General features: G+C 39.5%; 3 protein-coding genes across 11 annotated transcripts; 1 reads left to right on the forward strand and 2 right to left on the reverse strand.

The window, feature by feature from the left end:
• Positions 1–6,317: 6,317 nt before the first annotated feature.
• On the reverse strand, positions 6,318–15,453 carry znf217 (zinc finger protein 217). The gene is given in 6 exon segments (XM_022189803.2): positions 6,318–8,024; positions 8,140–9,519; positions 9,643–9,750; positions 9,919–10,476; positions 10,479–11,246; positions 15,249–15,453. Coding segments are annotated over 5 exon segments (2,892 nt in total). The 5' UTR covers positions 11,212–11,246; positions 15,249–15,453; the 3' UTR covers positions 6,318–7,911.
• Positions 15,454–21,146: 5,693 nt separating this feature from the next.
• bcas1 (brain enriched myelin associated protein 1) lies at positions 21,147–30,558 on the reverse strand. Of its 9 annotated transcripts, none has more exons than XM_051949849.1 (10): positions 30,223–30,557; positions 29,140–29,199; positions 28,768–28,803; positions 28,263–28,478; positions 28,068–28,136; positions 24,840–24,881; positions 23,423–23,542; positions 23,229–23,309; positions 22,679–22,897; positions 21,147–22,204 (listed from the first exon to the last, which is right to left on the reverse strand). In XM_051949849.1, exons 1-10 carry the CDS (start codon positions 30,241–30,243, stop codon positions 22,124–22,126), a joined length of 945 nt encoding a protein of 314 aa, XP_051805809.1. In that variant the 5' UTR covers positions 30,244–30,557; the 3' UTR covers positions 21,147–22,123. The 9 variants fall into 9 exon arrangements, with proteins under 9 accessions (XP_051805809.1, XP_022045485.1, XP_022045489.1 ...); XM_022189793.2 differs by having other exon boundaries at positions 23,423–23,545; XM_022189797.2 differs by lacking the exon at positions 23,229–23,309 and having other exon boundaries at positions 23,423–23,545; positions 30,223–30,558.
• Positions 30,559–37,857: 7,299 nt separating this feature from the next.
• Positions 37,858–48,243, forward strand: pfdn4 (prefoldin subunit 4). The gene is made up of 4 exons (XM_022189792.2): positions 37,858–37,975; positions 38,439–38,546; positions 41,616–41,756; positions 47,125–48,243. Exons 1-4 carry the CDS (start codon positions 37,949–37,951, stop codon positions 47,254–47,256), a joined length of 408 nt encoding a protein of 135 aa, XP_022045484.1. The 5' UTR covers positions 37,858–37,948; the 3' UTR covers positions 47,257–48,243.
• The last annotated feature ends 23,846 nt before the right edge of the window (positions 48,244–72,089 follow it).

Here is a 72,089-nt window from a genome sequence, read left to right on the forward strand (position 1 = left end):
TGCTAAACACATCCTCAGTCGCAGATGAATGTATCCAGAAGTCTCGAGCACAACCTCTTGTAAAAACCGAGCACACCGAGCAGCTGAATGAATGGCAATGCAAGCATAAAATGCCATTTCTGTATTGAATTGTGTATTAAAATGGCTGCTGTGGGAATCCTTATCACACCAGACCTAATGTGATGAACGAAACTTGATAAGGAGCCGTGAAGACCTCAGGTGTTTATTGCCAAAGAATTAAAAAAGAAAAATGTCCCGGGTGAATTTGCCTGAAACGTGTAATTTCTTGGGTCATCCTCGTCTGGATGTCTGTGCATAATTGGCATGACATTGAGGGGAATAAAAAAGATATGGTCAAATAATCAAAACGTAAAAATCTGCTTTCTGTAACTGACTTAAGCGAAGCAAAATTTGGGGTCGATCGTGTCTGCAAAGAATAAAAACATAGGTGATGGTGAGGCCAAAATTGCGGCAGACATATTCATGTTTTTTGAGGGGCGCAAATTCCAAACACAGAAAACACACACACCCACACACACAAACAGCAGGAAGTAAACAGAAAACTCAAAATGCATGTTTGCCTATTAAAGGGGCTTTTGACACAAAAACCCTCGCAGCATTCTGGACACGGGGATTGAGTGTAAAGGGACGGATGTCATAAGCTGTTGTCGACTTGTGTTCTCTGCCATGCGTTTGCACTAAGTTTGCCACAGTGTGAGGGAATATGAGGGTGATGCTAAGTGAAATGCTCATTTTGCGTTTGTGATTACCAAGGCCCATGGGCGATATGCACTAATGTGAGCTAATGCAATAGATTACACAGTGCTGGCCCAGGGGAACAGACAGCAAACAGATGTGATCTACTCAAAAAGGGAGGAGGATGGGGGGGGGAATCAAAGTTTAAAGTGTTCAATGTGCTGAAGATTGTCCCTTGCAATTTGTTGTTTACGGAATGCGCAGTCATGATAGGTTTTGTCAGTCTTCTCCTTTTTTAGATATGGAGAAAGTCAACAGTAATGTGCAGATGTGTCTGCAGACGTGGACTCTGTTACCAAACTTCTCTCTGGAGACTTTCTTGTTTTTGTTTTTCAATGAGTATATGCTCAATAAATCACAAAGGGAATAAAGTCCTGCTGCGCGTTTTTGAAACAATCGATCGCAATCAATGATGCCACAGACATCTGATAGACAACACCTGTGTGACATCACCAGTTAGAATACAGCCAATAATTACTGTGAGTTTCAAACCCAATAAAGCCATACAACTGGTTTATTTGTTGTTTGATTCATTTTTGCCCATATGTAGAAAGGTGTGCTTGGTAAATTGAATGCACACCAATGCGTTTTAAGGCCTATTTGGTCTGAGAATGATACGATCCTGTATTTTGCACTTCTTTTATAGTTGGAATTCCATCCTAAGCCTGGCAACAATGTACAATTTTATCAAAGCTAACGGAAATACAAAGGTCTCCTGCTCAGACTGAACCTGTAAGAAACTAGAATCTGCCAAGGCTTTAATCTTGACTTTGTAAATACTGCTCTCTAGTGGTCAATCTGAGTCATTGATGATGAAGAGTAACACTGCACAGTCTGCATACCTAAACATGTTGTCTGAGGAGTTTTTCCTTTGTTCAGTTTGGTTGTAATGGAGGTAGAGGCTGTAGTCTTTATGGTTCCTGGGGGAGTCTTGCTCTGAAATGATAATCATGTTACTGAAATTTTACAGTCCTCTGATACTGGAGCTGGTGAGGAGCTTGGAAGGGAGTGTGGTGAGCATGTAAAAACAACTCACGGCTGAATTCATCCTTATCGAAGCCTGTGCTTCTCAGATCCAGAGACAGAGAATCTTCTATTAAAGCTGTCATCGCGGGAAGCAGGACCCCTCGGAGCAAGTTAAAGAAACCAGGCTACTGGGTATGACTTTGAACCACTATCTCTCCTGGTTTCAGCACACTGATAATATTGTTTAAAAAGATGGTGAGGCATAAGAATCAGCGGAGAGAGTTCTGCCTGTGTCCCCCAGATGTTATGAACGTAGTTATATCATCACTGGTTCTAAGCCACCTTGAATACTACTCTGCAATTTGGTCCTCAGCCAGAAAAATACAACAAAAGTCATGCAGTTCTCATGTCTCCTATTGACACAATATATCCTAAAAATTTCATTTCATATTATTTTGTTTATTAGAGGAAGCAGAGGTGAACCGAAAGCACAAATCATGGTTATTTTACTTGCTGTATAGGAATGATCAAATCAATTAAAGTTGACTTATACAGAATATTCACAACTACCTGAATCGACCAAAGTGGTGTACAAAAATAGATGCAAACTGGCAGGATAAGTAGACTTGTAAAACCAATTTAAAAGGAATAAAGAAATACTAAAATAGGCAAAACACACAAAACAGTGTGTAAGATGAATTTCTAAAATACATTTTAAAAAAGATATAAAATATTAAAAGCATCAAGAGCAACATTAAGCCATTGAAACCATGTGTGTCTTGAGATATTTCTCAAAAATGTCAGTGGAAGAGGAAGTATTGATTGAGAGAGGAAAGCTGTTGTAAAGCTTTGGAGCAGCTACTGCAAAGGCCCGATCTCTCAGTGGTTAACAGCAGTTGTTCTGAGGATGTGAGAGGCACATAAGTTCTGACACATACCCAGGTGTCAACCCGTGCATGACTTTATAAGTGAATAAAAAGAACCTTCAAATCAGTTCTGTATTTAACAAGCAGCCAGTGCAGGGATGCTCATACAGGTGCTTTCCACTCTGTTTGGTGCCAGTTAGGAGTCTTGCAGCAGCTGCAGATGAGACAGTGGGGGTGATACCGAGGTACAGAGGGGTACAATTCTAACTAATCAACAAGTCCATCATATCTTCCAAGACCTAAAACATTTTAACCCTTGTGTTGTCCTGTGGGTTAAAATTGACCCAATTTAAAGTTTGAAAATGTGGAGAAAAAATATATTTTCACAGCGAAACTTCTGATGTCCACATTTTCAACACTTTTTGGGAAATCTGAACATTTTTTGGTGAAAAAAAAGAAATGTTAAAAATGTTTCTTAAGAACATTCACACAAAAATCAACCAAAATCCAGCGAATTTCACTGGATTTTGGTTGATTTTTTTGTGAATGTTCTTAAAGAAAATATTAGAAGTTTCACTGATATACATGCAATCACTTTAGATATTTTTAGGATTTTTTTGAAGATTTTTACTCATTTTTTGAAAATATTTACAAGAGTTTTCTTGCCAAATATGGGGAATTTTTTTTTTAAATAAATCTTTTAAGGGAAACTTTTAAGAAATTATTGGAATTTTCTTCCTGGAGGTTTTGCAAATTTTCAGAATTTTTTTGTTGAATTTTTGGATGTTTTTTAGACAAGGAAACAATATCTTTTGGTGCCCGTAAATGAGGACAACAGTAATAAACTGGAAGAGTCCTGTGACCTGTCCAGAGTGTCCCTTGTCTTCACTCTAAGTCAGCTGGGATAGACTCCAGCCCCCCACGACCCTAATGAGGATTAAGCGGTGTATAGATAATGGATGGATGGATAGATTAAAGACAGAGTCATATAACTTTCATAGACCTTTCACCAACTTACATCAAGTGCATCTCTAATCCAAAATTAAATATACTGTATGTAAACATCTGCGGATGGATGACAAAGAAAAACCCAACATAAAGTGTCTTGAATGTTGGACCAGAACAGCTTCTATGCACCTTTCCGTTAATTCTTCAAGTCTCTGAAATCAGCTGGAGAGATGAGCACCATTCCACCAAAGTATATTTCCTCATCTGGTGTTTTGATGAAGGTGGTGGAGAGCGCGGTCTTGCAGTTGACTCCAAACTCTGCTGAGGGTGTTTAATTAGGGTGAGATCTGGCGACAGTGCAGGCCGCAGCATCTCATTCATTTCATTCAGTGACCCCTTGTGCCCCATGAACGAGGGCTTCATCACCTTGGAAACCACTCCCATCAAGAGAGAAATTTCTCATTATGGGATAAAAGGTGATCGCTCAGAACAACTTGATATTGATTTTGAGTGACCCTTCTTTGAAAAAAGGGCAAGTGAACCAAAACCATGCTAACTACCTTCACAGCATAACAGATCCACCTGATCCCCTCACTTATTAATCCTAAGCCGGATATTGCTCAGGAAAACTGCAATTACAGTGCCTTGTGAAAGTATTCGGCCCCTTGAACTTTTCAACCTTTCGCCACATTTCAGGCTTCAAACATAAAGATATAAAATTTTAATTTTTTGTCAAGAATCAACAACAAGTGGGACACAATCGTGAAGTGGAACGAAATTTATTGGATATTTTAAACTTTTTTAACAAATAAAAAACTGAAAAGTGGGGCGTGCAATATTATTCGGCCCCCTTGCATTAATACTTTGTAGCGCCACCTTTTGCTGCAATTACAGCTGCAAGTCGCTTGGGGTATGTCTATCAGTTTTGCACATCGAGAGACTGAAATTCTTGCCCATTCTTCCTTGCAAAACAGCTCGAGCTCAGTGAGGTTGGATGGAGAGTGTTTGCGAACAGCAGTCTTCAGCTCTGCTCACAGATTCTCGATTGGATTCAGGTCTGGACTTTGACTTGGCCATTCTAACACCTGGATACGTTTATTTGTGAACCATTCCATTGTAGATTTGACTTTATGTTTTGGAACATTGTCCTGTTGGAAAATAAATCTCCGTCCCAGTCTCAGGTCTTTTGCAGACTCCAACAGGTTTTCTTCCAGAATGCTCCTGTATTTGGCTCCATTCATCTTCCCATCAATTTTAACCATCTTCCCTGTCCTTGCTGAAGAAAAGCAGGCCCAAACCATGAGGCTGCCACCACCATGTTTGACAGTGGGGATGGTGTGTTCAGGGTGATGAGCTGTGTTGCTTTTATGCCAAACATATCGTTTTGCATTGTGGCCAAAAAGTTCCATTTTGGTTTCATCTGACAAGAGCACCTTCTTCCACATGTTTGGTGTGTCTCCCAGGTGGCTTGTGGCAAACTTTAAACCAGACTTTTTATGGATATCTTTGAGAAATGGCTTTCTTCTTGCCACTCTTCCATAAAGGCCAGATTTGTGCAGTGTACGACTGATTGTTGTCCTATGGACAGACTCTCCCACCTCAGCTGTAGATCTCTGCAGTTCATCCAGAGTGATCATGGGCCTCTTGGCTGCATCTCTGATCAGTCTTCTCCTTGTTGGAGGTGAAAGTTTAGAGGGACGGCCAGGTCTTGGTAGATTTGCAGTGGTCTGATACTCCTTCCATTTCAATATGATTGCTTGCACAGTGCTCCTTAAGATGTTTAAAGCTTGGGAAATCTTTTTGTATCCAAATCTGGCTTTAAACTTCTCCACAACAGTATCTCAGACCTGCCTGGTGTGTTCCTTGGTCTTCATGATGCTCTCTGCACTTTAAACAGAACCCTGAGACTATCACAGAGCAGGTGCATTTATACGGAGACTTGATTACACACAGGTGGATTCTATTTATCATCATCAGTCATTTAGGACAACATTGGATCATCCAGAGATCCTCACTGAACTTCTGGAGTGAGTTTGCTGCACTAAAAGTAAAGGGGCCGAATAATATTGCACGCCCCACTTTTCAGTTTTTTGTTTGTTAAAAAAGTATAAAATATCCAATAAATTTCGTTCCACTTCACGATTGTGTCTCACTTGTTGTTGATTCTTGACAGAAAATTAAAATTTTATATCTTTATGTTTGAAGCCTGAAATGTGGTTAAAAAGTTCAAGGGGGCCGAATACTTTCACAAGGCACTGTATGTGACAATAAACACAGTGACTAATAGAATTGCAGTAACAGACAAGTATGATAAATTACTAAGAATAAAAATGAAAGCAGGTGAGCTTAAATAAAACCAGAATAGGTAAGTGAGAAGAAATACCGGCAATGGTAGTGAATTAATAAAATAATATTATTAAAAATATATACATCAGCTTCTGTCCTGTTTTAATCCACACATCTTAATATATGCATTTTGTTCTTAGAGATGTGAAAATGACTATCAGCATGGTTCTCTCTCAGCAAATCTCAGTGTGTATTAGATTTGTAACAGGTATGATCAAACAGAAATTAGCTTCGTTTTAAGGCCAATTATTTTACACCACAGCCAACTACAAGCATGTGTGACCTCTGCCTGCCACACTGTACTTCCCACTTAAAAACAGGTTTATCAGGTCATATAGTACCAATTAGTGCTTCCCAAAATGCAGCTTGATCTGTTTTCTACGTATTTTCTATGAGCAAAAGACTGTGAATGGTAAAAAAAAAAGACACAGGAGAGTTTGTTGTCTGTTTTTATTGTTGAAATGTGTCAAACAAATTTCAAAATAATATTTTAATTTTACATAAGGACACATGTAATGTGAATCCCCCACAAAAACAAATAACTTAACCTAGGCCTTTCAAATTGGCAAAACACTAAGTTACACAATAGACTATATCACATATAATGAGTTAACCTGAGACTCTTGTTCACAGTGTACAGTTAACTGAACAATTAATCAGCATAGATGCTTTTGTAAATTTTTTTTAACCAAAAACTGCACAGTCATGACATCCAAAAAAGGCCACTTGACGACCAGCCGACACCGACTGCTGCCACTTTAAACAAAATAACACTTTCAAGACTCTGCATAGTTAAAGCAAACTCCTGAACAGTGACTAAATGTGCAGCAATAAAATAATACAGCATGACCGTTTCACACACCGACAACTGCGTGAAATCTGGTACATTTTACAGCCGATAGATATGAGGCCTCACTAAAGCAGATGATAGCCATTTGCCAGTTGAAAAGGACAAATAACAAAACTGTGCTTAAAAGTGGGACTGTAAATAACAAGCATATGAAATAAATCCACAACCAAAACTGTGTTACACTTAATCAGTAGTTCTGTCATGGGATGAGCTTGTGTTTTATGTGTTTGACAAATGCGGCGACATTCCAGCACATGTCACTATGCACCTACACGAGTACGACTCCAAACATCTGCGTCTACTGGATGGACAACTGGGTGTACAGGCTCAGCTGACGTGATAGCTGCAGCAGCTTTACAAAAATAAGTGTCGAGAGCACAACATGAGGTAGAACACTTCAACACACACAGAAGGAATTGTTACTGTGGCCTGTTTGTAAACTACTGGGCCGAAGCCATCAAGTTATTTGACAGAAACTCCCCACCCGCCAGTGTTTTGGAAAAGAAAGAAGAAGAAAAAAAATGATACAGAGTAGTACGTAATTACTGCCTGGACATCACCGGTAAGTGAACAGAGCAGCACTTTCACCCACATATTTTTCTTAGGTTTTAGCTTAACACATTTTTATGTACTGAAAACTTACAGATATATTTGTGTTATCCCACATATAAACTGTACGGTCACTGGCATAGATTTCTGAACATTAGTGTGGGTTAAACACAGACTAAGCAACGAGTGGAAAGAAACATCACAGTGCACACCAGTGGAATTAGATTTCCAAGAGAGATGATCTGTCCTCTTTTCCTTTCACGAAAAAAGAACATAAATGTACACTGAAATCCTGAGCCCTGAAATGTCGATACAACGCAAATGTTCCTCTATTGAAACAATATTAAATTAGGGGAGCGCTGACACACTGAGCACAAACCATCTCTCTTGTTAATTCTGTACATTAAACATTTTCTCAAGAAGTTCTCCAAAATAAGGTAGCAGCACAGTTTAAATCCAGAAACACAGGGAAAGGCTTCTTACATTTTCAGATACGACTTGATTAATACATATCAAGAGCAAGGTAAAATGAGTTTTCAAAAATTCTAGTGAGAGTTTGAAAATGAAAAAAGGAAACCTTGCTGTGGGTATTTCAAAATATGTGATCCTTTTACCTTGGTGCTTTTAACGTTAGGTACTTTTGTCAGTGGTGCCGTAGCGCTGATTAGGGAACGAGCGTGAGGGGTCTCTCCTCTGCAGGGTGGGTAGACTGGGTAAGTGTTGGTACAGCACAATTCTGCCCCCTGAGAAAAAATCTTTACCATTAACTCTACACATTTCTAGAATATGCAAATATAGAATACTCTGATGTGAGAAAATGACCAAATAATTAGCTGAAGCAGCTACCCTAATACATACCTGCTCTGGGGTTGGCCAGTCCTCCGTGACTGGGGTTTGCTCGTGTGCTGTGATAGAAAGATGCCAAGTCGCTAGGCGTGTAGGAGTGCAGCAGGTTCATCATGCTCCAGTCTGTGTCCAAACCGCCAATAGATGTAGGGGTGTTCTTTACAGGACCCAAAGCCTCTGAAGCTGTGGATGGACCCGGCCCCTGTGGTGTGGTTTTCACACTTCTCCCTGTATGAAGCACTTTGTTCGGTCCATTCCCCGATGCTCCTCGAAAATCAGCCTTCTCACCAGCCTCAGCCTCCCTCCTTGCAGGAACAGAGTACTTTAATCTCTTGCCGGATGGTTCACCAAAATCCATCTGGGGGAGGCTCCCAAATCGGCTGGACAGGCAAAGCCTGGCAGCATCTGAGTGCCAAATGGCACCGCTCCTTGCTGGGTAACTCCTCTCACCGATCCCCACTCTGTCCAGAGGGCCGGTTCTGTCAATGATGTACTTGTTCCCTGCGTTGGTTTTTCTCATGAGCTCTGTATACCCGGGGGATTCCTGACTGGGACGTGAATCAGTGTTGTGTCTGTAACGCAGGGTCTCCTGGACTAGGTCACGTGGGGCTGCGTGGCTGGGAGTCTGCTTGGGGCCATGAGGAGGGTTAACAGGTGTAGTTTCTTGTGGTTTTGCTGGTGGTGGTGGAGGTGGTGACTTGGTACGACGAGGGTGGCGCCTGTCAGTCATCATAAGCGGGGTGACATCCTTCCCGTCGAGCGCAGGCGGGCAGCCTGTGTAACGTTTTTGTTTTACATTGCCTCCAAATCCACGCTGATTGGTACTGTCTGATTTGTCTTTATGAGACAGCTTTTTGTGCATTATCAGAACCTCTGGGTACATGGTTTTATATGCACAAAATGAACAGGCAATTGGAATTAATGCATTTCTGGGTTCTGCACAGGCAGGGATGGAGAGAGACACTTTTAAAGACAGATTTAATGGGGCCTCAGAGTTCTCTTCCTGCATCTCCTCCCTTTCCTTCTTCAGGTTAACAGGTACAGGGCGCTTTATGAGCACATCATCAGTCGGGAAGTAAGCAGACTTAGCGATTAATTTCTCACTGTCAGCGTTACCTTGGACACCTGGCTTGCCAAGCTTACCATCTACATTATCAAATCTGTCCTCTGGTGTTCCATTGGTGTACAATTTGGCTTTAGGAACCCAGAGTTTGGATCTGCTTGGGGTAGGATTTTCATGTTTTCTATCATTAGGGGAGGGCACTAAAGGCACATGTCGGCTGGAGATCTCCACACAAGGTTTGTCCTTGTGACGCCGATCCAGGTGATACTTCAGTGAAGTCTTCTGGGCAGCAGCGTAGTCGCAGTAAGCACACTTGAACGGTTTCTCACCTGAAAGACACAGTAACAAATTAATTAAAACATACAAGTAAGGGTTATAGATCTACTGTACTGGGAGATAATATTTACAGTTTCCTGTCCAGTAATCATTGACAACAAATGTGTGGAATATACCTGTGTGAGTCCTCAAATGGACTGTGAGGTAATAGCTTGATCTGAATGATTTGCCACAGTAGCTGCATCCTTTTGATCTGACCTTTGATCGATCAAAACCATCTTCACCTGTGAGAACAGATACAGAAATACATAGAGGATAGAAATAAAACAGAAGAAACTCACAAAAGACAAGTGTTATCAGAACTCATCAGCAGAGGGAGCACTTGGGGTTCATTGTGAAATTCTTACATCACAACTGAGAAAGTACGTGTATGTACAGATACCCACACATACCTGATCCCAGGTTTTCCTCAAAGCCCTCCTCACAGCCCTCCTCTGCATGCTCCAGTGAGCCTGCTGTGGACAGTTTTCCATCAGCACTAGAAGTGGGACTTTCCTCACCGCCTCTCTCGCGCTTGTGGACCCTGGAGTGGAGAACTAACTGGTGGTACGTCCTGAAGGTTCTCTGACATTCCTCACAGGTGGTTGGCCTCTCTTTGTATTTATCTTTTTGAATTAGAGACCTTCGCTGTGGGTTCGGGCTTTCTGCAGCAGACTGCTGCTGAGACCGGAGCTCTCTCCCAAGCACCTCTTTCACAGTTCTGTCACCCTCAGACCAAATATTAATTTCCTCCTTGACAGATCCACAGTCTTCATTGTCTGTGTTAACATCCTGGCCGAGATCTTTAGTATTGTTAGGCCCAACAGCTACCTTGCCCTTTGTAGCAAGTTGCCAGGCCTGATACGTGGTGAAGGGATCTAGCTGTGGAATCCATTTTGATGATCTCACATCTTGCAGACTGTTTCCCGGAGAGCAAGGCAAAAGGTTAAGGCCATGAAGAAACGCTTCCTTTTAGTGAGGGATTCAGTAGTGCCATCCAACTTCTTGTCTTTTTCAGGCTCCACCTCTCGATTATGAATTTTACTATGTTCAACCAAACTGTCATGGTCCGGGTAGAAAAACCCACAAACCATGCACATGTTGTAAACGGTGACCACAGGCTCTGAAGCAGCTTCCTGGACGATGCCGTTGACTGTGACTGGGGCATCCTGCTCCTGCTGGGCCTTGCTTTTTGCTCCCGGTTTTACATGCATCTTCATGTGGTTCTTGAGGAACCACGGCTCTCTAAAGCGCCGTCCGCAAACATTGCAACAGTAAGTAAAGTAGTCCTTGTGCTTCCTCATGTGGGCCTCCAACTCGCTGGCATCTTGTGAGATCTGTCCACACACAATGCAGCTATGAACCTCCTCTTTTTCGGTCGGGAGGCTGCTCGGTTTCGATCGGGGCCTCTCTCCTGGGATCCTGAACTCTGCTTCAACCCGCAGCACAGTCGGTTCAAAGAACGTGGCGGGGTGCTGCGTTAACACGTGGGGCCCTAGTTCATCCTGATGAGTGAAAGTGTGATCGCAGAACATACAAGACAGCGGCGCATTTCCTCCAGATTGTGAAACAGCCTTCTCTGAGTAGGTGGTGTGCGGTGTCATGCTAGAGCCGGGCCCTGGGATGCTTGCATTGTTACTAATAAGAATATCTTGGGCGAGTCCATCTGGGCTGTCCACAAATGGCAGCAACGAGTGAGTCGGCATGTTCCTCTGATGTTGCTGTCCAGATGATTAGGAACCTGGATTGAAAAGGGGAGAGTGTTTTAGGCTTTGACCGATATCAAAACAAGATCAAGCAGCAAGCACACCTAACAAAAGATAAAATCAGTTTAAAATACACCACGGAGAGAATTGTGTTCTCTTTATAGCGAAACAGGAAATGTATCTTTTTAAGCAATCAACTACACAGACAAGTCATTTCCTCTGTGCGGCCCACTGACAAAACCTTAAAGAATGTTTTTTCTGCTCAGGCATTTTTTTTGTATTTCTTAGGATGTATACCTTAGCATACAGTAGATATAAGCTACACTTGAAAGGACTCAAGTACAGACTTTGGTACACTGAAATCAGACTTAATACGATCAATATTAATCCGCAGTATGGGTTCAAGCAGTCAAAAGACAAGAAAATCATTTAATAATCCAAATGAAAGCAGGGTAATCTGCAGCAAAGGGGGTGGTGCATAAATGTAGGGACATTCTGCAGATTTGATAGCTTCTTTTGTAAACTACTTTGCTTTGGACAATAAGTAACTGATATTTGCCACTACTGACTGCAGCTAGAGAGGAGCAATATTCAAATACCAACACACGTAGCCTTTAATATCATGTTTTTTGTGGCTGTTAATTTCCCAATCATACCCAAAAATTAGTCTTCAAATGCCATCTATGGGCTGTTTTCTTTTTAAACAACAGTCACACATCTTAATAATCCAAAATGCTTCATCTAAGTAGTTAGCCTATCCAATAATCCTTGTTGGCTTACAGATTGCACATTTATACACTACGCTCCTGCTGCGTAATCTCTTGTTTGGCTAACACTGAGGCAACCTCCCTGTGGTTTTGTCTCAGCAATACTTTCACCGTGTACAATGAACTCATATCATGTTTAGATCATGCTTATAGTTTGAATGCCAACAGACTGGAGCGACTGGATCTGCGAGTTTAAAGGCCTTAGGCTTACGCAAATGAAGTTAGTGACAAAAACATACCATATGATTGTTTATTGTAACATTTAAATTAGAGCTACAATTAGTTGAGAACTGACACTTTGATAATCGATTAACTGGTTTGTGTAGCTTAAGGAAATAAAGTCGAGATATACAAATTCCAGCTTCTGAAATTTCACTATTTTCTGTTTTTTTTTTTTCCACCTCTCTGAAAGTGCGCTGAATACTTTTGAGTTGTGGACAAAAGAAGGCATTGGAGGACAACGTCTTGGGCTTTTGGAAATATAAATCAACATTTTGACTGTTGGCTACGGGACAAAACTGATGATTTATAGGGACTGCATCTCCATGTTTTTAAAAAGGCATTTTGAAGCCTTTCTCATTTGTAAGGACTGGCAAAGGAATCCGAATATGTTATTTTTTTTGGCTCTGAATGACATTCAGATCTGGTTTGACACTCCTCATATGGAGCTTTGTGGTTTTGATTTAAGTGGTCAGCCTACCTGTGTGTCAACAAGCTCAGGGTCTTGTAAAGTTAAGAGAAACAACGAACACCAAACTGGAATGAATGTTCAGACTTCTCTTCTAGATTACTTGCAGAAAATGTGAGCCATGAGTTTTTCTTTGTTTCAGACAGCAAAAACTGTTGTAGCACGATGCGTTTGAGTTAATTACACACATTTCAATGTCAGTGCTGAGACAATATATTGTAACGTCATAATTTCATAGAGCAAATAACTAATTAAAATTTCAACAATAAACAAATAAATCAGCAAAGGAAATAAGTGTTGTGTTGTTTAAGTGTAGCCTAAAACTTTAATGTACATTAAAAGTTCAATATATAATATACATTGGCTACAGAAAGGATGAGGACCAAAAAAAATAAAAAAGTGCCGCCACATGACTGATTTGTTTGACCATTTTAAACAGCGTTACAAAGCTCTGTATGACGAGCGCAAAGTTAGACGTGGAGACAAAACAAAGGCCATTTCAGCACTGTTAGATGCCTTAGTCATTGTTACACCATACGAGAAAGGTCCAAAATTTCTAAAAGTTTTCTGGGTCAAAACTAATTCTGAAGTTTTTTGTTTTCTTTCCGTTCAGGTGCACTTCATTACAAAGCTCCCTTAAGTATTCTAGAATGATTCATTCTTACTAAATAGAGTTGCATGGGTGTATTTTTATAATGCAATGTATATCACAGAAAAATAAAATACCGCAATGTATTTTTTTCCATATTGTGAGGGCCGACAAACAACTTTAATCAAGGATATTCTGGAAAATCAAGAACACAATCCTATTTTAAATGTACCTTAAAATAAGAATTGAGCCAACAATATATAAAAGTGTTAAAACTGGACCGATAGAGGTAATGAGAGAGGAAGTCCTGACTCTAGTTTCCAGTAAATGAAACCTATTCTTGTCAATGATAAGCTATATATGTATACTACGGATGCTCCATTTTACCATTTATCGTTAGCTATGATGTGTTGGACTGGCAGCATTTAATCCAGGTGAGCACAATCAGCTCTTTATACCGCTGACGACATTAGCCAGTTTGTTATTCAAGTGAACACAGCTATTTTGGATGCCTTTATCAGTGTTACACCATATGAGAAAGATTTGCAACTCAAAAATAGTTTCCAAAAGCAAAAAATCATTTTGAAGTTTTTTGTTAATTGCGCTCTTCTCTTTTTTTTCTGTGCAGATGCACTCCAATTATTCTAACGTGGTTCTTTCCAAACAGAGTTGTTAAGGTCATCTAGTGAAAATCCCTGTATTCTTTTAATCGCACATATATCACAGGAATTTTAAAACAGTAAAAGGTTAAAAAAAATGACTTGTAATGATATTTGACAGTGAACATAACCAAGGTTAAATGCATCCTAAAACACTAATCTACCTCATGTCATCAATATATAGTGTGATAATGGAGCTGATGATACAATGAGGCCTGTTCTCTTCAATTATATACAATATATTTGCATCTGTAACATAACTACTGACTCCCTATTTCACTATTTATGATTATGTGTGATTATTTCACCTGGTAGCAGTGAATCCAGGTGAGCACAGGAAGCTGTACATCTTGGTATTATAGAAATCACAGCTCTTTGGATGCCTTAGCGAAACTCAATTAAGTTTTCAGAAGTAAAATCTAATTTATTAGTGGTTAAGGTGAAGTTGTTGAGTTGCTCAGTGAAAATTCCTGTATTTTTTGTCACATGTATAGCACAGGAAGATAAAGAAGTATGTATAAGTTGAAAAAAGTGGGAGTTTTTTGGCCTTCAAACAACTTGTATTACCATTTGACAAGAAACATAACCTATTTTAAAAGCATCCTAAATCATAATTCTACCATGTTATCTATATGTAGTGTGACAACTGGACAATGGAGCTGATGAGGCCTGTTCTTCTCAAGGATACACTGTATATTTGTATTAGTAACATAACTACTGGCTCCCCATTTCGTTCACTACATGCAATTCTGTGTGATTATTGAAGCTGCTAGCAGTGAATCCAGGTGAGCACAGGAAGCTGTTCGTACCGTTAATGACCTGTGTGACTCCTTACAGTCCATGCATGCTTTGTGAGGCAGCATTAACGTTAGCCACCTTGTTATACAAGTTCCCTATTAACGTGAGGGGATGCTCTGAATGACCAGCTAACTCCTAATTATTCAACACAGTGGCTATTACATTTCTATATGTGCATCATAAGCCGAACACGAGGAATTCACTTCTTATTTTCAAGTCGGTCAGATCAATATCACTCACGTAAACGTTGTTTTTACGTTAAAAATTACACAAAACCGGAGTCAAATCAATTGCAAACTCGACGATAACGTTTTTTCTCACGACCACGAATGGCTAAATACCTTTACGCCGCAGCTTTGTATTGTTTAACGGCAGTTTTTTTAAAAGTGAAGTAACACAACAATACGCTAACGTCTCCGAGTGAGTGTCGGCCCCAGTCTGCTCCGAGTCGAAGTCACTTTTAACGACATTAATGTTAGCAAACTGCCCCTCTGTTGTCTCGAGCAAACTGTAGAAACTCACCAAACAATACCTACCAAGTCAAGAGTTTCCGTCCTGATAGTGTCAGGACTGAGCTGGCTGAGCTCGGCGTGTGTGAGAGCTGCTTCTGGGCTCCACACTAACGCGTCTGCGGCGGACAGCGGCTCACCTTATTCAATTGTTTGAATCATATTTGTTCTACTTCAGTTTCACTGTGCAGCTGTTGAGTCCTCAGGCGCGCTCCCACCCACCACGACTCTCCCGAGGGGAAGATGGAGCGCGTTCACGACGCCCCCCCAAAAACCCAGAGGGCGGTCACGTGGTCACACATCCTCAACTAATCAACAGCAATGAAACGTAAAGTGGATTATTGTCAGTGATAGTTACGCTTTTGTGTCTCCCGAGGAGCTGTCTGCGTGCTTAGACAGGCTCGGCAGCTGGATCACTATCATGCGGGATCGATTTGTATTTTTAAAAAACACCAGGTTACAGTTCTATTTATATACAGTGGATCAGTCTATTATTAAGTTTTTTCTGCTGTGTTTACTGCACTGGTCGGTGTATAAAGCTGACACACAGGGAGTGAGACCACAGGGGCTGCAGAACAAAACCGTTGGATGAGCAATGTGCTGCATTGAACTCACCTTAAAAAAGTGTTGCCCTTCTACTTCCACGTTCTCACGTCATGCATCAGCTACCATGTGGAGATGGGGGAGGGGAGCCTCAAACTTTTCACAGTTACATGAGGTTTTTTGCAGAAGCAGGTTGTTGAGTCATGAGAAATTTCAGGTTCTTCCTATTTCACCACGCCAAACATGGCAAAAAATAGCCAATTCAATGTGCAGCCATCTAAATATACACATTACAATAGAGCGTATATGGAGGTGTCCGTAAATGTTTGATGTTAAAGAAAGATGGGATTCTCCTTAAAGCCTGTTATTATAGGAGACACATAATCAAATCTATGAAATCAAATAAAAAATAAAATGAATGATTACATTTATGTCACTATTTGGTAGTATAATAGCCAATGAGATGAATGTTTGTCAGATAATTCACCTACAGTCGCAGCCACAGGCTTGCGAAACAGCCCCTCCTCCACCCTCCAAATCATCCAAAGACACACTGATGGTAACTTAAAGCTATGCATTATACAATCAATGAAGATATTCATTCTCTCTCCAGAGTACACTCACTGTGAGACACATACTCCCTCCCCCAGTTTCTGCAAGAAGAAAAAAAACTTTATCAGTAACCACTCCCAGCTAAGGAACAGTGAACAAAGACTGGGAGATTCCATTTGCCAAATCTCACATTAGGACAGGGTTGTGGCCTTAAACTCTCTACTGTTTCACCTATATATTAAAAGTTGCTTTCTGTTCTTTGTTGTTACCAAACAGGTTGGACCAATAGTAAAAGCACAAGTAGATCTGCTGGTTCAGTAAGCAGACTTATAACTAATGTGATTATTTAACACAGAAGAAGATACCAGTGTCATATGAACTGATTAGACATAGGTGGTTTTATATTCCCAAAGCAATTTAATCTTTTTTATATAATGAGATCTTGTTGTCAGCTCTTAGGCCAGAGTTTAAAACCGAAAACATCCCTCTCTGTCACCTACATGGGCTGCCCTACATTCATGTTTTTCTCCCCCCTGCAGCACTTATGATTCAGTTATAAGTATTTTTTTGCTTCACCCTGAGATCCTGTTACACAAACAAGTCTAGTATGTTAATCAAAGGCACCACATGTGACACATCGAGGCCCCCCTGCTCATTTCCTATTGTTCTGTGACCACAAAGGCCCTGTGAAAGGCTATCAATCTGGAGCAGTAGTATGATCCCTCAAGATGATGAAATTGCCAAGAGATGCTGTAGGCAATCATAGGAAAAAAATCTCTTTTATCTGGAGGTGGTGGAAGTTTGTGTTTAACCTTACAAATGCATCTCTAGCTGCATGGAAATGGAATCGTTGATTTATTGCGGCTATTTAATTAGCAGTCTTCCTCTGTGGTGGTAATGACAGCAACAAGTGGGCAAACATTGTTTACTTTCAACTGATTTAATTAACTTTGTGCTATTGTTTGACTTTATGCAAATGTAGTTTCTCTCCTAAAATCCCGCAAAGTCGTCGTCTCAGATTGTTTCTTTACAAAAATACTTTGTTGCATTGGGCATTGTGCGAAAGCAGTTAATTCTGCTTCAACATACAGCAGTATCTTTGAAGAACTGAATGCTTGAATGAATTATTCTGTGTCGAGCAGACAGACAGCCTGATAAGAAGTGGATCAACGAATGGGGAAAGGCTGCAGTGGCTTGTTTTTGTCTTGACGTGTCAGGAGCAGCTGACTGCATTGTTCTCCTCCAGATTCACAACCCGGTTTCTTTCATAATCCTGGTGTCGCTTCTGAAAGACACTGATCATATATAATCTCCTTTCTCACCTCGAGCCCAGCAATGTTTATTCAGGGCTACCAGCTGTTGTGTTGTTGATCATCACACACATTTTATTGTCGCTGAAAGCGTCCCATAATGCAAACAATCTAAGTTGGTTTGGGAAATATTTCCCGTCTTTCCTGGGGCGAAATTAGGTAAAAGAGTCTCTTTGTTCCACAGCCAGTGTCCTGCTGTCTGTATGACCTCTGTTGACACTCAGACTTTTCTTTGTTTCACTGTGACCTCTCAGTGATACATAGAAAGTCACACATAGAAAACAGGAGATTCAAAGGACACAAAGTAAGAAACTCATTTGTTGCTCATTAACTGGCAAATACAAAGTGATCTAGAGACTCATAAATAAAAGAGGAAACAATTCAGCTGTTAAGATATAATATTCCTGGTGCTAAACATTTGTTTCAAAATTGCCAGATCTTGAATTAATCCTCCAATATTATTTGTCTGATATGTTTTTCTCATAATGAAAATTGGGATAAACAAATGAATAAGGATGACTGTCACCTTTATCCCCTGGCAGACATGAAGTGCGGGTGCAGGGATATAAATACCTTTTCTTTGAAATTGGAATTTTATAACTGCCATACCTAAATTTAGACAGATTAAGTCTGAACGCAGTGTAGGCCTCAGGTCCAGTCCTGAAGATCTTTTACTTCATCTGAGATTCATTTAAAATTCAAGTTTCTTTGAGTTTTTTTCCATAGGTTTGTCTGAGTCACTCATTTACTGCAACAAGTTAAACACATCATACACAGACATTATGTCTTCTTTTATTGGCAATGCTCCTAAACTGTTCAGTTTTTTACAATAGGGACAAAATCGTATCTCGGGAAATTGTGACAGATGTTGCTTTTGCAATATGATTGGCCAAAATGTCCTTTAGAGGAAATGGTCATTTTGGCATTTCTTTTCAACTGGAAAAATATTTTAGAAATATATTTTTTTTACTAAATAAGCATGTTCCTTTTCATCTGGAGGATATAATTTGCAGGACGGAGCTTCTCTGTAGCACCAAAATGCTTAATTTATAATGCTATGTTGTGACTCATTTTACCTTTATCAAAAAAAGTGCTGCTCCTGTGATTTGGATGCACTTGACCATATTGCAGTTTCAAAATATTATGATTAGTTATTCAGCCATAATTGTTTTGTTTTTCTATTCACTTGTGTCTACGTTTGACAAAAATGGAAATAGAAACATTTAAGCTCAACATATTGCCAAAATATTTAATTTACTATGGTTTTTGTTACGCTAAAAGATTTTTTTTAATTCACAGCTCACCTCATTAGTTGAAGTTTAGTCATATCACTGATTAGAACACAGTTTCAATATGTTTGAATAGCATCAAAACAGCTGTAGTCATTTAAAGGATTATATTATATTATGCCTATCTATCTATCTATCTATCTATCTATCTATCTATCTATCTATCTATCTATCTATCTATCTATCTATCTATCTATCTATCTATCTATCTATCTATCTATCTATCTATCTATCTATCTATCTATCTATCTATCTATCTATCTATCTACATACAGCTTTTGTTCCTCCAGCAGGATGCAACATTCCCCGAAGAGTGTAACAATCACCCCTAAAAATCACCAGTGAGCATCTGCATTAGAATTGCTCCCTGACACACAAACACAGCGGCTGTACCTGCAGGCCCTGCTGTTTCAACCTTGGTTACAATGAATGAGACTGTCTTTTAAGGTGTAGGTCACCAATTTTAGTGAATTATCAGAATCTCTGATTTCTATCTTCTCCTTGGATGCTGGAACGATTTCATCCCCATGTTTCCCCACAAAACGGACCTGTTACTCGTGAGCACTGCCGTGATGCACATTAGTGCTGACAGCAGGCCTCCTGTCAGGCCTCCCTGTCCACTGCTCCCTTGTTTCACCCCCTCTGAGCTGAGGGCTTCCACACAGTCACATGCATTGTCCTAGGATGAACTGCAGCAGCACGGTGACAGAGCAGATCTGGTGCAGTGTGTACAGTCTTTGCATTGTTATATCAATACTTATAACTATTTCTATTTAAGTAGTCTTTCTATAAATCTCTTGCAAATGGGCCTCCCTCCTGAAATGTGATTACCTCCATAACTGCACAGGAAAGCCCTCCCCTTTTTAAAAGCTCTCAATCTGACACACTGCATGTAGGGACATGTAGCTACTACTGTCATCTGCACAGTTCTTTGCCAAGACGCCTAAATGCATAAAAGGATGAGTGCATTAAACAAACACTGGGAAACTGGTGGCCAGTTTTTTTAAATTTTAAAATAATTTGTGTAAGTGCATTTTGTTCATACAATATCCCAATTATTTTTTTATTAGAGGACAGACATGTCAAAAGTTTTGCTTTCTCTTCTTCTGTCTCATTAAAACTCAGTCAAAACTTCTATCTGCTCCTTTCATCAGCACTATGCTTTGTTTGGTAATGAAAACGAGGTCTTCACACATAAGCGTCACTGTTGGCAAAAAACGTCACACTGCATCTTAATTGAAACCATCCTCAGGGGAAAGGAGAGACAATGGAACACACGTCTTTAACTGCGCAAGCACTTCCTCACTTTTTCTCCTTCAGTGCCATGGCAATTACTTTGATGCACAATTTAAAATCATCACACCTATTATAGACAGTAATACAAGAAGAGTGTGTCTCATTGATAACAAAGGAGCAGTGTGAGTTATGCCTCGAGGGGCTGCGACTCATCACTTAATGGTGGGTGAATGGTAGGTCTAAGGCATTTCTATCTAAAACACATCCTTCCAAAGACTGCAGACTATGCTATCAATCACAGAAATTACATCATAAACGCAGGAGAAGATTTGAGGTCCTCCTTTACCCGAAATATCCAATTCCTCAGATCTTGTTCTACATCTTTTATCTCTAAGGTGTGTCTCACAGACTCTAAAAATGTGAATAAATATTCAGTAGTGATCCTCGTCCGTTCGTCTGTCTGTCACCGCTACAAATGATGGCCTGCACCGGGGTCCGGTTTCTTCTTTCCAGCGTCTGCCACAAAACTGTCACTTGTCTGTCAGCAACACAGATACATACTATAGATAAGTAAGGCTGAACAATTTGTACCTCCCACTACACCCAACATTACAAAGCGTGACTCACGTACCACGCCTTACTAGCTACTTTTCTGCATTAACTTGTGTGCGTGAAAATGATTGGGATGTCAGTGGTAAAGCAATGTCATGTTTAATATGTTGCCAAGCTTGCTGAGTCATTTTTTTTTGTGGCAACACCCTGTTGTTGGTGATAAAGTTTCTCAATACTATTCAGGGCTTTTCCTGCATAGAGGATTTTTTAGTACCCCTAATAAGGTTGTTGACTGATGTTGTATTTACTCAAGCAAAATATATGTTTGTACTTATCAAACAATCACAAATAGCAGGAAAATACAACACAAACTCACTGTCGTAACTGGATCATTCCTCCAGACCCCTCCCGTTAAAATTTCCACCGATGAACAAAACAGAACAGTTGGTGAACATGTTTATTGTCATCGGGATATGACAAAGTTACACATCTTTGTATACATAGAGGCAAACAAAAGCATCATATTAATTGCGCATACGCCAAACACAAATGACTGACACCGTAAGACCTCGGTTAAATGACATGAGACAAAGTGCTGAACTCAAATTGAAAGCGACTGTGATTTATGACAGCTGCAAAACGGACCACAAGGACACATTTGCACAGCGACACCATTTTGCCACCTCAGATGCTTTTGTGAGTATTTACAATCAGTTCCCCACAGAACAGTAAAGATTGTGATTTCCCGTTCGGCCCAACGCATAACTGTTATGTCTGTGCTTTAGTCTACATATAGCTGACACAGAGTTAGAAGAGTCCAATCTGCTACATGGTTCCTTATATCAGCTCCGTTAAGAGTTGTACATGTATGTTTAGGTCCTCTTTTCAGTATCATTTCATGTTAAACTGTGCATTACCAGCACTGCATGAATTTCCTTGTGTGAACTCTAAAAATAGAACCTATAAGAAACTGTGTTTTTAAGTTTTCCAGACAATTAAATTGCCTAAAGCACAGTACAGTACACTGCATAAGCTCAGCGTGTTACATTGCAAAACAGAGAGAAGTCACATTAACTGTTTGTAGAAAATGTTTCACACACACATTGTTGTACTTGTCAAGACATTTATATGACCAAAAATATATATATCTCAACAACCTCGCCGTCACATGTGACCATTTAACATCTCCACTAGTTCAAATACCTACTTGCTCCTCCCTCTCACAGCTGTTCACTTTCTTTTGTCCTTCCAGTAACCTTTCTTTTCATATTTTAATTTCTAAACAGTAACAAAAAAAGAATGCAGTTAAAGTAACTCAATGAGATTGAAGGGGTGATGAGAGAGAGAGAGAGAGAGAGAGAGAGAGATAAAGATTGAGTGAAAGTGAGGGAGTCTGTACAGGGAAAGGTTGGTTGTGGTTTCATTTGGCTTTCTCAGCTGCTGGAGCAACAGTCACTGGCTCTGTCTGGACACCGGCGTCCGTAGAATGGCGTTTCTGACCCTGCAGTGTAAAGGGAATAAATGTTAAATGATTGTCTTTAGATATGTTTTTGGTGTTTTGTCCGAGTCTTCTTCAAGGTGTAATTATTTTCCTAGTTGTGGCGAACAACATCTAACTTTGGGAAAGCACTGCTTAATTTTTTTTCACTTGTATCATTTCCTTAAACAGCCTTGCCTTTAATAGGTGACACTGAGGGCAAAGTGAAGTTTAACAGATGCACCGTAAATGTGCTAATACCAAACTATGGATTAAAATTTGAGATGTGTAGTATTAAGTTTTGATGTGCTTGGTTCTATAGGACCTTTGGATACTTAACAAGTAGCTGCTGCCATCTAGTGGAGGCAGCACAAAAATAGTGGAATACCTCGGGCCATAAGACACTTTAATGTCTGTAACTGAATTAGAAGTATGTTGTACATTTTCTCAAAGTGCCACTTATCCCAAAGTTGCAGTCAATGCGCGGAGAAACCGTACCAGATTTTTGAAGAACAGCTGGATGGAGTTCCTCTTCTCCAGTCTTTTGGGCACATTGGCTGCATCATCTCCAGCTTGAGAGGCCACTGAAGCTGGCTTGTTATCTACAACAGCCTCTGATGACTTGGCTGCTGCTTTGGGTTCCTCCTTGGCCTTGACTGCTTGAGTCGCCTCTGCTGCTGCAGGTGGAGTCGGAGTCGCCGTCTTGGGCTCAGCAGCCTAAAAGTATGAAAAAAATTCAATTATTTCAGTTCGAGATCTTTTAATGTCTGGTCTTTTTCACTCATTAAGTGCAGATTGACTTTGCAGCGACTGAAGTGACATTAAAATGTACATCTGCTGTTAGGACACAGTTCGTCTTAGTGCAACATTATGAGGGATGATCTCATACACTCTGATGGGTTGTTATACTTTTCAGATATAACAGCAAATGGAGAAAAACCGTTCTGCCAAAGACACGGAAATTAGAGCATGTTAACTCCAGATGTAATCGATGAAATTACTCTGGTTAATAGCTCATCTATTCACGAGTTAATTTTGCTGTATTTACCAGTCCAGTAGTTTTCCTCAGGAGTCGAACTCCACTTGTGGAGGCTGTCTGGACTTTTGTGGTCATGTGATCTAACAGTACCTCAAATTCACATTAATCTGTTACTCGCTGTTAAATAACTTCATCACAATTCATACCCACAGATTTTCAGAGGCTGTACGAACTTATAAAAGCTTACGTGAATAGATCCTTACTTTGGGCTTGAAAAAGGAAAAGAAAGGCGATTTTGAAGCTTTTTTCTTTTCTTCCTGAACGGGGGGCGGCGGTTCGGGCTTTGCTGCTGCTTCCAAAGTGCCAGATTTTGAGGGATCCACCTTCTTTTATCAAAACAGCAAAAGACGAAAACAAAAGCCATGAGATATTTACGAATCAAAAGCATGGTCATCAGTGAAGCTGACAGACTGAGAGCAGGAGCTGCCACCTGTGACACGGAAGAGGAGGTAAATGGGGGAAAATATCCAGGATCAGGGTCAAAAGGAGAATGAGTTTAGGGTAAGAACTGGTCCCTGTAAGAAGAAAGAACCCCACACCATCATGCACAAAATCAAGAAATATTATTATTATTATTATTATCCTTCTTTAAGGAAATAGACACATTTTTTTGAAATAGTCCCATGATATTTGCTTTGTTGTTGAAAGTCAGATAAGAAAATTGATGTCACTTTTTATCTGTCCATCATGATGCTACAGCTTAGAGACAATTAGCTTAGCTTAGCATAATAACTAATAGCAGATGAAAGTAACTAACCTAGCTTTTGCTATAATTCATTTGTGTAAATCCAAAATCAAAGTGTAAAAACTTAAACTTGTGGAAGATATAGTGCGATAAATAGTACGTTTTTGAAGTGCTACTAGGGGTCCCTCTCAGAAAGAGCAAGGCTAGCTGTTTCGCCTTACTTCTTGTCTTGATTCTGAGCTACTTTAGCCATCTCCTGCCTGTGGCCTCACACTTAATTAACAGATATGATAGTGGTATCAATCTTGTGATCTAATTCTTAGAAAAGAAGTTTTAAAAAAAAGCATATTCCCAAAATGCAGAACTCCACTAATTTACCTCAGCTTCTACCACCGGCTGTGGCAAACCATCCACCATCTGCAGGAATGGAAAAGTTATTTGTTTTGCTGTTAGTTCAAATGCTGTATAATATGCAATAAATCTTACACTTATTTTTGGCATGGTTCAAATTGTCCAATATACTCCAGAAGAGTGCAATCCGCTGAAACTGCTACAAGTTCACGAATCAAAAAATTGGAATTTGGCTAATTTTATATGTGTCAGCTGAAATGAATGAAATATTATATGTGGTACAGCATAATATTTGGCACATTTGTAGCAACATAATTTCAGAGGTGCCTGTAGAATGCCAAAAAATGAAAAACTGTTATTTCTGAGGACTTCTTGCTCATTTACCTGCACTTCTAAAACTGGCTGTGCCACCTCGGCTGCCGGCTCCTGAGGCTCAACTTTATTTTCAATCTGAGCAAATGAATTAGAACATGTAATAAAAAATGTTATGCACATGCTGGTGATTTGAGAATCAGAAGACTGTTCCACTCCCTAAAAAAAAAAAAGAACAAAACCCCAACATTGAGAACTTTCTTTTCATTTACCTGCACTTTTACTGCAGGCTCTGGCACCTCCACTGGTTTCCCCTGCAGAGTAAAACTGCTTTTTATTCTGAACAGATTGCAAATTAACAAGAACATGAAAGAACTGTAACTAAATATACAGCTTGTCTGTTATATAACGCAGGCAATATGGCTGGTGATTACTGAAGCAGTAATGTGTCTCTCACAAGGTTTCATGTGAAGTTTGAAACCCTGTGCAGGTATGGTAGATTCACATTCACACCACTGATTTAACATTCCCTGAGTGAAACCAAGAAGATCAAGCAGACTCGTCGGTTTACCTGTGCTTTTACAACTGGCTGTGGAACCTCCTTGATTGTCTGCAGGAAGGGATTTGATTCATGGAGGGATTCTAGCTTTTAGTTAGATCCAAAAAGCATGAAATGTCCTCACAACTTCTAAAACACGATTGTAATTATGAAATTCTTAATACGTTAGCACGGCAATAGATGCTGACAATTATGAACTGGTTAAGGAATAGCTCAAATCCATGAGATGAGTCAGAGGAAAAGATCACCACTGTGATGTCTGTGAGTAAGAATGAAACTAAACCCAGGAAGTAATTAGTTAGCTGAGCATTAAAGTTCACTATTACAGCCATCAGCATGTATGAGGCTCCAGACATGGTCCACACAAGTATGTAGACACAAATTGTAACACGAACAGCATTTCCACGACTACAGTGTGTGAACTGCTGTGCAAGGAAGAAAGGAACAAACAAAATGCAGCAGATGTGATGTGCAGCCCTTGAATCACTCCTGGGGGACATACAGAGATTGCTGTCTGAATGTAGATTTCATAAAGTTCAGTTACACCTTTTAGCCGTAAAGACCCATACCTGCAGACCTGCTGTAATGTTCTTCAAAAAAGTGATCGATTAACCTTTAATGTCATCTCTGTTTATCAAAGTTAGATTTTTTTTTGTGAGAATAATCCCTTTCTGCTTTAAAATGACTTAAAATTCCTTTCTCGAGAATCTGCAAATCTATGAAGTCCCCACATCTCTCTCCACCTACCCTTCTGTTGCTTGCTGCAGCTTGAGCACACCAGCCCACCTCTGACTCTGCTCAAATACTGTAAAGCTACTCTATGCTACACATGGGCAAGTTGTAGTATTGGAGTAGTTCAGCCATATGTGTTTGAACCAGAAATCAATTCTAAACAAGAATAATGATACAGAAAGTCCCACCCTGCAAGTTGACAGGATTGGTTCCGTAAATTTGTTATGTACGAAACTCTGGAGGTCTGAAGACTGTTGTCCAGACACTGCAGTTTCAAGACAGAAATACTCAATCATGGCTGCTTATGTAGCTCAAAATGTATTCCTACCATATAAACACAACATAGGACATTAAAAAAAAAAACTTAATTTTCACCAGAGGGTTCTTTAGGATTTTCTGGCTGACACATGTAATTGATCTCGCGTAACCCAAATCATCTGTGTTCACATTCTTGGACCATGTTTGGGACCTAAAGCTCAGCAATTAAAACACCGTATCTTGATTGTTTAACTCATTTAAAAACTGAAATGGAAAAAAAAGGACAAGTTGTGATAATGTGCTGGAACTTGTTCTTGATGATGAGCCACCAGGTGCATTTTTGGCAAGCCTACATGGCATGATGAATTAGCAGGCGGTTTAAAGGAACAAGATGTAATGTGTTTATCAGGGAGCTGTGGAGGTGCTCGTATTTGTGAATTTGTGAGGCCCAGATTAGCTGCCTTCACTGTTAATGTTAAATCTAAGTTAATAATCTTTTGTTTTGACTTCATCCGTTGTGTTTCCATACATGAGTGTGAAATCAGTCCTCTCATGTAATTCTTAGCAAGCAAGCCTATAACCTTATTTCACAAAATGCCATTTGCAATTTTGATTGCATTATTCACTAATACTTTATCACTCATTAAAAATAAACTAATTATAGACTATAGTAGAAAAACTAGTGCTGATCTGAGATAGCCTCCCAGATAGCAAACTATGGGTGAATCAATGTTGAATCTATGTTGAGACCTAACGTCGAAATTATACAGAAAGCGCAAGGTTGATAAAATGTTGAGTCAACGTTTGCTTTTCAACCATAAATCACACTTTACCCAGACAGCAAAAGATGTTAAATCAATGTTGAATTAGGGTTAAGAAGGTTGACTTGTGGTTACGGTTGAAGACTGATGGTTGGATCAACGTTGATTCAACAACATTTTGTCAACATTGAAGTTTGTGTTTAAAAGATACCATTGAATCTACATTGTATTTTGGTTTAATTAAAATGTTTGACAGGTAAATGTTTAATTAATGTTGAATCTATGTTTGCCAACATGTAATCTATGTAAGCAAACGTTGACTCAACACTTTATCAACCTTGCGCTTTCTGTATAATTTCGACGTTAGGTCTCAACATAGATTCAACATTGATTCACCCATAGTTTGCTATCTGGGCTAGCCGCACTAGACAACCCACGGCAACGAATTTAATTCTCTGTCAGGGTGGGTCTAGTTACCCTCCATAAGGCTCGAGGCTGGATGCTCCTAAAACTGGCCGGACCAATCACCATGAAGTGTAGAGTCAGAAGGCGGGGGTAACTAAGTGACGACAGAGGCGCGACGATTCTGACAGAAACAACCAGCGCACAATAAACAGTTATCTTTCGACTCGGCTTTGGCCACAGCCCTTAAAGATTTGAAGCTAAAATCCAACTTGAAAGATAAACAAAGGACGGCACTGAAGTGTTTCATTGAGAAGAAAGACATATTTGGACTTATGCCGACAGGATATGGCAAATCCTTAATATACCAGTTGGCTCCACTGGTTGGGAAGCTAATGGGACTTAGCCACAATCTGCCGGTGCTCTAGGAATTACGTCAGCCTATTCGTTGCACTGATTGGTTGTATACCTACCCAATTGCTGCAGAGTGATTTGAAAGACAACCTTTTAGCCCGCCTCCCTCCCTGTCGAGCAGTCCTAGACCCTTGTGTCTTCAGAACATGGGTCTAGCGCGGCTTGGCTAGATCTGAGATGTTTTTCCAGCAAAAAATATTCACCGGTCACACTATTTTTGTATGTTTAACCTAAGAGTCATATTTTTCAAGAACAGAACTGCTGCTCCTATTAGGAAAATCACAGGTTTTTGCCACCTCCAGACAAATCAGCTCTTGCTCAGTTAGTAAGAGGATGAGCCTTGGTCAGTTTGAGAGTATGATAATCTACTGTACCACTGCTGCAGTCTTGGCTCCACTCGCTGAAGCACCCTTGCCTCTGGATATGTGGACTCCTAGCAGTACCTCAAATTCACATACAGCATGTTTCACACTATGTTACAATCTGGCACGCTGTGGAACATCCAGTTAACAGGACTCCCTTAAAATAGTGATTGAATCTGCAATCTGCAGTCACAGCTGTTTGGTTACCTTGGGGCGGAAGAATTTGCTCAGAGTATCTTTGGCTGATTTTCCTTTTGAGGACTCAGGTTGCTTCGCAGCAGCTTTTGGTTCTTCTTTTGGCACCGGCTTTACAGGTTTGGCAGTTGGTTCTCCTTTGATTTCCATTTTTGGTGGCTCTGGAGGAGGTGGTGGTGGGATTGACATTCCTTTGGGTGCTGCAGGCGGTTCAGATATTTGTGCAACCTATTCAAGAGAGAGAGAGAGAGAGAGAGAGAGAGAGACGGACTATTAGAAGACTGGGATCGGAAAAACCATATGAAACCTCCACTCTTTAACCTTTAATAGCAAAAATCTTATATTTGATGGCAGTGTACAGGCTATAACATCAGATATGGTTAGCAGTTACATTTTGTTCCAACTTCAACTATTAAAAGTGAATCATTTTGTAAAATAAGCCATGTGCAGGAATTAAATGTATTTCATGTGACTGCCAAAAATGCAAATCAGAACACTTCATGGGCTGTATGCTCACAGTAGTGGTTGCTGCTGGTTGGGTCTCCTTCTGGGACTATTTTGCAACAGAAAAAGGAAGCAGTTAGAAGAGTTAGAGTTAAACCAAAGCAAACAAAGATCAGCAAAAAGCTTGTGTACATGTCCTGTAAACACACTGTAAAAAATCTAATGGTCCTTTATAAGTAAAATGTACTTTTTAAAAGTCAGGAATACTTAGAAACACAAATGGATATAACAGCAACTTGTAAGTACATTTCTTAAACTAGTAGAAGCCTGCATTCAATAATTATTGAATTCACAGCTTTGAAAGTAGAATTATGGTATAAACAAAGTGCCAAAATAAAATGAAGAGCAACATTAGATGTGCAATACTTTAGGAACATCTGGTCACCTGCTCTTTTGTGGCATCAGGCGTAGTGGTTTCCTTTTTGGATGTTTTAGTGGTAGTCACCTGTGCAGCAAAGAAATGAAAATGAACTGTCTTCAATTATTTTTTGAGCAGAAAAAATAGGAAAAACAAAATCCTAATTCCTCAAATGCTGAAAGTGTAAGCATCACGGAGCATTGTGTTATGTTATGTTATGTTATGTTATGTTATGTTATGTTATGTTCGTGCCAGCAAAGCCGCAGTGTAAAAAATTCAGTCAGAGGATATCGTTGATGCAACAGGAACAGAAAAATAATTATTTGGATGAAACAGAAGCCATTCACGAATGCAGACATAGGCCTTTATGGTAAGCTAACTGAGGCCCACAGAGTGCACACTGAGGTCCCTGACAGGGCACATACAGTACATGCGCTGTCATTGTGACAGCCATTGTGCTCCGGAGATGGCGTAGGCCTGCCCTCGCTCTATCTTCACAAATCTCAACTTCCAACAGCACAGGCCTCCCTTGTGAGCTCACACTATGGGATGAACAATAGGCCACCACATTCCCGCATGTTCAAAGACTTGATTAGCATGGGGCTAGGGCAATGGTAACTCTTTAAAACGGCATGAATCCCAAAGACAGCATGATGAAGAGGAAATACAATAGCTGCTTGTTGTAGGTTTTCCATCAGGCGCTGCCATCCAGGCAGATTTTGTCATGGATACCTTTACCGCCTTATAGAGTGACATTCTTTTACATAAATCTACATAGAAAAAAGATGATTTACAAATAACATAGCATCTCTTCACTGATGAATTTATTATTACTGATTGCTACCTTATCAAGCAAATTACTCAACATTTCAGCTTCAGTGAGGCAGTCTGCAGTAATCAGAACACATATTAACTTGATTTTTGTTGGCTGTGCAGCCTTCAGAAATACTTACAGGCACAAGGGTGGATTTGTTTTTCACATATGATTACCGAAATTCCTTAATATATATATATATATATTTTTTACAATCAGCCTAATTTCACTCGACAAGTAATTAAAATATTAAAAGTATAAAAGCGCCACTTAACTTCTGAAGTTGTGCCACTTACCAGGGTTTTGAAGAAGTTCATAACTGGATTCTCTTCTGGGTTACTCTCCTCTTGGCTTTCCACAGGCTCGCTGTTTCCGTTGTCAGTTTCAGGAACTTTCTCTTCCTCTGGACCACAGTCTGGAGTCACACTCTCTGGTACCGTTAATGGTTCAGATTCTTGCTTTAGGTTAGTCGTCTCCTATACACCATCAGAAAGAATTAGCCTTTGAGAGTTATGTTAGAGCAGCGGAGCTGATATGCAAGCAGTGAGTGTCTTAATCGCAGCATTGAGATGGGAGCACAATTCCAACCATGCCTCTGCCTACTCAGGGCATTGTCAACAATCACCCTTTTATTAATGTGTGTGTCCCACCCCTCACTCATTGATATTCAACAATGTGTGAGAGTTATGCCCTGAGAAATGTCAGAAAAGTCAAATACCTTGCTGTGTCCTTAGGGTGAGGGTCTTTAAATTATCAGAGCTGACCAATCCCGATTTTCAGACCATTTTGAGCGAATCTGTTTGCTCAGTTTAATTCATTCTTTGTTTTGATTTGATCTTATATTCTGAGGCCACTTTAAGCACGTATTATTTTCACTACACACCGTATAATGTGGACAACTTATGATCAAAATTATGAATGAAGACGAAGAATTTCAATGCTTTCATTTTATTGGGCAATGTTTGAGTGTGTTACAGTGTGGGCTTTGTTCTGATGCTCATCATTTTACCGTCCAGTTGCATTTGTTATCACACATTATGAATACACATACACTACCAGTCAAACGTTTTTACACACCTTCTCATTCAGTGCATTTTATTTATTTGTATTATTTTCAGCATTGTAGATTGACACCAAAGGTTAACACTTCTGTTTACATCATAATTCCATCTGTATTCTTTTATAGTTTTGATGTCTTCAGTATTAAGTAGAAAATAATTGAATAAAAACCACTGCATGAGAAGGTGTGTCCCATCTTTTGACTGGTACATTTAACACATGATGAGGTAGGTGAAAAGAGATAATCTAAGTCGGGCTATTCTCCCTACGGGGTCACATCAATGCAAACAGTAACACAGTAGCCCAGTGAAGATATCTTTAAACCATCAAGCAAATATGTACGCATTCTTCAGAAGCTGATATACAAGCTGAGTGCAGCCTAAACTAAAGCCTCCACAAATGAACTTGTGACAGAGTTTTCTTCAGCAAATTCTGTTTATTTCACAATTGAGTCATTCTCAGCTTTCAATTCTTCAATAGGGATTTTTTCTACAACGGCATTAAGAACGACCTCAACACACTCTGCTGAAGTGTAAATTTGCGGATCTTCAGTGTTCTCTTCAACTGCTAAAACATCGCCAGAATTTTCAGCTTCATGTGTTATGTCTTCTGTAACATCTTCAGCTGTCTTGTGGATTGCAACTGCTTGGAGCTCCATCTCCTCTTCAGAAACGACATGGCTGGTGTCAGTAGCTTCGAGAGATTCCAAGACTTTATCAGTCATAGATGCGGCATCTGTCTCTTTATCAGCATCTTCTAACGCAGCTTCAGCTTGGATTGAAACACGGGGGCTCAGATTGTTCTGAGTCATCCATCAGTGGCATGTCTGCTTGTTCATTGTATTGTTTTTTTATCTATGTTTTCAGCTACTTCAAGGTTCTCTGAAATGACTATAACCATGTTCTCCAACAGCACAGTGGTTGCATACTCTTCAAAGGTGCTTGAATTTTCTTCCGGTGAGATTATAGGGGTTTGCTCTTGTTTTTGAGGGCTTTCAGCATTCACCAAAGTGTCTTCTGATGCTTCATCTTCTTCCACAGGTTCATCAGAACTGGTGTCCTCTGTGGCTCCTGTTGTGATGTTACCTTCAGTAGATGGTTGTTGGACAGCGATATCTTCTTCAACTCTGTCTGGCACTGTTTCAGTTTCATTTGGTAGAGCCTCTGTGGCTTCTTGGTTTATTTCCTCAGCGACTGGCTCAGCTGGCTCCTCTGGGAAAGAAAGACTTGCTTCTTGTTCTCTAGAGAGGGGCACAAAAATTGTTGTAGTGATAACTTCTCCTATTTGAGCTCTGCCATTATCTGTTGCAGGCTCCTGGGGAGTGGTGGCTTGAGGTTCCATTTGCTGAGAGATGAAGTCAATTGCTGCCTCTGGTATTTCCTGTGTATTGTCTTTAGCAATGGCAGAACTGGGTTGTGATCCTTGAACTTTTTCTGGTTCTGCCTCAGCTACCATATCTTCTCCAACCTCAGGGGTGTCATCTGTAGTTATAAATCTTGGAATAGACTTTGGCTTAACTTTAAGATCTGGACTATTTAAGGCATCTTCCGGCATTTCTGAAGGCAAACTAACACATTCTGCCTCTTTGCAACTATCACAGTTCTCTGAAGGGTTGTCGGGAATTAGAAGGCTGAGTTTTTCAGCATCATCAGCAGTGATCTCCTCATGGGAAGATTCCATCGTAAGTAGAATTTCCGTCCCAAAGGAGAGAGCAGGCTCTTCTAGAGGCATATCTTTGTATGCAGGTGTAAGATCTGGCTCCTCATGAACAACCTCAGAGATTGTTTCTGTCACTGTAGCCACTGGTTCATTGTCTTGGGAGGGAATGCCTCGGCTCCTTGGTTCCTTTACCTCAGGAGTGACAGCATTGGGCTTGGGTTCAGTGCTTTCAATCAGCACTTCGTTTGCTGACATTTCTACAGCTTCTGCACCAATGTCTTCAGTAATTACCTCATCTACTCCTGGCTCTGACGTGTTTACAGCGAGGTAGGCAGGGGTTTCAGCATCAGCACCGAAAACTGCTTTAAGGCAAGCTGCCACCACTTCTGGAAGAACAGCAAGGAGTTTTGATGGCAGGGGTTCCTCAGTCAGGTTTTTGTCGTCTTCTGTGAAGGATTCATTTGGGTCAGATTCTGGTTCTGCAGCCATTCCTGGCTTGGATTGGTTAGACCCAAAACTGTGTGAAAAGTCCAGTTGCCACAGTCTGAACATTGTATTCTCATACATGTTATTCTCCACGACGTCCCATTTTTCACTGAAGATCCAAACTGTCCGGTTCTCTGAGGGTTCATCATTTAAGGTGTCTTCAACATCCTCACCATCACCGGTTTGCGTTGAAATATCTGCTTCCAGTTTTCTGTCAGTCTGTGTTGATCTTTCGGCGGTTTGACGTGGATACTCAATGATAACCATGGTGTCATCTTCGTCTCCGCTCAAATCCTTCATTATAAGCATAAAAATGAATGTTAAGACAAAATGCAGTTTGTGTTTGCCATCACACCATCAAACTGAGTCATCAGAAAGCAGTCTTATGGTAAATACTTAAGAATAAAAGTCTCAGTTGATGTTAGTTAAACTCTGTGGAGGGTCTCGCTTGTAATGTTCTTGTTTTGGTGTCTTGATTGTTGTTTCTTTACTTTATATGTGATATATATATATATATATATATATATGTACACACACACACACACACACACACACACACACACACACACACACACACACACACACACACACACACACACACACTTAAAGTTACTATAACAAAATTAAATAGTGCATTTTCAGTTGTAGGTTTGGTGCTTTAACTCCAAAAAACTCTAGTCTCTATACTCATTTTAATAAAGGACTATATCTCATTCAATTATTAAACACAATGGAGGTCTACAGTGCAAAGTACATCAGGCTTTAGCAACCGGAAAAACTTAATAGCATCAATTCATCATTAGTTTAGATCTACCATACTCATCAATTAAAAACCACCTGTGCACCTACCTGCTGTGGATCAGCGGGAGGAAGACTTACATCTGTCTGATCTTCACCCGAGGCTCTCTTTTCTTCAACACTCTCGACACCACGAGGAGGTTCTGCTTTCCTTCGGAACATTTTGTTGAATAGATTCATTTTTTCTTCTTTGCTTTTCTTGACCTCTTCCTTCTGTGTGGTGGTGTCAGGGATGTCAGAAATAACCTGGGCACTGTCGGGTTGGCATTCTGATTCGATTATCACATATTCAGATGATTCTGTGGCAAAGGTCAAGGAGTGGGGCTCGCCATTTTGGTGGACTGTAGTCTCACTCTTATCTGCAAAAGAGAAAACACGTGATTAAAATGTAATTAAATGGCGGAGTCGAAATATAGGACTGATGCTGTTATCACTCCTAAACTTCTAATACACAAAATAACACGTAAAACATTTAATTGCATCTAATTAATTGTCTTTAATTAATATTATATACATAAATATGTTCTTTATGTGGTTAAAATGTGACTGATAAGGACTTTATGGAGGCTCTGATTTGTTGAAGTTAATCCCTTGTTAGAAATTTCCTCTCTGGAAAAAAAAATCTCCAAATATTGTCAGTAACAAAACTATAGGGTCAAACAAATAGGAAAGAAACACTTAGGAAAATTAAAAAAAAAAAAAAAATACAAACTCACCAACTAATCTAAAAGAACAGTGCTGCCTTAAGTTGTTCTTTTACAAAGTTTCAGCATTTTAATATTTTGTTGATGTTGTCAAAAAGGTGATGACTCTGCTTTATGTTTGTCATTGATGTCATAGTGGGTGGTGGTGCTGTTCTGGTCTGAATTACATTTAAAACTGATCCTTATACTTGTCCACATCATTAGCATAAATTAGGGCACAAAATATTCAGAATATATGTCACTTAACCAATTATCAGATGCAACACGACCAAATGTTATTGAAGAGAAATGAAGCACAACAAACGCTGCACCCATTTCGTAGAACTAGGTGGCGTCCTTGAATGTGCTACACTCATAAACCTTAAAAAAAAACAGTGTCAGGTGTGTTTTTATAACAGCTGGTCCTGGTTCAGAGATCTCCAGGATAAAAGGTGTTAAAGTCTTTGCTGCAATAAGTCTTTAAATAATCCCACAGCTGTCACTACGTTTACACATTAATATAGATTTGAATGTTAAGCCCCTTGCATGCAATGTTAAACGTATATCCACTTGTGCAATTCTCCATGAAGTAAACATGAAGTGACATCGTGGTTGTCTCCAGCGTCAACATTAACTCTTACACAAACTCAAGAGCCAGCGGGAATCCCACAGCATTGTTATTACTGCAGGGACATAGACCACACCATGACAGGTCAAACAGTCGCTTCTTGTCAATGTCTGAGACTACGCCTATAGTTTACTTTGGAAGTCCGAAGTCACAGTCCATCTGGGAGTCACTGTGTTTACAGAGTATTATGGGCATCCAAAGGAGCAGTCTAATGTGGACATGGACAGATCAGCTGATGTTACTTGTCAACCCTGATGTACAGAGTTTTCCCATAAAGCAGCGAAACATAACACAGGGCAATAACACAAGATAAACTTAATCCATCATCCTTATCACCCTAATTCATTTGTTTTGAGCATTATGTTGCTTACTTCATTGTGACACCTTAATTTGTGTCAGCATGTATAAATTACATTTTGCCAATGTCATACTTAATGCACTATTAAGTATAATCTGCCTTATTTGTTACTCACCATCAATCTCCAATCCATTAGATGTGATTTTTGCAGAAAGCCCATTTGCTGATCCGTTTTCATGCTTCTCAGATATTTTCCCATTCTACAAACAAAATAAAAAAGAAATAAATATCGATCTATGTCGATTCGGGAGTTCATTGACTACAAATCTGGTTTTCACACACAAAAAAAGGCATTCAAATATTGCAGCACTTTGGAAAGCCACAAACATTGAGATTGTTAGCAAACATTTAAGTTATGCCGGTAAAGTCGCACAGGTCTGTTGTGTAATTTAAATGAATTTACCTCAACCGGCTCTGTGTTATTGGATTGCTCGTTTCCCATATTTTTCTCAGTCGAGACTCACAGCATTCAGCTCTGAAGCTAATTAAACAGAGAAAAACAATTTTATTATATTGCACTGACAAGAAAAGATATACTGCAATTGATCTTTTAAGTAATTATAGCGTTTGCAAAGCTCTTGGTTCTGCCTTCTTTTCAGTTAAATATCTTACCTTGTTAGAACTCTGCAATCAAGCAAATGATCCTTGAGGAAAGAATTTGTCAGAAAGATGAACTTGCTCCTCCTGCCCAGCTGTGTATATAGTCTGTGGTTAGCGGACTCTTTTATGTGTGCCTTAAAATGGGCGGATCTGTTTTGAAGTGATCAGTTGGATCTACTCCAGTGAAAAGCCCACAGTCCACTCAATACGGTATTGGTGCTCTTCAGTGAAAAAGCTCTTGATTAATTCAAGATAGTCTGTTAATTGTCTGAAAATATCCTGACAAGATCAAATTGACGTTATGCTTCCAATCAGCATACTGTGATAAAGCAGTGGAGGCAGGCGTTGTTGACAAATGTAGCAGGTAAGTAAGCAGGATATAAAGTAAGGATATCATTCTGGCACACTTCCACGCTGCCAAAACAATAATAAGTGTGTTTGCACTTACAACCCTGGTGCTCATTTTAACAGTAGGTCATTATAATCAGGTTTTTAAAGATTCAGAGACATTTGATGCTAAGGCAACTAAAAAGTTGTCAAAATAGCACATATCCTAAAATATCTATTGTATTATGTAGATATTATTTCATTAAAACGTGCTTTTTAAGTTGCAAAGACCAAGTGTCTGCTTTAATATTGCTGTTAATCAAGACAAACAAAGAGCTTTGTATTGAAATCAGGTCTTTAACGACTTCCACGTGGTCAGGTTTAGATACCCCTGAGTACCTGTCAGTGCAGAGCTGTCTGGGGATCAAAGACACACCGAAGAAAGGAAGCTGATTTCTTCTTCTCTTTATTGTGTTTCACTGTTGCCTTGTGAGTAAATGTTCCATGCTCATGCTGATAAAGGCTCCTCAGTCTGTTTGATTCCTTTTAAGAATCCAGTTCTCTCAATGCAAATGAAACAAATCATCTGACTGGGTTTTACTATAAACAAGAGTGTAATAAAAGTATTTATAAAAAAAACTTTAAATGCACAGTATTTATTGAATTTAGTATGACAAGACTGGTAATCCATGAACACAATGCGCCAATTGTAGCCTATAGCCTGCACGCTGAGGTGGGAGTTGAATTCTCCTGTTTGGATTGTGCACTTATGACTTCATGCAGCTGAAGGACCTCAAGCAACCTCTTCATGATGAACCAACGCATAGCAGCCTACTGCTTTTATAAGTGCTGCAACTCTTACAAAAAGGCTATTGATTACAACACTAAAAAACTGACATTTTAGGATTTCAGATCAAATCCATGTGTTTTCTCATGATTGCTGCCTGGATGCAGACACTGAGCAGCAGTTTGATGTGGTGAATTAAATTAATAGAGCTCCTCCTGCCTTCCAGATGCATTCAGTAAATATTTGAACTTGGGTGTAGCGTGTTCTGTTTGCTGTACAAATATGTGCAGAACAGCAGTTCCGGTTAATATAAAAACTAGTCTGACATATTGTAAGCACGTTTCTTGAGATAATTAAATACACTAGTACACTATAAACTGTCTGCATTATCACTTAGAGTGAAATTGATGAAACTTAGTGTTTAAATAACAGTTAAGGGCTACGTTTGTTGCCATATTACATTATATTTACCGAAAATCCGCTGTGCAATCGAAGAACAGGCAGGAAATGCTATTAGTTCGAGAAATAAGCATTTTAATGTCAACTTGTGCCGTCAGATGCCAGGTCCTGCTAGGTGGCGGTGTAGCTAGGTTTTTCTGCAAAGCACCGCTGTCTGTAAACAGTCGAAGAAGACAAAATGGCAGCCACCATGAAGGGACCTGTAGTAAGTGGAAATTTGAGGAAATGTTCGGTTTTCTTACATAGGCGCTGTCTTGCTGATTTATCTGGAGGTACAAACAAAAACAGTGGAGATTTGTGTGTAAAAGAAGCCATAACTAGTCGCACCAGTGAGATTTCAAACCGTGGTCACGCCCTCGTGCTGTTCATGGAGCGAGCTAGGTAGCGACTACCTGCTACATTTAGCCTGCTAAGTTTGCTCTTTTTTATTTTCCTGAGATTTCTTCGAATTAATTGATAATGATAATAACGAGACGAGGGTTATGTTAGTCCACAGGTGACAGGACATCACACAAGCTGCTGCATAACTTATAGCTTGCTAGCAGACATTAACCAACTCATTCCATTCATCGTTAGCGCTAGCCAACCTGCTAGGTTTGCTAAGACGGGTGTCACTGTCCAAACGTCATCCATACATTTCGATGATTTTTTCCCCCCTTTGTTTGCAGGCTGTTGAGGATGTGAATGTCACTTTTGAAGACCAGCAGAAGATCAATAAGTTCGCCAGGAACACGAGTCGGATGACGGAGTTAAAGAATGAGATAGAAGCCAAGAAAGTGAGTATAAATGTGTAGTGGGCATGTTCAGTTTGGGTTTACGGTGTTATCGGTTGAAATTCACTGTTACACCTAGCTAAAATCATGCAGTCTAATACGGCAGTTCTGCAATAACCCCAGCAATTATGACGGTTATAAAGTTCCATTTTGTTGCAACTATCTGTTAGGAGGGTTAATTCAAAGGTTTTAGCAATTTGGAGGTTGCATCCCTCTGTGATAGAGGGATGCTGAAGTTAGTGAGCCAGCCTAATCCAAATGAGTGGGATGGATACAAACTATAGCTTTCAAAATAAAATGACTGCAGCACTCTCCTGCTAAAAATGACACTTTATGCATCGATTTTATTTTTTATCAACACTTAAATAATGACAGTGTTGTTAGAAATGTTTATCTCTGTGAGTTGTTTTGATTTGTGACAACAGTGCATTGCATTCATAGTAGGTATCAGCTGCTTTTTTGCAAACATTGCAACGCTTGTCTGTAAAAGATGTTTTAAACCGAGAGTGAGGGTCCCAAAATGTTCAACTTGGCATTGTGTCTCAGACACGACATCTTCGCAGAGCAACAGGTTACCAAATGTGAGAGATAACCAAATTACTTTATGCCCTCAAATAGGTCAGCAAAAGTTAAACAAAGGTGTGTTGTTTTTCACCATTGGTGTTTCACAGGGCAGTCAAAGGCGGTCACAACCATTTATTTGGGTTTTATCACTTTATCTAAGGGACTAATGGGATTTCTCTGTATGCAAATGAATTGATCAGACTAGAAACATTAACAAGCTGATTAAAATCAGGCATTCATTAGTCTTCAGACCAACAACATCAGCTGCACATGATCAACAGCATTCCTGCAGAAAGATAAGTACACAGAGCTAAAGTCCTACTGCTCTCATCTCTGCAAGCTTTTAAGCTGCATTGTGACATTTGAAGGTGGGAAGACATGACCATCGAAGTTTGCCCAGTTCGGGCCGGACATAAAGATAAATGATTGAGTATTTTACATTCAGTTTCTCCTTTAAATTATTTTAAGCAAATGAAAAAAAATCAATGCAAAGCAACGGAAGATGTGAAAAGAAGCTATAAAATAACATTTCTATCACAGTGTGGTCATACATTTTTGTATCTAGTCAGAACTGCAGAACCTTTGCAGTTGGATCACGTCTGTTTACCTTCACGTCACACTGCTGCTTATGAAAAGATAGAGCCTTGCAGAGATAAGTGGGAGCAGTACTTCACTGCACATTTTACTCACCCACTTTCACTCTTTTTGCAGGTATTCAGTAAAACATATGTATATATTATTTGTAAAGGACGGCTCCAAACTGCTTTATTATTAAATACCTGCCAAATTAGGGAAATAATGTAGATGCATAATAACAGTAAATTCAAACAGTGAAACACAGTATAACAAGATAAAATAGTTAAGACAAGTGTGTTTTTTTTTTTTTTTTATAAAATATGCTCAAGACGATAGTTGTGCCCTCTGGTAAAAGTATTATGATTGACATTTTGAAAGTAGCCTAATGAGTTTAAGTGCTGCATTGTCTTTAATGGTGTGATTTTACCCAACTAATTTAAAAATTAGAGATTAAAGTCTACAGAAGTTGCATGAAATATTGCTTTATCTGACTACAATACATATTAAGACTGAAATCGTGTAATGTTATTCATTATAACCTAAGTAATGTAATAATAAAGCTAAGACCCTCACGTATTATATTACAGAAATTAACCTAACTAATACAAATATTGTGGCCAAGACCTTACAGCACTGTTAATTATTGAGATTGAGAAAATATAGATGAACAAGAAAAGCATTCAAAGAGCGCAGGATTCCCCCATATGGCATTGTCAGAAATGCAGCATTTGTTTACTAGTTTTTGGTGGCGAGAAATCACGGCAACATTGAATGTTGCCATTTAATATAGGTGTACCCACAAACAAAATGGCCTTGCGTTGAACACAGGCATGTGTTATGCGTGTGTGTGTTACATATGGATACTGAGTCGCGTGACCTAAATGTGTAGCAGACGGCGGGAATTGATGGACCCCCAAACACCAGCAGTTTAATCAGCTGTTCCTCATATCTTTTCTGACAGATAAGTCAACACATCGATTTCAATCACGTGATCTTCAGCAGGTAGCTGACGTAGTGTTCACTTGTTGCCATAGTTACAGTGACACGGTGCTGCTATCTCGCAATGATACAGAAACCTTCAACAAATTCAAGGATCCAGACCATAAGCTGCATCACTGCCACAATCTTATCACTTGGTCCTTGTGTCATTTCTGACCTGACCTGAAAATTTCATCCAGATCTGTTATTCTGTTTTTGAGTAATGTTGTGAAAAGACAGACAGACAAACTAATCGTTCCATAACTCTGCTGCATTACTTGACAAAGTGAAAGTCCAACAAATCCAAGGATTCCCTGGACACCATATGAGCAAATTTTGTTGTTACATAGACATGTCTGCTGAATTAGTATGTTGACTTAAAGGATAAAGCCAAACAAAATGGAGAGCTTATGACGAAGTGTATTATTAGAACTGTCATTCTTAAAGCATTAGCATTAACAAAATGAGTATAGTACCGTTTTTAGTGGCACTGTATACGTGATACCTTTCTATGCTTGGTTTACAGTTTTTATTAGCTAATGTAAAGGGAGTCTATCGCACCACTGTCACTTCCACAAGTTTGTATTGTTCAATCTGCTTTAATGAGTAGTTTAGAAAACTTAAATGTCATTTTGTAAACTAAAGCTTCTGGTGATTGTCTAATAAAATATTGCTCTCTGAACATCCTGTGCTCTGCAGTACACTGTGAGGTGTTTTGAATATTTAGTGTGCCCATTAGATTTTTTTGTTTTACATGGCACAATTCATCAGAGCCACAAAGCACAGCCTCTAAAGTTACCATAAAGTGGAATCCACACTTACTGATTCCACTGAACACAGTTTGCTCAGATGTGTCACGGTTAAATGTTGCCTGAGGGCCATGCAGCTGCTAATACTAATTTGTTGACAGCTCTTACTGAGGCTCTGTAAAGGTCTGCTAATGTCTTTAAACAGAAATTACTGCAGAACCTCCAGGATGCCAGTGATGACCTGATGATGTCAGACGACGACTCTCTATTGATTCCTTATCAAATTGGCGATGTCTTTATCAGTCACACCCAGGAGGAAACACAAGAGATGTTAGAGGCTGCCAAGGTAAGTGTGTCACACTGGATATCTCAGTACCTTTTCACCCTCTTCGGACTTGTTATTTTAGTGATATTTACATGTTTATAACTGCAAATACACAAAAATACAATCACATTTGCTTTTTTTTTAAACCATGAAATAGTACACCCTCATGTTTTGTACAACATGTCAGGTCAAATATGGATTCTGTCCCATCCCAGCAAGGAAAGTTAGTACAGTTTGGATATCTCTCAGCATTTTCTTCATCATTATTTATTTGATTTCTTTACTTTAAAGCTGTAACACAGAACTTTTGTCTCTGTGGTCTGACAGTGGGGTCATTCCAGGTGAAATGACCAGATATTGCTTGGGGGGTGTTGCTGCACCATTTTCAAATTAGTCCTAAATTTGTATGCCATTAGACAGTGACAAAAGTACTTTCTATGCAAAACTGTAGGCCTGTAGCTCAAATAGTTTCTGAGTTGTGGGGGTCTGAAATTTTCAGAATTTGGGCTATAAAAAGCCTCGCCAGCATTTTTTGCATCTTTAAGTGGTTATTTCTCAGCCTCTAGACATACCAGAGAGCTGTGAGTTGGTAAACAAGGCCTCTGCATGTAGCTAGTGAACCACAAACATCCCCAGGTGTTTCCCTACACTCTGCAGGCCATGGGGGCTTGCTAAAAAATGCTTAAAAAACTAAGAAAAACCTACTCGTGAGTGGGGTTTGGGACCTTAAAAGTACTAGAAATACTGCACAGAAGTGTTCTAACACCCCTGGGTTCCATTCTACACAAACCTGTGGGATAACTTAGCAAACTGGAGCTTTCTAGGTACCTCAGTTTGGAAAATATGAGCTCCCAAAGTTGGACGAGATTTTTAATTGGCTATTTTTGGTGGCCAAAATCTCAGTGTGAGACAGGTACCAGAGACCCCAAATTTTTCTACATGACAGTTCCATCTGTTTTCTATCACTGTACAGAAAAGCAGAAGGGTTATATTTGTAGTTACTGAGATATTCTTACTCAAAATGGCATGGGTAATGTCAAAATCGTTTTTGCTTTTCAGTAGTTTAAATTGGGATATGACTATTAGTAGTCATTCCAATCGTAGTATTATGTATGTTTTGTTCTTTTTGAAATGTTAGTTGTTAAAGGTGACTACCTTCAAAAAGCCAAAGCGCTCTGGTATGTCTAGAGGCTGAGAATTAACCACTTAAAGATGCAAAAAAAAAAACCTGGCGAGGCTTTTTTTTAGCCCAAATTCTGAAAATTTCAGACCCCCACAACTCAGTAGTGACATGCAAATTTAGGACTAATTTGAAAATGGTGTGGCAACCACCATCTGGTGAAACCACACGGAATGACCCAGTGACATTTCACAAATACTGCTGACGTGTTTGTGACGTTTTCCCTTTTTTAAGACTGTGATCCTTTCTCTGAACACCAAATTGCTCTAGTCTCAGAACTTTTGCTGGACACCCTCTAAGTTTTTCTACCAGCGGCTTCACCATGCAGCGAGCTACTGGTTCAGCCGTGGCACACGAGTCACTGCTGGCTGATGTAAAATGCATCACTACCGGTGTGTCAGCGTGAGAATGTTGCCACAAACAGCAGCTGTAAAAAGTCAAGTTTGCTGTGAAATGCAGATTCACCTGGCACTCATGGGCTCAATCAGCGTTGTTTGATAAAAGCTTGAAAGTAAAAGGATTTTCATTTATTTGTTAAAGTTCAGCACTCTAGCTTTCAAGCAAAACTCCATCATGATCCATTGAAGCAAAAGACAGTGACGCATTTCTTTGCGGCAGTTATTTTAGAAGTGTTTGATTTAAGCTACTAGATTTCTCACATCAAGTTGTCCTGAATACAAATATGAGAGGCTCTTTTCTTAACCCAGTTGAATTGCGAAAAAGACTTAGAATACATTGTTTCTATGCAGTCGTATTTTGGCACAAAACCTTCTGGCAGAGGATTGCTTAGCAGCATACAGCCAGTAAAAGCTGATAGAAAACCTGGTTCCTGGCTCTGATTTATCTGTTAAACAGAGAGATATCTCTGATCCTGTGAACATCCTCTTCTCAAAGATGGAATTTACCAATGTTTTCGAAAGCCTTTGTGATCACCCCATTGGACTGCCTGAAGTGTTACTAATAAGTATTCATGTTCTTGCAATAGAATCTTTCGAAATGCAAAAAAAAAAAGTCTCTTGTCACATGCAGGTTTTATGCTTAAAGAAACAGATTCCTTTGAAAATAAGTTTGCTCAGACAAATCACGTTGGAAGTGACAGACAACACAGCCATAAAAAGGTTCTGGAAAAACACATTTCACATGCTTTGTGCTTCTGTTCAGTCAGCGTACTACAGCGTCCTGTATTCTGGAGCTGTCACTGGTTCAAAGAAGTACTAGTATCATATTCGCAATATTCAGAACTTACACTGGTTTGACAAATGTTATCATTTGATAGTTGATGATAACTTTGATTAGTGCTTTGACACTTGCTGCTAAATGTCCCAGTCCCTTAATATCTACTGCTGACATGTAAACCCTGAATGGAAAGAAAAACCTGTAAATCAGACAGCGTGTTTATGAGTGATGCAGTTTGAGAAGAAACTCCAAAACTTGTTGCGTATTTTGCATTTGTTAGCAATTTGTTACCAAAATATTAAAAAATTGTATCACTTAGGTTGTATATATTACCCCCAAAAATGCTCTCACTATCCAAAATTCCTTATATGACCTTTCTCAGAGCCCACCATGTGTCCAACAAGGACATTATTTAGGTATAACACAAGAACACAGAGGCCCCTCATATCTCTACAGCCTTGACTGAAGCAGACGATAAATTAATGCCGGTCTCTTAAGTGACCTGTGTGTGATCTTTCAGAAACTCTTCCCAAAGGTTGAAAATTCCTCCACAGGGTATAGAGGTAAATTTAAAAGGGAGCAACAACTTTGTAAGTCTTTGTTAGTCGTAAGTTTTGCAGATGAAAGCAAACCGTCTACACTAAAATAATGTGTTCAGACAACCAGTTGCAAAAGTTTTATGTGCTCGTTTGTTCTACCAGGTCCCTCTCATTTCTTTCTCTCCACAATCTCCCTTTCTGTTCTGTCTGAAAAAGAGAAGAAAAACTTTTCCTTTTCATTATCTAGTTCCCAGGGCTGTTTTCCTCTGCCTGAACATTAACATCAACAAGCCCTCAGGCAGCACTTCCAGATGGACTCGGCAGCAGTGTCGCTGGCCCTGCTTGATCAAATGGCCACACACTCATAATGTGACCATAACATGAGGCTTTGTCCACATTAATATGGATGTTTTGCTGAACAAACATTTTCCTCTACATTTAGCTGATATCTCATCCACACGAAAATATTATTTTAGCTCACAGAAAGTTTTTTTTTTAAACAATTTTAAAGTTCAGATTTTAAAAAAAAGTTCTGGTTTATGTGTGTCTGTGAAAATACAAGTTTTGGATTCAATGTCACACATCAGTTTGTTGCTTAGTGTGAGGAGTGTTGACCTGAAACAACAGCAATGACGGATTTATGCCAGGTTTTTATTTTTTTTTATTTTGGTTGGCGCTGGCAGTTACAAGTTTCCAGTTTAACTTGGTATTGCTGTGCCGCTGCACTGGTATGCAAAAGAGTCAAGTAGAGTAAAGTATGATAATAACATATGTACATTTTTTCCACTTTTAAACACCAAAAGAAAAAGAGAGGTTCAATTTTGCCAATGTCTATTGAGTTTTAACAGCTTTTATTGTTTTTAACAGACAGAATATCCATGGACTCATGTGAAATATACAGAATAAGCATGTCCAAAGTCCTGAGATAGTCAGTAGTGAATCTTTGGTAGTCCATTCGACCTCCCACAACCCTCCTTACAGCTCGTCTGCTGCACCTCTCATTGTATGAAATATATCTTATATTTTATATCATAACAATAATAGAAATAATTGTCAGAATTGCCCATGTCTACTTAAATTGAAATCAAATGAAATAAAGTGGACAGCAGCTCCTTATTTTGGTTTGATGTAATCCAGTATTTATTTTTTCTATTGTCAACCAAAAATGAAAATTGGTCTGCTTCGCGCTTTCTTTTTTTGTTTGTTTGTTTTTGGTTTTTGACAGGAAAACAGTTTCTACTTTAGTACCCAGACCCAAAAAACTCTGCATCTGCTGTGTACGTCCAATATTACTCATTCTACAGTATCTGCACTTTAAAGTCCAAATGTTTGGAGATGTTTTCTAAAATGATGTTCATGTGGAGAGACATTTTTAAATGGATGGAGAAAAATAACCCTTGAAAGAAATGTGTCACTGTGCCCTTGAACTCAATTTAGCACAAAAAATATGGTTAAAGAAATACTTTGATATTTTGGATAGTAGACTTGTTTGTGCCATGCTGAGAGATCAATACCGCTTTCATGTCTGTATGATAAATATGAAGCTGCAGTCAGTTAGCTTAGCCTGTCAGGACTGGAAATGGGGGGGGAGACGGCAGCCTGGTTCTGCTCACAGGTAGCAAAGTCTGCATAGCAGCTCATTATTTATTGTGTTATACCTCGTTTGTTTGATTTTATAAAAAAAACCAAAAAACCAAAGTGTGGCTTTGCAGGTGGGACTGTGCCAGGCTATTCCCTGGGTGCTGACGTTCTCAAATCTACGCTTGTTGCCTGGCAACCTCTCACTGACGACAATCAGACTCTAGACACGAAAGTACTATCGATCTTTCTATCTAACCCTCAGCAAGTAAACTGATAAGCGTTTCCTAAAATATCAAGCTCTTCCTTAAAGTGTGTTTGTGAGATTGATAATCTGCCCAGAGCAGAGGGACAGTCCAAAGTGGTTCATCAGGACAGGGCAATGAGGGCAGCCACAGCCGAGGCCTCTCTGTCGGAAGGAGTTGTTTAGCCAAACGCCAGTTTCCACAAAAAGGTACTTGAGATCCTCCTCTGCACACCTTTGGGAGAAACGCTGAGCAGCATTGATGCTTCATACCATACAAGCATTGACCAGAAGGGATTCCCATCAGACCTTGTCCTCCTTTCTGCCACTTCGGTGATTGCCCTTGAGTTGCTGCTGCCTCTTCATAACACACATAATACATACCGTTCAAACCTGAACTGATTGATTGTGGGTAGTCTGCTTCACATCTTGAATGACAAATGTGTCGAAAACAGCTTGCTCGTTATATTGGCTGATTAAATTTAGTACACGTTTCAATCCGTCGTCATTTTCGGTTCTTTTTTTCCCCCTGTATAAAATGCTCTCTTTCAGCTTTCAGGATGTGCCTTTGATAACACAAATAGTAAGAAATGCTTCTATGTTGTTTGCCTTCTCCTGTGGGGAGATCGTGGCGGTTGTCTTGTAATTGGAGTTTCTGTGTTCCGTAATCAGGAAACACTGGAGCAGGAGGTCAAAGGCCTTGAGGAGCGAGTGTCAGCGATACAGCAAGTGTTGGGTGATCTGAAGGTCCAGCTCTATGCCAAGTTTGGTAACAACATTAACTTGGAGGCAGATGAAAGCTGAGCAGAGAAATGGACTTTGACAGCTGCTCCACCATGGACGTTTACATGCAGCTCTTGTATCAGATCCACAGGATGTTTGCCAAACAGAAGAGCAACATGAATGGTGTATGTTTGTAGCTTCTGGTCGCTGTCTTCAGTTCAGTTCTGGAAAACAAATTCACAACGACAACAAAGGTAAAGATTATTGGATTAAATAAATGCACATCATTTCTAGTGTATTCTACGTGGCCCCTTATGTAATGGTCATGTGTTGTTTTTTTTGTTTTTTTTTACTCTGTTGATCAAACTGAAGTAAAAAAGAGTAACAAAAACACTGTGTAATGCTTTAACTTCTAGCAAGTTTAACAGTCTGAAACACTGCAGAGGAACGTGTTTGATTTGAAATCTCACTTTGATTTACTAAACTAAAAGCAGGACAAAAATGATCAACATATCCCCCCAACACATAAGTGTACTTTGGAATTAACAACTGAAATGTAAGACCTGAAAAAAAAAACTTTTTTTTAAGACCCGTCTTTTACAAAAACAACAGAAAGCTGAAATGTTTGCAGCCAACAAATCTGTCAGAATTGCAATCACACACCGAGCTAACATGCATGCAAATTGAGGTATCTTTGCTTAATCTGTGTCCATACACTCTGATTGGTTCCAGTTTAGAGAAACGGATAAACGAAGAAGAAATCAGCCGTGAAATCCACATAACTCACTGGAATTCAGAAAGAGGTGGTATAATTAGAAAAGGGAGAGAAATGTGGACTTTTTCAAGACTGTCTGACCAAATGTGGGGGATACACAGCTTTGACTGAGTGTATGAATATGTGTGCTACAAAGAGTTGTCATTAAATTAGGAATTCATTTTTCAGCATTTGTTTTAATTCTCATAGACACAATCTAAACATTACACTTTCTGAATTTACTTCGTATTGATTACTGCCTCCATGCATGTGATTTAGCTAGCTATAATAAATGCTGTGGTCTTTTGTAAGTACTTTTGGCCTGAATTCCCTCACTGTTGTGATTTTAAATTATGTTTTTTTTGTTGTTGTTGTCACAGACTCTTCCTAAGTCTGATATGGCTTAAACCAATTAGTAAGGGAGATCAAAGGTACCTGCATGGTTAAACCTGTGATACAAAGAGAGGAAAATAACTGCTTGTTTACACAGATATAAAACTTTCAGCTTTGGATAAAGAATATTGCTGTTGTGAGATGAGGGTAGAAGTCAAGCGAATGGATCTTGGGGTAAAACAACTTCATTTATTTAGATTTGATGGAGGGAAAAATCATGTAAAATGAGATCCACTGCACATGTCTTCACAGAAAATGAACAGTCATGACCTTGTAAGATGCAAATCATTTCCACATTTGTGCCAAATTACTGAATATATTTGGTAAAAAAAAACAAACTGAAAATTGTCTAGTGGCCAGTTCACGCAAAAACCACATTCGTACAATTATTGAAGTATTTTTTCAGTAAGTCGGTGTTGGAATCAAAGCCGTGGTTACAGCAGTTTTTAGAATCTAAACATCAGTGATTTCAGGTGTAGATTTGGCTGTCTGTAATATTTTTGCTCCATGTTAATTCTCCGTATACGGCATACTGGATGGTCTGCGGCTGCCACAAATATCAACAATGCACAAACCTCATTAAATTGTGCCCTCAAGTGTGGCCTGCATGGGCTAATAAAATATCTGGGAAAAAAATAAAGAGAAAAGAAATGGAGGGCTTGAAGTTACAGCAGACACCTCTGGAGGATCAAGATCTCAATTAACAAGTTTCTCCTCCCAGTAGCTTTGCTGCTGAACATTCATAGCTATGATTAAGAGGAACTCCACCCACACAGGCTTGTCTTTATGCACAGCTTGTTAAACCTCCGGCTCAGAGGAACACACATGGAAATGACTGGGCTTATTTCCCCCATGGCCTTGTTTATTCGCCGTTCCTGTCCCCTCTCTCTGCCTTTATCTGCTCATTTCTGTCTTTTCGCTTCCCTGCTTTCTCCATAATGACACGTATGTTAATATTTATCAGCTGTGCCACTGGATGGCACGGTCACATTGCACTTTGGCAGCTTTTACATCGGTACGGTTTCCACTGAAGCACCCCCCATCGCACTTCATTGTCAGTTCAGGCAGAGCGGAATCTGATTCGTGTTCTCCTACAATTACAACAGTAGACATGTTAATTATTAGGATAAAATGTGATGTGTTATTTGTAGAGAGCTACTAGGACATTCTCCTTACTTAGGTATCCAGATATTCTAGTTTAAAGAACCACAATCTGAGGTTGTTTCAGAAAATTAAGTCCAAATATGTGATATCCACTGATTTTTTTTAAGCTTTCAGTAACAGCAGGAACAGACCAGTGGGTGTCTCTGTCTCCCCAGTAATTTCACTAGAAAATAAAATACCTTTAACCTGTATTAAGATGAGTTCATTGGATATGGCTGCACATTGCCACTATTGAAGAAATACAGCACACATGTTCACGTCATAGCACAAGAATTATGAATGAGATGCAGGGCAAATTACAGAAATAGATGCTAGAAGATGCTTGCTTTTCAAATAATGAGTATTTGTTTGAGCTTGAGATTCAAAATATGATATGCAACAACTAGACTTTAATTACATCCCCCTTAACTGTTTAAATTAAAAACAATCCAGTGGACTGTGCAGGTTCAGCTGGTGTGTCCTGCTCTTCCCAGAGTTTGTGCACACTTTATCATTTCTGCACTGGTGCTACAGTGAAAAATTGTGTTTGCTCACTGTCTCTGCATGTTAGCCTAAATGTCAGGAGAGTCAACCCAGACGGTTTGAAAAATCCATAGCAGCTACAGTCGCTCTTCATCACTTACAGCTGCTCTGTCTCAGCCAGCTTTTATTCAGCACAAAGGAGGAACAATCCACCACTGCTCAAAAGCACAATGCACTGTGCTACCTGTCAGATGGCACGCAGTTTATGGCCAGTAATAAAGGTATTTGCAAAATTAAAAACCCGGCAGAATAATGTGTTGTTCTGTTTCCTTCAGCATCAAGGTGTAGCGTTTTTTCGTTGTGGATTTTAGGAGACAACCTCTTTCTTGTTTGGTTTCTTTATTGAAGAGTAGAGAGTGAGAGGTAACATGAGGAAAGAGAGGAATAAAAACTGCACCAGCCAGACCTTTAACACAGACCTCTGGAGCGTCCTGTTGTATCTGGCACTGGAACGATGACAATGGATCCTTTTGGGTCCTGTGTGTTGCAGGGCGGTTCTTTTGGGTTCCGTACTCAATCGGTTTGGTTCCTGGGGAGTTTGGAGGCCGGGTCATTGCTTGAGCTCTTGGTCATGTTCCTCAGGCTGTTCCTGAGCAATTTCTGCAGTGTGACGGTGCGTTGTCCAGCCTGAGGGAGTGCCATATCCATGTGAAAGTACTGGTCAGTGTGGAACAATGTTTAGGAAAGTGAGTGGGCTGTGTGTTGGAAGTCTTAACATGATTAAATGGAACGTGGACGTTTTACTTACCGTAGTTACACAGGGTGTTGCCCTGGTTTGTTTACTGCATTGCCATAAGACGGTATCTTTTTTTTTAGAGAGAGTTGGGAAATGTTTTCTCTATCCCAAAAGCATGTTTTTCTGTGTTTCTGAGTGAGCCTTTAGTTCTTTTGATTGATGAGCTAAGGCTGCTTGGTGCCAAATCCAACCTTATTCTCCTCATAGCCATTTTGTTTGTATTGTTTTGAAACATGTTAGCAACTTACAGTGTTAGTTAGGCTTGAGAAAAACTCCACACAGCAGGTTTAATTGCAACATGGTGTCACAACTTTACAATATTTAAATACAAACAGCTGATTCTCATAACTCTCTTGTTTTTATTTCACAAAATGATGCATCAGATTTCGGGTGTGCCGTCTACCTTGTCAATGTTTGATAAAGTCTCTTGTCAATATTTGTATGTAGCATTTATTTTGATGTTTGGATCTAGAATGTATTGTAAATGTACTCCATCAGTCTATCTCAATCAGTCTGTCCATTTTCAAGTCTGTCAATGATAGACCAATAAATGATGGACAGATAGAACTGCATGGATCCATCTATCCATGATGTAGACGAAATAGATCTCCACATCCATCATCTACCATAGTTAGAAAGAGATGGATAGGTAATATCCATACATAACTGTCTATGTATCAGTCTTTTAGACCAGTGGTTCTCAACCCTGTTCCTCAGGACCCCATGTCCTGCATGTTTTAGATGCTTCCCTGCTCCAACACACCTGATTCAAATGATCAGCTCGTCATCAAGCCTCTGCAGAAGCCTGATGACGAGCTGATCATTTGAGTCAGGTGTGTTGGAGCAGGGAAGCATCTAAAACATGCAGGACATGGGGTCCTGAGGAACAGGGTTGAGAACCACTGTTTTAGACAACAAATTGATAGATATGTAAATAGATCAACAAATAGCATCACCCTGCATTATTTATGTAGAATTGTAGTGAATTATTTGACTTTTCAACAAGCTGTAACTACTAACCGTCTGTCTGTTGCAGCTAACCCTGCCCATAGGCTAACATTTCACTTTGGCTGCTTTCCCTGGAGTTGTACTAAAACTGTATGTCCTAGAAACAAACTCTTCTTGTTCCTATGTAACAAAGATGGGTATGTTGTTTGCCGAAAAACACCATCAATTTTTTATTATGATTTAGTCAAAATCAAAATGGGTTCTCTCCCCTGCATGCCAAAGTAACATCCACATGAATGACAGGCCCGAGGTTTTCCGGCAGAACATTGCACTCTAACGAGATGATCAATGTTCCGCACTTCACCTGCCAGCTGTTTTTGTGTTATGGCTGATCAGTGTATGCGGTTTGTGTCTCAGTTAGAGCTGAAATGATTTCTCAATTTAGGGATCTGAAAAGGATTAATTCATTCTTAATGGTTGAAGTCATTTTCAGGAAAAGATGCCAAATTTGAGTGTTTCCATTCTTGCATACCTAATGAAGTGTCTTTGGGTTGTGGACTGTTAGTTGGTCCAAATGGAACATTTAAAGACGTTCCTGTGAGTATAAGGAAACAATGGTTTTATACGCAACAGTTAATTGTTTTGTCAAAAAATACAGAAAGCAAATGAATCAAAACGAAAAGTAATAATTAGCTGCAGTGTCGGTGTTACACCTCTGGGCCAGCCGCCTGTTCCCCTCAACTAGATGTGAAAACCCCACTGAGTTTCTGAGTGATCGGACAGGATATGAGGGTCCTTAGCCTTGACAGCTGTAGTGCAGCGCATTATGAGAGAATGTCAAGTAAGCTATATCATGGGGATTAGGGAAGAGAAGCCTAAAAAGCACAAGGCAAGATTAAGTGCAGTGAAGAGACCGTGTGTCAGAGGAACGACAAAGAGATGCACCTGCGTGAACAAATGTCACAGATCGTTTAGGAAACAGCAAAGAGCACGCAGCTCAAAGTGTAGACGGACCAGACGCCTGAGAAGTTCTGAATGAGACTTTTACGACTAATTAATTTGCAGATAATGAATTCCTTTCCTTCACTTACCGTAGACAGGGACTCTGGATAGCTGTGATGTGTGGAGGCTGAGCACTATTCTGTCATTCATTTCATTACTGTCTGTCAAGTTGATCAGCCAAGACAATAAAGGCACAATTCCACTGTGGCAGCGTATGAATCATCTGAATGATGAGTCTGTGTGTGGACTGATCCCTCTGTGAGCATCTGTGTGTGTGTGTGTGTGTGTGTGGCATCAGTGCAGCTATCAGGACTTATAAGTGCTTTAAAAACAAATTGGTGTCCCAGAGCCAACATCCAGTGGTTTATTTAAAGATTTGTTTATCTTTCATTTATGAATTGCTGAATTTAAAATTAAAACTTTCACCCGTGTATCATCAAGTCTCCATCCAGAATGCCGAAAATGTGTGGGAGTCTCAGCTTGTAAGTTTCCATCAGTTATCTGCTTTAATCAGAGGCCCCTAATATGCAGAGAATATTACTTCTGAAAAGCATTTCCATATCCACCATGGAACAATATGTCAAATAGCTTACCATATGAAAGACAGTGGAATGCCTCCAAATATTTCAATGAATATCATTACCAAAGATTTTTTTTGTCAGGTACATTGCAAAGACCTTGACAAAACTGAACCATCCAAGCTGTTCGGAGACAGTTTAAAGCACACAAAAAGCTTTTGTTAAGAAGGGATGGGCTGCTTAAATCTTACTAAATATTTGCCTGTGATTTGTGATCCTACAGGGATTTTATGTATCCAGTACTTCTGAAAACTCTACTGAGTTCGTCTTAACCATTTCGGTCTCAGTGGTAGCGGGGATTTGCCGGTATGATCTCAAGAATATCGAGGTGTTTTTAATTGATCAGTACCTATTTGTTTGCTTCCGCTGTCAGAGAGGAGTGTAAGCAAGATTAGCCCAAACGCACTTCTTCAATATCACGTTTAAAGTTTAACAGCTCTAACGCGCAGCTGTCACATCAGCTGCATTAAGAGTCACTGAACAGGAAAATAAATCTATTAACTGTCACAATTATCAATTTTCTATCAGTATTCGTGTCATGCATCATTTGCAGTAGCAGCCCTTTTTACGGCTATACATGTTTGTTTCTAATAGCCTTCCGTTTGAACTACCTGCTCCTCTTGACTGTTGCAGGTGGCATGTGATGGGTTTATTTTGGACTGAAGAACAGTCCCACGACACCTTTAATTCTTCTTCAGAATCTGATGAAGAAAACCTGGTTAACAAACACATTTTCTCTGACTGGGACTTTATGTTTTGTTGAGTCAGATGATGCAACGAAAGCCTGGTTATGCCAAATGTGCTTCTTTTTTTGCAGCCATCAGGTGCCATAAAGGATGAGCACAAGTTGGGCATTTGTCCTATACTAATATAGCTGCTTTATACCTTGAGGCCATCCATCTGTCCGTCTGTTCGTTTTCTATTGCTTATCTGAGTCTGGTTGGTGGACCTGCGTGTCAGGAGAATTACAGAGGCATTCCTAAGCCAGACAAGGTACATACTCCAGTGTTACCTGGGTTTGCCGTGTCTCCTCCCAGTCGAACAAAACGTATGTCCAGAAGAAATAACACACAGATGCCCAGACCACCTCCACGGTGCCCTACTGAGGGGTATCCAGCTGGTTGCAGTCTCCAGTCTCACTGCTAGATGCCACTAAATCCTACACACTGGACTTATCAGCTGCTCCTGGGTCAACAGGATGAATAAAACTGAAGTGACTGTTTTCCAACAGTATCATGCAAACACTGAACTAAGGTCTACGTTAAAGTACCATGAACGAGGGAATCATTATTCCTGCTGCTGTTATTTTAGAATGGAGCTCAAAACACCACCGGATCATTTCTATGAAAAATAAGTTGGTGCCTCCAATCTCACTTCCTCAGAATCAGCAGGGTTTTTTTTTTATGTGTAATAGCTTTGGTGTATTTAATGAAGCCATGCACAGTTTTACCTTCATACTTTGAATATTTTACGAGTTGCAGGCCCCTGAATTGCATCGAGATGGGTCAAAATTTCACGCTTTTCAACTCGTGTTGCTTTTTCAGCATTTTTCAGCCCTAATAACTTCAGACAGCCACAAAAGATAGTCGCATGAAATTTTCAGAGGTGAAAAACACATTCCAGCTCTGTTAACAAACTGCAACCATATCAATTTTACATCCACTCCGGGTGTCACAGTCTAAAGCCAGAATCTCATTTCTGTTTGACAGAGTTTTTTCTATAGCCAACTTTGAGCATCAGTATTTAAGACTGGATCACAGTTCCAGCAGCAAAATAGCATCAATTAAATGTCTATGAAGAGAAAGAAGTTATAGCAAACATTAGGATACCAGGCTAAACTTTTTTCCATGGTTTCTTCTGTCAGAACAATTTTGCATGACTTTATTAAATATACTTAAGTTATTGTGCATAAAAATATCATCTGATTTTAAGGGGTTCAGGTGGGAACTTTTGTCAGATTTGGTTGATTTTTATAAAGGATGACCTGACTGTGCCTAATTACAGCCTCCCAGAGCTGCCAGTATAAAAGTCTTACTAATAAGGTGTTAGTCATATTTTGATTCTGCAGCAAGAATGTGTCATTTTTAAGTGCACACTCCACAGGGTACCAACGTCTTGGTGGTCTCACTGCACGCTGACAGCTTCAGCAATCCAATACTTGGTGTGTTGCATGTTACTCTAATGGCATTTACTGAAGAAGGATGAATGCCTCCCATTCACTCCGGCAAGATTTTCCCCAAGTAGAAATTTAAACCAATGATCCTTCAGTCATAATAGTGTTGCGCCGACTCAGCTCCGCTGTCACCTAATTAGTTTCAATTTATGGTGCAACAACAGCACAAAAGAAGTTTCATATTGTCGTCCTTTAGGGTGACATTTCTCTGTGATTTCTGTAATCGCTCCAGTATTCTTATTTTTTCCGCTTCTTTGAGACACACACAGTTTAACTAATGGGGTAAAATAGAAGGAGGAAATCAAGGATGAATTAGAACCTGCCGGTTGTTCATCCAATCAAATCTAAATGATCAACAGAGGTCCAAATTTCAGCACAAACAAAATCAACATCTGCACTGTGGCCAAGCACAGCCTTGCATTTATCTGTGTTAGTGAATTCCATTATAAATCCTCATTCGCGTGTTTCATAAAATCCATTATAAAACCTGACACTGTGATGTCTCTGGGTGTTGTTCTCTGTGATCCTGCAGCCGAAACTCTTCTATTAACACCTCAGTAGGTGCCGCACTGTATTTTCACTTCAGTTTTGGTTTCAACACTTCAGTCAGCTCCAACTGGCAAATAGAACTTTGATGTGTGCCAGTCAGCTAATGTCAGCCTGCCAATAAATTGTCTATTGAATACTTTCAATTAGGCCACTCGACCAGCTCAGAGGAGAATACCATCAAAAAGGGATGCATAACATTGCGGCACAATTGAGTCTAGCCCAACCGTAAGTGGTTTAATTGGAAAGAGCTCAGTGGCTAAAAAGAAAAACAATCTGGATTGTGTCATTTCACCACAGAGATGTCCTGCATGTAGGGCAGTTCTGGATGAAGAGGTTTCTGGGGATGGGGTGATATCCTGTGATGTCTGGTGTATTAATTGCACTGAAAAAAGCCTGGAAAGAGTGGATCTTAGTTTAACATTTGTCAAGCACTGGATTGAGTTTCATTACCCTGGAACACTGAGTCTGGATTTCCACTGCGATGAACAACATAGCATTGGCTGTTAAATTTAACCATTTAGCACTCAATAACTCAAACATACAAGACTGAATTATTGCATGAAGGTTTAAAGTGAGCTTTTGGGCTTCGAGTAGTGCTATGGAGCTATTTTTCTGAGTGCACAAGAATGAATACACAGTGTATAAAGTGCCTACAAAAAGTAGTCACCCCATAGGAATCGCATTTCAACACTGATTACTTATCAATTTATTTGAGCTTTTTGACAGAAATTTACTTAAAAAGACTCTTTCATGTCAAAGTGAAAACTGATTCCCACTCAATTAAAAGCACAAAATGTAAAATAAGTAAGTATTCAGCTCTTTGTAAGTGATTAATCTAGTTCAACACAGTTGTAGCCAAATAGGGGCTAAAAGTCACACAATTAGTGAAATGGAGATCATCTGAGTGCAGTGAATGTGTCTCAAGTGATTGCAGTATAAAGACACTTGTATCTATAAAGGTCCAGTTAGTGGTTAATACGTAGCCTAGCCACGCTAGACAACCCACGGCAACGAATTTAATTCTCTGCCAGGGTGGGTCTAGTTACCCTCCATAAGGCTCGAGGCTGGATTCTCCTAAAACTGGCCGGACGAATCACCATGAAGTGTAGAGTCAGAAGGCGGGCGTAACTAAGTGACGACAGAGGCGCGACAATTCTGACAGAAACAACCGGAAACAACTAGCCTAGCCACGCTAGACAACCCACGGCAACGAATTTAATTCTCTGCCAGGGTCGACAACAAAAACGACAACAGTCGTTGAGCTCCATTGGCACCGACTCTGAATAATCTTTCTGTTAACATGTCTGTAATACACTTGAGCTTCACCCATTGACTGTATAAATAAGGCTTCACCGAACTCCCACATCCTCTGAATTCCGGCGCTCTAGGAACTACGTCAGCCTATTCGTTGCGCTGATTGGTTGTATACCTACCCAATTGCTGCAGAGTGATTTGATAGACAACCTTTTAGCCCGCCTCCCTCCCTGTCTAGCGTGCCTAGACCCTTGCGTCTTCAGAGCATGGGTCTAGCGTGGCTAGGCTAGTTAATACGTACTCCTGGCTGTAACTACACCATGAAAACAAGACTGCTGACAGCAAGTTTGTGAAAAGGTTATTGAAAAGCATAACTCAGAGGATAGAAGGAAAATAAACATTCCAAGTCACTAAATGTTCCATATGGTGCAGTTACATTCTTCATTAAGAAATGACAGGAATATGTCGCATGCGTAAATCTGCTGTCCGCAAAATCTGTGTGATCACTCCTCTGAGTAACAAGCTTCAGACTAGACCGTTTGGCAAAAAGACACACCATCCCCACCTTAAAGCATGGTGCTGGCAACACCATAATGTGGGTATATTTCTTGGCAACAGTCCGACAAGGTTTTTAAAGGTAGTGTATCAAATGAATGCAGCAAGGTATACAGAAACCCAGGAGGAAAACTTGATGCAGTCTGCAAGAAACTGTGAGTGAAGAGAAGATTTGTTTTCCAGCAAGACAATGACCTGAAGCAAACAGCCAAACCCGCACATAAATACTTTAAAGACAACAAGGAGAATGTTCTGGAGTGGCCGAGTCAGAGCCCAGACTTCAATCCAATGGAGAATTTGTGACAGGATTGTTCACTTATGATCTTCGTGAAGCTTTACAGAGCTTGAGCACTTTTGCTAAGAAGAGTGTCCAGATGTGAAAGGCTGATGAGGACCAATGTGGATTGGTCCTCATCAGCCTTTCACATCTGGAAGACCCAATGCTGTCACTGTGGCCAAAGGTGTACTTCTTAAATACTGACTTGAAGGAGATGAATACTTATGTAATGATTCAACGTTTAGTAGCAATAAAAGGCGGTGCTGTTAGTCTGTACAGGCGCTGTACTCTGTTGTTCCTATGAGTATTTGAACAGTTGCACATTTGTCGTACAAAAGCTTCTGTGCTTGAGCACGTTCAATTCAAAGAACTAAATCTCAGCTTGAATTTGAGGAGGCTTAAGTCTGTGTAGAAAGAACTGTGTGGCCAATATGGTCCTATTAACACATGGTATCCCAAGTTTAGAGATTCAGAAGTAAGAGGACACTTGGCCTGTAGAGGTTTCTTGGAAAAAAGAACAGCCAGAAATCAGGAACACCCGCCGTTTCCCCTTAAATGGTAAAACAGGGATGCCATCAACCAATCAAGCTTTATTTGTATGGCACCTTTCATCCAAGTTAATGCCATTCAAAGGGCTTTACAGGTGATATGACTATTTTAAGTGTTATTATAAAGTATGTGATAGCAACACCAGTAAAAATATTTAAAGACACCGACAGCATTAGTGAAGGATTTCATAGAATATATATATTAAAAAACAAACATACATCTCAAAACATAAATAATGGAATAAAACCAATAATGGCCAAGGAACAGGTTGAAAATCAGAATCACTTTGTTTCATCAAGTTTATCAAACATACAAGGAACTTGTCTTGGTTCATAGGCACATAAAGAAGGGTTTTATGTTTGTGTTTGAAGATATGAACACTTTCAGGTGCTTTCAGATCCCACAATACAAAAACTAAAGGCTTCCTCACCAAAAAATTTGTTCTTGCACTTCAGGAGAGAACCTGAGAAATTGTGCTGATTAATCTTAAGGATGTCAGATAAAAAGTGCCTTGACTGTAGTATGTATTAGAACATAGCTATGCGTTCTGTCTGTCAACTCCTGATTTCAGGACTCGGATGGAGCATTGATCAGGACACTGCGGTTGCTTCTTTCTTTTATTTTCTGTCCTCTTTTTGTATTTTGCCGTGTTGCAGTTGTTTCAGTCAGAAGGCAGAAGACGTGCAAATTTCACAAAGAATGCAATCTTCAACAAGAGTGGAAAGACATAGATTAAAGGCTCATTCGCTGTGGATAATTATCCAGCCTTTGCTTTTGTCATGAGTACATTCAACACTGGAACCCATGCAGTAGCTTTCTGTTTGATATTTAGTTTTTACTTTTGTAGGAATGATGCTACTCTGTCTTATGAAAGCTGTCACATGTAAAAGAAAAAACATTTTCCCTGTCTGACTGTGAGCTGTGTGTCACTGTCTGTGGATCCGGCTCACATGCCTCCTTGGGTGGAGATCCATTTCAAGATAACAATTCCAAACCACACCAGCTGCTGTGATTGTAAATGTTGAGCCCCACCTGTATTATCTACAGAGGGCCAGGAAAGCTGAACTACTTTTGAATCGTATGGACTTTTCTGGCCGATTCTACTCTCTGTGGAGATGCATAGCACGAGTTACAAGGGCTTTATCTTTGACACCGTTGTGAATTTTTCAGCAGGTGAGCCCATTTATGAATGCAAAAACAAAAGCATGTAATATTAATCCTGGCTGGAATGAACAACATGAGAGGCCTTTATGGTGTGGGTTGGGGCTGGAAAAGTTAAGCAAGGGCTCTTTAGTGGGCTTAAAAAATGAGGCCAGTGCAAGATTTAAATATTCTCTTGACTGCGTTAAATGAAACGAGGATACAGTGAGGGCAGAAAACATAAAGAACTTTGGAAAAAAAAGTCTGATTTAGGGCACTGATGGTGCTGATTTCACCGAGGGGAGATTTGTCGTGTCATTATCATAAAACCATAGCCAGACAGGAATACACTAGAAACAATTGTGCTGTCTTCTAGTTGATGCTAATCTGCCTGACTGTGCTGCTATGTTAGTATGAGGTTAGGCAGGATTGCATAGATTGATACACCTCTGATAGATTCCTCGACTAAACGAGTAAATGCTTCTTCTGCTTTGTTTTAGATTAATTTTGTGTGCACTGGCTTATTCCCATTTTCTCCCTGCAGTGTTGGTCTTCAACAGCTGTCACACCTCCTTTAAACACGAGATCACACCTGAAACATGGTAATGTAGTAACGACAATACAGTAGGTGTTTATTGGTCTTTTGTTTCTGTCTCCCTGCTGTCCTGTTCTCTCTCCCCTTTACTTTTACCTCAACCAATCAACTCAGCATCCATTACAGCAGCTGCTTTAGGAAACTGAGTCCTTAGTAATTAAAAAAAGAACTAAAAGCCCAAACTTCAAGTGCATCTCCCATAAAAAGTTATCTTATAAAGGTGCTTCTGGTTATAATCTCTACTGTCTGAAAGCATCTAGAGTTCAGGCGTCTAATGTTCAGATAAACAAGAATATTTCACTGAAAGTCTGTAAAGTGCAGTATTTTAAATAGAAATGCCGTCAAGTGTTATTCACTGGATATAGAAAAAAATATCCCTGGAACAAACAGCACACAGGTGTACGTATTAAACTCAATGGGTCGCATTGCATGTGGAATGTTTGTGTGTGTTTATGTCTTTCACATTGCAACACTCCTATATAAACTGATGTGAAGGCCTCCTCTGGCCCCACCGAAGCCCCAAAGTGCAAATCTTTGGAGCAGAAAGTGGAGACACCCGGGCTGCTTATAATGATGCTTTGAGGATGTTATTGTGCATAGTGAGATTTATCATGCAAGTCATTTATCAACATAATGCCCCCACAGGTAAGGCAGTGATAAGGAACCTTATGTAGAACTGTGTGTGCAGATCGGATGAGGGAGGGAACGGCATAACTGATGCACTGGTTAATTCCACCAAAAGTTACACGTTTGAAACTTCTGAGATACTACAGGTCTCATAGAGGATTCGGTGCATTTTTTGAGACAAGGCATTGATGAAGCGGAACAGCGGTTTATATTTTCGATGTTAGATAACACACATTGTTGGTTACTACACCTGCCCGGACCAAAACACTGTGATCTCAGCTGATGGACTTCTACTCAAAAAGAAGAGGTGTGATCACTCCTGATTCACCCAGTTAACACTGGCTTCCAGAATATCTCAGAACAGATTTTAAGATTTCACTGATTGCTTTTGCAGCCGTTTGTGGCCTCTCTCCAATGTATATCATTAACCCCTGAGTACCTATGCACTGGTACGCACGTTGAGAGTATTTTGCTTGTTTCATGCCTGCCTGCAAACGAAAGGGGACAGAACATTTGCAGTCATGGCCACAGGGCTCTGGAACAATCTACCTGAGTAAAAAAGGTCAGCTGAGTCAGTGATCTCCTGTAAGTCCCTTCTTAAACATATTTTTTTATCAGCGAGCCTTTCCTGATTTTACTTGAATATTAAATAAACTTTAAGTGTCTTTTAATTCTTTTAGATATATCTTTATATATGGTCATACAGCTTAAAATAGCATGAATTAAATATATTTACCCTCGAACATAGGCTTAAATAAGTATCTTCAGGTGTTCAGATTAAGTTATGATGAACAATATAACACCAGGGGCACGTGAAACAAGCTGTATTTGCTTCTTAGTGAGACAGTATGCACATCTTACCCATCCAGATTTTGTTTTGTCAGGAATATCACTTCATACCAAACTTGTAAATGCTCAGATTGCTGTGATATATTATTCTAATTGTAAGACACCAGTTTTTCTACAGGTAGATCTAAATTTTTTTGAAATATTCAGACCAATACAATTAATGAGCATTTACATTTGTGATTATTTTTACTTCTTAGTCTGCAGCGATGCCTCTGTGCGTTGATCTACACCTCCATTCCCTATACTGACCACATTAACAGCTGCTGCAACCATCAGTCAGAGAAAACTATCTATTGTTTCTAACTCTGCTGTCATCCTCCCCACAGAGCAGTGCGTTATCCAGTATTCATGAGGGTTTTGCATTTTTTTGGTTAATTGTGGGAGTGTCGTGGGCGGAATACAAGGCTCGTCCATGTGTGCACATTTTTAAGTTTAAATAATTGTGATTTATAAAGGGGGAACTGTATGCAGAAGTGCATGTACACAGTTTTATAAATCTGATTATTTTCTGGCTCACACCAATTCCGTCCTTTGCAGAAAGTAAGTTAACTTTTAATGTGATTCCTACGCGCCGTTTTATAAACGATGCTCCAGTTGATTAAAAGTCTATATGCACAAAGAAATATGCATACGCAATCTTTTGCTCAGATTAATACAGCTGCACACAAGTGCCAGCCTCATTTCAGCTCTCCATAAATGGACAGAAAAGCCTTTAAACAGCCATTTCCATATGGATACTTTGCTTGCTTGTAGACTTGTCAGAATACGGTAAAGGAGAAGTGTAATGCCCCACAGTCTCATCAGCAGAGTTCTTCAACAGCAACCTCTACATTTATAGCATTTATATTAATAGTACTGATTACACTAATGCATAACAGGTAGTCGACCTGGAAGCCACCACTGCTGTGAAACCGTCATTATTAAACATTACAAGGATGATCAATTATTCATTGATAGAGCTCACATTGAAACAGATTTTACAAAGTGATTTACAGTTCAGGATAAAATTAACAGGTCTATAGTTAAGTGATAATTATGTGTCAAATGAATCATAAATAACTTCAAATTAGGTTGATGAATACCCCTTTGATGTGTGAAGAATACAGTGGAAAATATCTAGAGCTTACACAGGCAGTGACACTAGCTAGACACCCAAATGTTTTACAAAATAAAGTGCCTCATAAAGAAACACAGTGTAAATCTACCTGGCAGCAAAAATGCCGTAAATATACATAAAAAATGTTGAAACATTGTAAAGTTTGAAAAAAAAATGTGAAAATAACCGCACATACACTATATTGCCAAAGGTATTCGCTCACCAACTCCAAATAATCAGGATCAGGTGTTGCAATCACTTCCATGGCCACAGGTGTATAAAATCAAGCACCTAGGCATGCAGACTGCTTTGACAAACATTAGTGAAAGAATGAGTCGCTCTCAGGAGCTCAGTAAATTCCAGCGTGGAACTGTGATAGGATGCCACCTGTGCAACAAATCCAGTCGTGACATTTCCTCGCTCCTAAATATTCCACAGTCAACTGTCAGCTGTATTATAAGAAAGTGGAAGTGTGTGGGAACGACAGCAACTCAGCCAACAAGTGGTCGGCCACGTAAACTGACGGATGCTGAGGCGCATAGTGCCAAGAGGTGGCCAACTTTCTGCAGAGTCAGTTGCTACAGACCTTCAAACTTCATGTGGCCTTCAGATTAGCTCAAGAACAGTGCTTCAGCAGAGAGCTGGACCAGTCTGGGTTTGGCGGTTGCCAGGAGAATGATACTTGTTGGACTGCATTGTGCCAAGTGTAAAGTTTGGTGGAGGGGGGATTATGGTGTGGGGTTGTTTTTCAGGAGCTGGGCTTGGTCCCTTAGTTCCAGTGAAAAGAACTCTGAATGCTTCAGCATACCAAGACATTTTGGACAATCCCATGCTCCCAACTTTGTGGGAAGAGTTTGGAGCTGGCCCCTTCCTCTTCCAACATGACTGTGCACCAGTGCACAAAGCAAGGTCCACAAAGACATGGATGACAGAGTCTGGTGTGGATGAACTTGACTGGGCCTGCACAGAGTCCTGACCTCAACCCAATAGAACACCTTTGGGATGAATTAGAGCGGAGACTGAGAGCCAGGCCTTCTGGTCCAAAATCAGTGTGTGACTTCACAAATGTGCTTCTGAAAGAATGGTCAAAAATTCCCATAAACACACTCCTAAACCTTGTGGACATAGCTGCAAAGGGGTGACCGACGTCCTACTGAACCCTGTTGGATTAGGAAGGGGATGTCACTTACGTTCATATGCGAGTCAAGGCAGGTGAGTGAATACATTTGGCAATAAAGTGTATCTGTAAAATAATTATATGTTTAGTGGATTTAAAATCAGTTAAACAATGCAATTTTATGGTCATCATGCAAGAATAAATTACTATTTCTAAAAATAGAGATATTTGATGTGGATATTATATACAGCTTTTCCTGTCGTCTTTCCAGTCAACACGGAAATAAATATTCTGTTATTTTACTCGATATTATCTATAAAAAATAACACAAGGAAATCTGTAAAGTACTATTGTAAGGTGTTAAAAATACAATTAAAAAATATTTTACAATATATATACTACCAGCCAAAAGTTTGGACGCACCTTCTCATTCAGTGGTTTTTATTTTACTATTTTCTGCATTGCAAATTAATAATGAAGACATCAAACCTACAAAAAAATACATATGGAATTTGTTGTGAACTAAAAAGTGTGAATCTTCAGGATTAATCTACAATGTAGAAAATAACACAGATAAATTAAAAGCATTCAATGAGAAGGTGTGTCCAGACTTGTGACTGGTAGTGTATGTCTCTCTCTCTCCATACAATAATTTGCTCCTCAGTAAACCTGTAACTGGACTCCCAAAGAGCTTCACTAAAAAAGTAGCTGGACTCCTTTTGCTGATTCTTGAAGGATCTGAAGCGTTAATGACTGACAACGCTGACCATCTGGAGCTTTCACTGCTTGCATGTTTTTACCATGTTATCATCGCAGATTTTGTTCAGAGTAGTTTACGTATTTGTTTTATAGGACCCCAATCCATTCTCTGTGAAATATTTGGGCGGAATTTGGAGAATTTCATATGTTTTCAGGTTTGGGAATTTTAAAATTCCTCTCTGGGAAATCATTTTATGGGTTCAGTATCTCCAGAAATATAGCTTCCACAGCTCTGATGAAACTTGCTGTAGCACGTTCAATAGACATGAGATTTATTGCGATGCGTCAGTTCAGTGTTCATTTTAAATATACAGTATGTATGGGTGCATTCAGTAAGACAAATAGTCATCATAACTTATTCAGTTTAAACATGAAGACAGCATGAAAGCAGCTTCTCATTTGGCAGACATGAAGTTTTTGTGGCCCTACAAATGAATCCATAGCACCATTTTCACATCATAATAGCAAGAAACTGGAGCCGTGTCTTGCAGTACATGCCAGACATCAAATTCTGCTGATGTTAGAGTCCTCAAAAATTGTTGAAATGTCAACCAAAGACTGAATTTTTAGTAGGTAATATGTATACGTCCATATACTGTATGTACCCTTTCTGGGGTCCCAACACCACTAAAAATTAAATGTTGTGGTGTGACCTGAACACTTCAATACCAGAGTAGTCTTGTGCTGTGGTCAAAACAATCATACTAAAGTAATTGTGATGCATCAAATGTGCGGCTTCTACACATCAGTCACTCAATTAAAGCAACGCTGTACAAACAGACCTCTACTCATGTTGGACACAGAAGCTCCTAACCGTCACAGAGGGTCTTTGGTTGCATTCCAAATCACCAAGTGTTTGCTTCAGAATATGCTGCAGCTGCTCTCACAAAGTACATACTGTTTAATGTAGTATGTACACAACTAGGACTTACTATTTTGTCACAATACGCCTTAAACTTTCTGTCATAGTCTGCTGTGTGAAATGAGCTGTCATCTGTTGTGTGGTTCTAATCAGTTTTAATCAGTATTAATGTCAGTTAATCAATGGATGATTCGTCATTAACAGTCCTAGTTAACCACGCCCCATGGGTACGTTGGCGGGGTTATTGCATTTGGTGCGGTATCTGGCTGGGTAAGTATGTATGTATGTGGCTATGTCCGGTCCGATATCTCTGCAACCGCTGAAGTCAGGATAATCAAACTTGGCACTGAAGATCAGTCTAAGGTCCCCTGCTCAGTTGTGAAGTTACAGGTTAGCAGATGAAGTAGGGAGGGAGATGCGTAGGATGATCAAAATTGATACATATTGCATCAGTTGTATACGGAGGACAGGGTTTTCGCCAGCAGAGGGCGTGGTTCTGCCCTCTACTGAGGGCTCATCCAGTTTAAACATGTAATGCTGCTCAAGTCCGTTTTCATGAATATTGCTAATTCTATCTTTAATAAAACAAACTTAAAGATACAGCAATCAAAGATGAATGCATAAGAGAGAATAGTGGAGAGCAATAAAAGACACGAGTAAAAGAACTCAATTGCTGCACAGAATAAATGGGTTGCACTGAATGTAGCAGCCTTCAAAGGAAACTGCAACTTACTTGATGCACAGATTCACAATGATGGATCATGGCGGCTCTGTTGTGTTTGAAAGTTCTAATTCTTCTAACACTTTTTAAACAAGAAGCAGTCAGTTTGTTTTGGGGGTTAGCTGTCTCAGCATAATTCTTGTCGCTGCTCAGATTCTTTAAGAAATCTTCCTGTAATAAGCATTTGTCGTCAATGGTCAGTTCTTTGACGTAAATGTCTCTCACAGTGTCTGAGAAATGCCACTTTTGTTGTATTGTTTCTGCACCGGGCCCTAGATATCAAAGTAAACCGCGTTCTACAACTAATTGGAATTATGTGTAATTAGCTGATTAGCTCTTACAATATAATTAGATTACCTTTTGTTGCAGCTTAGCCTTTAGTCCACAGATCTGAAGATATTCCTGGTGCTTTGCAACACTCACGCAATATTAAAAGACTGACCTCATTTTAGGATATGGGTTGGAGCATTTTCTGCCTACAGAAGCTCTACAAAAGGATTAGAAATGATCTCATCCTGGGAAATCCACTCTCCTTCATTGTGACATATATCTGTAACTTTCAGTTGTGCATTTGTGAAAAACACCATCTGATCTCTCTTTGAATATTTTCACACTGGCTACTGCAACTGTCTTTGTGGGGCAGATTGAATGTTGCATGAAAAGAATTGATGTACAATGAAAACCAATGAATATCTTAAGAAGTGTTTACGTGCTTGGAGAAAAATAAAACAGGTTTTCTTCAGGTGTTGTCCAGTGTGGGGCTGAAAGAGATGGGAAGAATGTTTAGAATATGAATATGTGTGTATGAATTATGATGTGTCAAACAGACTTGTATGATAATTTAACATATATGTGTGAAAACAGCGTTTCTGTCAATCAGTTCTCATTGCTGGATGGGAGAGTGTGTTAACCTCATTTGTTTTCAGTGAGCTTGTCTCTCTGTGAGTGTTTTAAAATGTGATATTTTCAAAGTCTTTGAAGAAAGACAACCTAGACTTTTTTTCCCTCCAGTTTGTGGCTGAAAGCTGAATCTGAAGAGGTGTTGTGAATACCAGCCACACACCTATTAGCCACAACATTAAAACCAACTGTCAGGTATATCGAACAGTCCCCTTTGCACCTAAAAAAAAACAGGTCTGAGCCATCAGGACATGGACACAGGACCTCTGGTGGCACTGAGGCACTGGCAGCAGATCCTTTGGGCCTTCTGAGGAATTCCTGGGGGTTTTTGTGGCTTGTCCCTGACTCCCTTTTCTTAAACATTTTCTAAGTGTAAGGAGTTTCTTCTTCATTAAATATTGAAAAGTTTCAGCCTCAGCTGTTGAAGTCAGAGTCAGATGATCTGTGGGACTGCTTCCAGTTACAGTCTGATAAATTACAAGTCTACAGATGTAGGGACTGAATTAACTAATCTTTGTCATGATTACAATTGTTTTATTTTTATTTTTTAAATAATGTAGCCTAACATTTATTAGAGACATACAGCAAATTCCTTCCACGTCTGTTTCTGCAAAATACAACAACAAAAAAAGAAGAAATGGAGTCTTTAAAGAAAAGTTTACATACACTTGAAAAGAGCATATATGTCAACAGTCCTGACTTTCCAATGACTACTATAACTGCATATGTTATTTTGTAGGATGTCTTCATTATTCTATTTGCTTTATGTAAAGCATCAGTTCCACTGTCACCAAAACAACCCCATATAATAATACCACCACCATGCTTGACAGTAGGTTTTGTGTTCTTGGGGTTAAAGGCCTCACTGTCTCTCCACTGAACACATCTGATCATTGTGACCAAATAGCTTAGTTTTTGCTTCATCTGGCCACAGAATTTTCCTTTAGAAAGCCTTTTCTTTACCCACGTGACCAGCAACACACTTCAGTCCAGTTCCAAGGTGTTACGTCTAGAGGGAGGGCTTCCGTCTTGCATGGCAGCCTCCCGGTCCATGGTGATGTAAAAGCCACCTGACTGTGGATACTGATAGCTCTGTTGCAGCAGCTTCTAATTTACTGCAGAACTGCTTTTTGGTGATTCTTGATTGACTCTCCTGACGAGTTGTTCTCAGCAGCAGGTGATAGTTTGTGTTGTTTTCCTCATTGTGACAGTGACAACTGTACCTTTCACTTTATACTTACAAATCATGGTTTGCATGAATCTGTACCTGCTTTGATCCAAAATGACCAAGGCACATGTGTTTCAATGATTCCATCAAAGAAAATTAAGAGTTGTAGGAGTCACTGGAAACTCAAAACTGCCATAATCTACTTTACAAGTGAATGTAAACTTTTGTTCACACTGTATGCTAGCTTAAATTCTTATAAACGTAATATATTGAGTAAACTCTCAGCTGTTTATTCACCTAACCCATCATTTTACTTCACAATCGCTCAAGTTGTAATAACTCATGTTTTTAAGTTCTAAAGTGATCTAAAAATGAAAAGTAAACATTTATGTTCAATTGTTAGACATTAGAAAAACTCATATATTTGCATAAAGTGGACAACAGAAGATGATTTGACTGAATTCATTAATGTTATTTAACAATGTAAAAAAAAATGTTGTGATTAAAAAGGTAAAAAGGTACATTTTTCCAAAGCAGATATGTAATATTTTTCAGTGAGTTAACACTTCATGTTGCCCTTGAATTTGGAGCACATTTAAGAGAACTGAGATCTGAACGGCTGTTTGGATCAATATCAACAAAGCTGAATTACCAGCCAAGCAAGATTGGACAGCAGAGTGGGGCTGCAGACCTCCAGGAGAAAAACTGTCAGTTTACTGTGTGCCACTTGGTCTTCTCTAATTAGGTTAAAATAATAGTCCTACACTTTGGGAAAAGCACTCATTTGCTTTCTTTCCAAGAGTTTAATTAGATAGTTAAACTTCCAAGTCTAACCAAAAATACAATGTTGTGTCTACAATTGGCACTGTGATCAAATTAAGACAATAAAGCCCTTTCACTTTTAGAGTTTCTATTGGAACTATTTCTGAACTTTTGACATAATAAGGCCAGCTTGTGAGTTCTTTGTATCATTGATAAGTCAAGTGTGACTTTACTGTTGAATTCCTGAGTCACTTCTACACATCGCTGCTGCTTGTGGTGATAAAGTCCTGACAAAACCAAATAGGATTTCTGCTGCCCTCGTACAACAGTGACTTAGCACGTTGGAATAGTTCAACCGTCATGTTAAATATGATTGAGAATGGATCATAATTAAGAAAAAGCCAATATTTGAGACCGATATGAACACCTGTCTCTTCCGGTCTTGTGCATGTGAAATGTGTGAACTTTTCTGAAGGTCATCATCACTGTCACTCCTTTTGGAAAGCGAAGAACTCATCGCCCAGAAAAAGCAGCTTTTTAGGGGTGTGAGCAGGTCTATTATAGCCCAAAAAATGATATATTCCTAAACGTAATCAAGTATTTTAGCTGCCTAAACACCAAACAGTGACTCAGAACATAAATAATAATAAAAACAGATATAAAAACTGACTAAAAAGGTAATTATGTCGAATAATAGTGGTCCCACACAGGACTTGAACCCCACTCTTAGAGGTCAAAGTTCTGCAAATTACTGAAACCATCACCATGCCCAGCAAACACATTTAAAAACACTAAGTTCTGCACACACCTGTTTTTTCATTACGCTGTGTTGATTTATTTATATTTTCCCTTGATTTGCTTTGCTTTTGATCGTTGATGTATTTACTTCTGCTTCTTATTTTCTACCGTCTTCTTATGTGTGTTTTTTTTATGTGGTATTAATCACACTGGCCACATGTGGTGAGTACTGCCCCCCCTTGGGTTGCCATGATCTTGACTGCCTGTGCTTTCATTAATTAAATGCTAAGCTGAAAGCTAACATTAGAGAGGGCTTGATGATATTGTTGAAGAATAATCTAAGCAATTTAGTTTATCGTTTTTCATTATTTTTCCATTATTATCTGGGAATGAAATTCGAGCAGCAAAACATGTTTATTCTCAGGTTCGGTCTTAATTTAATTTCTCGACATGAAAATAATAATTATGACCAATAACCTCAATGTTCCAAACCATCTGACAGCATGATGCAGCATTTGCCAGGGCATCTGGCCCACTAATTATAATTCCACTCAGAGGTGGAGATACGGTGTTGAAATTGGCTGGAGCAGAGGTCAGGTGGAGACTCTTCACTGTACAGCGGTGATGAGCAGCAGCATGCCAGGGTGATGATGATGATGTCTTATTTAGGTTTGTTTACTTTTAAGATTACCGCCTTGTTACTGGAGCCTCACCCAAACTGTGAGGATTAATAATATTATCAAAAATACAGTACAATGATAGAGTAAATTGCATTTTTCGGTAATCCTTTCAATCCCAGAGTTCAATTTGCATTCTCAAGTAGTGCTTTCACTTCGTCAAAGACAAAAGAGTCGTGCTTTTATGCATAGTGCATTATGGGATCTGCATATGCAATATGTTACATCGGATAAAATGATTTGATGCAGAGAAACATTTTACACTAGTATACTCTACATCTAATCCAATTTTGGGATACAGTTTGGCAGAGTCCATTAAAAACATCCTCTCATTCAAACAGAGACTGTTTACCTTTGAATGAACACTGTGGACTAGCAGGTAATGGAAAAATAAATAACACAAAGTGCCAATAACAGACTCTACCGCTATGCTGGCATGACTGTGTAAAATTCAGCCCTACATTTAAACAGTGTTCCATCAGATTCTCCAGCATTAACATCAGAAATGGAGGAGAAAAGAAAATTACAGTATTTAACTTTAAGGGTAGAAAGAACACATGAATAATAATAATGAGATTAAAATGGATTAATGGTTGAACCTTGCACCAACAGAATCTTTCTGTGGAGAATCACAGGATCAGTAAAAAGCTGAGAGTAGAACTAACACAAGAAAGGTCAACTCATTCAGGTGAAAAGAAGCCACGCTGCAAGCAGTTGAAATATGTCGCACAAATGGCTGCAACACACAGCTTCCCAGCTTAAATTAAAAATGTGTGATATAATCTCAGCCGCAGTCTTGTTTCCCCAATTATAATTTCTTTGATAAGCTTTGCGTGACTCATCTGCGTTTATAAATGCATTGTTAATGCTTGATGCAGAAGCTTATCTGTGCTGATTTTTTTTAAACGGTGACTGAAAAGGAGAAAGAAATGTTGAGAAGAATTCAAATCTTTTTGCTTTCACCTTCACCGAGGATTTCAAGTAATTCCTGCATTTAGAATCTTAGTGTTAGCAAGGTCATAATAGTAGCCTAATAGCACTAGTTTGATTTCTTCTTATTGCTACGTCACGTTGACTGTGATTGAGTGAAATAAAATGTAGACTTTCTCTGTTCTCCTCCTTAGTCTGATCCACTTTATTCTCAATTCACTTCCTCTTTTCTTTTATCAGTTTCCTCTCTTCAAAATGTGCCTTGTCTGAGACAAATCAGTTGTTTAATATAGCCCACAGCCATATAGAGACTTGAATTCTTGTGAGCCATGTCCCCAAGTCAGTAATTAACCTTAAACACAATCAGTGTCTGCTAATGAAAAACAAGCCACTGGTTATTCACAGCTTTATCTTGCTGCAAAATCCCTCTATAATCTCCTGGCATATTGGTGGCTGGGTGGAGGTGGGAAGCTTTTTAAGTGTGATAGATGGAGTTTAGTTTCAGGCTGCTGCTGCTGC

Source organism: Acanthochromis polyacanthus, chromosome 6 (assembly GCF_021347895.1).
Source record: "Acanthochromis polyacanthus isolate Apoly-LR-REF ecotype Palm Island chromosome 6, KAUST_Apoly_ChrSc, whole genome shotgun sequence".
In the NCBI taxonomy this organism is placed as follows: Eukaryota; Metazoa; Chordata; class Actinopteri; family Pomacentridae; genus Acanthochromis; species Acanthochromis polyacanthus.

Excerpts from the sequence above, each read along its gene's own strand:
- pfdn4 (XM_022189792.2), top strand. The coding sequence starts at position 37,949 with ATGGCAGCCACCATGAAGGGACCTGTA. Across the intron at positions 38,547-41,615 it reads ATGAGATAGAAGCCAAGAAA|AAATTACTGCAGAACCTCCA; the intron begins GTGAGTATAAAT and ends GTCTTTAAACAG. Across the intron at positions 41,757-47,124 it reads AGATGTTAGAGGCTGCCAAG|GAAACACTGGAGCAGGAGGT; the intron begins GTAAGTGTGTCA and ends TTCCGTAATCAG.
- bcas1 (XM_022189793.2), bottom strand. The coding sequence starts at position 30,243 with ATGAACTTCTTCAAAACCCTG. Across the intron at positions 24,882-28,067 it reads GAGCCAAGACTGCAGCAGTG|GGGAAACCAGTGGAGGTGCC; the intron begins GTACAGTAGATT and ends TTTACTCTGCAG. Across the intron at positions 22,898-23,228 it reads TGAGGAAAACTACTGGACTG|GCTGCTGAGCCCAAGACGGC; the intron begins GTAAATACAGCA and ends TCATACTTTTAG.